We start from the raw sequence: 72,089 nt of genomic DNA, 5'->3' as shown, positions 1-72,089 counted from the left end.
ATGCAAGTATAGTTTCAAACCAAAGTGAAACGAGCGGCAGTTTTATCATGGTGAGATTTGTTGTAATATCGCAATGGAAATGCCCGTTCTGTCCTAATCCCTATACTTAAATAACGTCGAGTGTAGTTGCTGCTTTGATAGTTTGATAGGTTACTGCCTCAGAATAATAGTTGTCGACCTTTATCATTTGTTTATGTTGGTTAAATATCAGCCCCATAATAGTATGATAATAAGGTGTCAAAACAGTCGCTTTACTCGTGCGAGATGTTTGATCGATCCCAATGGTTCGTGCTCAATTTACACTAATATCCAATTCAACGCAATACTTAATTTAATCATATAGATATGTTTTAATTAGCGTTATCAAGTTCGTATAATAGCTGACTATTGAGTGGTCGAGCGAACTACCTTGTTTCATGTAAAGGGGAGTAACTGTAGAAAACAATGTGACAAAGCTACGAACATATAACGACATATTGAGCTAGCTACATATCAAGTTGAAAGCACAAGTTCTCGTCTAGTCTCTCGGGTAAAGCAACGTCAAAACCAGGGTTTGGTTTGGTTTAGCATTGTTAAACGTCCAATCAACAGCTATGGTCATTTAAGGACGGCCTCTCCTGTGTGCAAGATGCATGCGTGTAGTGTATGCGTGTGTATTTTCGGAGGCTGCGATATGTTCGTGTTTGTCTCCTTGTGATAGCGCGGAACTTGTTGTGTTTGTTGTTAATATTGATGCTATTATATGTTTACGCAACGATCTTTACATTGCAAGTCACTGCTCATGTTCATGCTATGCTGTTAGTTGTATTTTCCGAACCCTTGTTAAGCGTGGATGTCCCACTAAACTGACTGTTTACGATAATGGTTAAAATCCCTTTTTCATATGTTTTAAATAGGACAGCCATCTTACGAGGGCATATGACTTGGCCGTGCAGTATTTCTATTCAATCTATATACATTTATTCTAAAATATTCAACAATTACTCATATCTACAAATACTTCTGCAAACCCTGCTGATTAAATGTATGGATGTTGAACTGAATCCTGGTCCACTCCAGAGTGTAAAAATAGTTCATCTTAATGTTAGATCCATAATAAATCAAATAGATGTTATTGAAGCACAACTACATGATACTGACATAGCATGTATAACTGAATCACACCTCAACCCTCTAATCCCAAATTCTGATATTAAGTTAGAGTCATTCTCAGATTAAATCCATAGGAAAGATAGGACATCAGGGCATGATGGTGGTGTTATTATCTATCTTACTAGAGTGACACCTGATAGTGCAACCTCTATAGATGTTGTCTTTACAAATAATCCGTCCATAGTGAAAAATACACATGTTGACCCTGCTTTCTGTAGTGACCACTCCCCTATATATATGGAAGTTTGTTATGCTATCTTCAAACATAAAGCATATAAAAAGACTGTATGGATGTATAACAATACTAACTATAATATTATGAATGACGACAAAAATGTTATTGACTGGAACTTACAAATGTAATTGCTGCTGATATGGATACCCATGAATTTAGTATGTTTTTAACTAAATCTATAACTGACCTGATGACAAAATATATTCCTAGTAAAACTATTACAATCCGACCTGATGACAAGCCATGGATGAATACCAATATTAGGCTAAAGATGAGGCAAAGAAATAGGATGCATATACCATATGCTTTTAGTTTATGTAGTAACCCTTTGTGCCAAACTCTATCAAAAGCCTTGCTGATGTCGCCAAATACAAACCTTAATTCTTTCCCTTTATCCAGGTTGCTAATTATGGTGTGGTATATAGAGATATGTTGTTTTTTCTGTTGAATCACCTGGTTTAAAGCCTGATTGGTCCTTGGAAAGTGTAGTATAAGCTGTTAAATAGTTATATAAATATTTGAATATTTTTTTTTTTAAGATTTTACTAAAACACGATGTTACAGATATTGGTCGATAACTGGAATAATTATTTTTTAAACCATTCCCTTTGTATACAGCACTAACATTAGTCATCTTCCATGGCCCCTGTTCAGCAGCAAGGGGCATTAATGACTTGCAAAAAAATACAATTGTAGCAATTTCTCTGTTTAATATATCATTAGGGCATTGCTTTCCTATTACTAATTAATTATGATTGACTTTTTAATAAGAGCATTGTTATATATAGACTGGAGATCTATGCTACTTATTATATATAATTTGCATCAATATTTTCTTACTAACAATTTCATTCATCCTTGTCTCTGTCATGTCAACCTAAGGAGAGAACTTATATAGGCCTAGCCTGCTGTTCGATTCTCAATAAAATATGATGAAATGAAATAGCGCGGAACTGATGCCGACTTTATAGTGCTATCGCACTGAAACATACTGCCCAAGACACCCAGCAGGACACATTATACTGACAACGGACAAACCAGTCATCCAACTTCTAAATTATTGAGCGTAAAGCAGGAGTAAAAACTACCATTTTTACAGATTCTGGTATGCCTCGGCCAGGGGACAGAACCCACAGTCTTTCTTACAGGGGCGAACACTCAACTAAAGACCAAAAGTGAGGCAATGTAAAGAGGGACATTAGGAAGAAGAAAGTTGGTTAGAAATAAATAAAAAGATAAGCCCTACCTGCAGGGTATCAAAACCAGGGTACTACTCGAATAGTAAACAGCATATCAATACCAGATGTCGTAGAGTTTGAATTTCGTGCTGATTGTAATTCAAGAAACCCACAAACCTTTTCATAATATGATTTATCATTCTCAACCATAGTTTTTCATTCTGCATAGTGTTTATACAAGTAACATGCGGGATAATCTAGTTTCTGAAATGATTTTTTTTTTTTTTATTGGTGACGGATATTGTTCAGAAGTGATGGGCTGACGTATTCACAAACACTTACTTATTATATACATGAAATATAATCCAATGTTGGTCGTCAAAGACAAAGACATGACATTTTTTTTTTTAATGAGTTTTCGCTTACTGCATATATTTTACTAAATTTGAAAGGTGCAATTGTGTGTTTCGTTTATCATTCAATATACATTTCTAGCATTGAAGCGGTATATTTGACTTGTCTTATTTGCCAACTGCTCGTGATAATCTAACCCACCCATGTAACTTACTAGGTGATGTTGAACTATCGCTAGTACAGCTCCTTTGAATGATGATGAACTGGGTGAGCTGCATATGTACATGATATAGTCATTGTCGTGGTTGGGTGATTCTCGTTAGCTGTTATCGTAGTCTTGGCACATAGGCGAAAGGTCATTACACATTATACTATCATATCTGATTACTGTTTAATTCACAGTAGTATAACGGAAACGATAAATAGGAATCGAGTAAACATGTAAACCTAAGCTTTAGATCATTTTTATAGATATTGTGGTGCTTGCATCTTTAATGTATTAATGTGCTAGTAACAGTAAATGACAGCCTGTTCCATGCAGTGTGCATGTATTTATCTATTCATGTAGTGATGCATGGCAGTGGACCACTTATGTTACGACGGACATAATTTCTGAACTCCATGCTTTAACTTTTCATGTGCTATTCTTGTTTATATTACATGCATTTTAAAGACAATATTTAAATGTCTACCTTATTGATACGAACGTTATCAAGTCTTACAAGTGTTCTATGATACATGTACAGTACGAGTTATTTCCCTTCGCCCGTAATGTGCGGTGTGCTTGCATTTACATGTACATGTTCAACTGCAGTGTATTATTTATACCACAGCGAAAACAGAACTGTTAAAGAACCTACCATCGACTGTATTTCATTTTGACTCAATTATCGAGAATATTTTAAGCATAACTTGACCAAGTTTGTTCGAGATTTTAATTCGTTTTACACTGGGAAATTTAAGGATGATTTCGTTTCTTATACAGCATTTGTTTGTGGCGAAAGTTCAATGAACAAATAGACGAATTAGAGTCTACAGAACGCATGTACATTAACGTTGCTGAAAAAGTAAAGGCGAAGATCCGTCATCATCGTATTAAATATTAATAAATAATCCACTGTACTTCCATTCATTACCAATTCAATTTCATTAACAGTTCAATAAACATGCCTCCTCTATCCCACTGCATGATCGTAAGAGACGCCTTATGTGCCCACCTTCCAAAATCGGAGGATGGGATAAGGGTCCGTCCTTGTCCTCTGTCAAGGGCACATGACTCTGAAGTCCCACTACATGAGTATCGTATGGCGGCCCCTGCAGAATCAACTTGGTCAGAATCATCGGTACTGGATGGCAATGTAATGGTATGCACATGAAGTTATTGGCTCTTGCTGACACCCAGGGGCTGATGGGCGAAAGACAAAATTTTAAATTGACTGAAATTTCAACAAGTCTTCTTCTCAGTTCCCAGATAGGATAGAAATACATACTCTTCAGGGCCAACAGGGATAAAATAAATTATATAGGCTGAAATTTCTACAGTCTTCTTCTTATAAGACTCGGATATGCTAGAAAGAATTAGAGGAAAGGATCTTAAAAGGTGCTTTATCAATATTGTGAAATGTAATACCCAATGGGCTGAGTTTGAGCTCTACCTTACCCCCTGGGGAGGAGTTGATTGGAATTAAAACTCTATGAGATGAGAGTTTGATGCTATTTTACTCTGGTGCTCCCCCATGGGCTTATTAGGGCGTGGCTGAAATACCTTGTATGTGTAAAATTCTCTTATATTTAACAACAATTTTTCTTTGGGTTCAGGTGTTGGAATCAAATACTCTTCATTATTGAGGATAACACAGCTGCCTTTGGGGAGAAGTGTTTACTGTTGATTCATCTGCGTTACATTGCTGTTTCGGTCAAAATCATTCATGCTCATAGTTTCTAGGTCACCTGAGACGAAGGGGCTCTGAGGGGCAGGGCTAAAGGGGGTCAAATTGGTTTAAAATTTTAAAATCTTCTTCTCCAGACCCAGATATGCTGGAAACCAATACTCTTCATAGGTGTAAGGGTCTTGAGGTACTATCAAAATTGTGAACTTCATGACCCTCGAGCTTCACCTTTGCCCCTGGGGAGGGGGTGAAATTTAATATAGTTTATGTAGGAAACTTCAACTTTTGGGTATATGTTGTTCATTTTCGACTGGATATCATTCAAACTTGATTTACATTATAACAATGAGATTACAGTTTGATACTTTGACATTTTTAGCCAGAAATTTCAACAGTCATCTTCTCCAAATTGAGATAGGCCTGAAACCATTACTCGTCATAGATGGAAGGTGCACATTCTATTAAGAATGATTGACAGGCTGTGTACATAACAATACCGGACATCTGATCCAGTGATGCTATCTTTAGATTACCTGCAATAACATCATGTTGCCGGGGTTCGGAGAATAAACCTGTTATTACTATTTGAATTTCGATTATGTATGGCAGAAATTCAATGTATGACAAGTAACAAATCTTCGCCAAATCGTATATGAAATATAAGATTGGTCTACAACGTTGAACATTTCTTAAGGTGCTTTATCAAAATTCTTAAGGTGCTTTATCAAAATTGTGAATTTCATGACCCCCAAACTCCATATTTGCCCCGGGGGATGGGGCGAAGTTAACTTTACTTTATATAGGAAAATTATACCTTTGGGTATGTTTGGTTAATTTTCAATTGGAAATTATTCAAACTTGACAGCCATTATAACTATGAAACGACGGTTTGATACTTTGACAGTTTGGGCCCGGGCCCGCCCCCAATTGCTGAGGGGCGGGGCTAAAAGGGGTAAATTTGACTTACATTAAAATCTCTCAGCCAGACCAAGATATGCTGGAACCAAATAATCTACATAGATAGAAGGGGTCTTAAAGCACTTTGTCACCTGAGGATTGGGTAAAGCTTATTAAAGTTATACAGAAAAAAATGATACTTTTGGATATATTTGGAAATCATTGAAACTTGATAGACATTATAACTTCGAAATAACATTTTGATACTATGACATTTTGTGCTTTGGCTATCTTGGAATTCTTCTAAAGACTCAGATGTGGCTTCATTGACTTAAGAACTATCCCTGAACAAGCAAAGTCTGACACGTGCACAGAAGCTAAATTATTATCTCAAGAAGAATACACTGGAAAAGATTAAAATTAATGGCGTAAACTGTTATATTATAAATACCTTTGCCAAAGACCTGATTGTTCTTTTAATTTTAACATTATTAACAAAATATGCGACTTTTTTATCGCAAAAAGTTCAAAACAATCATCTTTCTCATATCAACTGGTGTTAAATTTAGATGATGTAGTCAACTCACAATTTTGTTGTTTTTTACCGTTAAGTTGTATGTTATTTATGTTCAGTATAAAAAGATGCAAAGCTTCCAGATGGCAAATTACAGTACACATATGAGAATTTGATAGGACAGCTGTTTTCTTTTTAGCCAGTAACCTTACTCAAATAAACCCCGAACAAATCCAACAGCTCGTTCCACTGTGATAGAAAAGAAAAAAGTGGAAAGATAAGCTAGGATCGAACCCACGACCCCAGGTTCCGGAGGCCAACGCTCTACCACTGAGCTATATGGACATGTTCTGTCAACTAGAACCACTATTTGCACATAGTACATATACTACCAAGATCCTTCACACTACTTTTGCATTACATGTAGTTCAAGTTACCTTTGTTACATAATGATTTCTTTTTCATTTGGCAACATCGATAACATCAGTTTTTACATAACTAAGGTGACCGTTAAGGCCCATGAGCCTCTTGTTATATTTACTTTCGAAAACTTTTTGTTTCAAAACGCATTTTTGGCAAATACAGTTCCTCACTTTTAGCTTTAGGGTTGACTTTGCCCAGGTGAGGTTTGGTTTTATTTTGTTTATTTTGTTTAACGTCCTATTTACATTTAAGGTCATTTAAGGACGTGCCTCCATGTGTGTTGAATGCTATGCTTGGTGCCCTCGGCATGCCCTTTCAGTGAGATAGCACCATAAAATCGGCATCAAATCCGCGCTATCACAAGGAGGCAAGCACACCAACATACCCTGTCTCTTGCATACACGCACTCAAGCACGCATACACTACACATATGGAGGCACGTCCCTAAATGACCTTAGCTATTAATAGGACGTTTAACAAAAGTAAACCAAACCAAACCATGTATGTTGTGTAAGCGTGCAAGTGCGATGCGTGCTGAAGACAGGGTATGTTGGTGCACTTGCCCCCTTCTAATAGCGCGGATCTGATGCCGACTGTATAGTGCTATTTCACTGAAACACCATGCCGAAGGCACACAGCTCAGCATTCCGCCTGGTCATATTTTATTGACAATAGGGTTACCCAGTTGTTGCCATTACAATCTATGCTGAACGATAAGCAGGGAATAACAACTTCCATTTTTAAGAACTTTGATATGTCCCGGCGTGGGGACAGAACCCATTGCCCCATCCTTACCTGGGCGAACGCCCAACATTAAAACCAGAAGTGAGGTACTGCAAAGCCAGGCGCTAGGAAATAGAAAGGCAGATAGAAGAAAAAAGAGAGTTAAAGAGCCCAAATGTTGCTATTGGTGTAGCAGATTTACTTTTGTCGCTTTTGTGTCCCCAAAAAAGGTTATAAAAGCGAATCCCAAATTCTGCAGTTGGTTCCACATTAGTCATCTCTTATGATACATATAGCGGATAACAGCAGGTCTACTCTTTCCCTGATTCCCGACTTACAGGGGTGGCCCAAGTGGAAAGTAATGATTCCTGTCTTCAGGCCGGAACATACCAAAGTCGGATCTTATCCTGTAAGAGCCAACCAGCTCCCCGCAAGTTTTTACTAAAAGAAGCAATGAAAACATGTGTGCACATTTTTAACCAGAACAAAAAATAAGAAGAATTGCATTCCATGATAAATATAGTTAAATACAAAATTTAAACACCAAACATTTATCTATTCCACACACAAAACAATATATCCCCCAGTAGGTAGCCGATCATAGATATTACCGGTACCTATTCCAAAAACACTTAAGTTCCATTTAAATGTGCATTGAATTATGTAAATTTTCAACGTTGTAGACCAATCTTATATTTCATATACGATTTGGCGAAGACTTGTTACTTGTCATACATGGAATTTCTGCCATACATAATCGAAATTCAAATAGTAATGACAGGTTTATTCTCCGAACCCCAGCAACATGATATGCTATAATGCAGGTAATCTAAAGATAGCATCTCTGGATCAGATGTCCGGTATTGTTATGTACACAGCCTGTCAATCATTCTTAATATTATGTGCAGTTAATGGTGTTTTGTGTAGTTAATTAACATACCTCTTAGTTAGATACAAAAACATGATGCACTTCATATCACTATTTTATAACTAAATACATTCAATTTATCATGTGTTCACATGGTGTCAGCTGGGTTATTAGTTGATAGGGGATACGGAGGAACATAATCATTAACATGTTGCATTAATTTTCTCAGCTTGAATGATTCGTTATTGTTTGCTTAGCCTCAGGTCTGAATATTCAAGCACTCCTTTGTCTAGAGAAAATAATTTGCCTATCGTAACTTGCTTCACGACCTTAAAAAGGGCGTCTTACATGGGAACTCTGCAATTGTGAGGTGTTCATCTTTATCCTAAACTAAAGTGATATTAAAGATGCTTACTCATAGTTTATTATAATAATAGTATGGATCAAAGTTATGAAATTCTAGTACGGTGATCCATGGTCGGCCCAATATTCGTTTGATCACTAAGCTCATTAACTACGTAATCCAACAATTTCACGTTATTAGGTTGCCCATTCATCGATAAAATTAAGGTTTTATGACAAATCCATCATAACCTTAAACATATCTTACAAGACACTTTCATTAAAAGAAATGTTGGTCTTGTGTTCTGGTTAAACAGATAACAGATGGAAAGTTACATTAAATGCATACCTCCGACTTGGTAAACGTTCTTTGCACAATCAGATCACTGGAAAAACTGGCCTGCTGTGTAATTGTTATCAATTAATCACACTTTAACATTATGAGTTATGGCCGAAATTGCCATTATAGAGAAAAAAAGCAGTTTATGTATTATTTACGCCTGTCTTTGATACCTTGAAAGAAATGGATTTTAATTTTATCGTTTCATGTTTGCTGTTTAGAATGTAATTTTAACAAAAATGTTTTTTTCCAGTTAAGAAGGGTTTATTCAACAATTAAAAGTTTAAAACTTGATATACCGTAGGCATTTTAAAAGTTCACTGAGGTGAAGAAAACGGAGATTATAAAAGATTTCAACAATACGATATAATACAGACGATCAATTTATGATATGACCCGATGAAGACGAATGGAATAAAAGTTAGTTATTTTCAGATATGCCAAATATGGGTTCTTGTATAATCAGTAAAAGAAACCTCAGAGAGAAAGTTGCTCTCTTATGATGTTGCATAGGCCATACAAATGCTTTTACAGTCAAACATTTTATGATTGAATGCGTCGATTAAAACCAAAACGCGTGACAAATTTAATGTTGTACCACCTTGGTTGATTCAGTTTTTATACAATTAACAAATGACAATTTGCAACTAAATTCGTTTGCACTAAAGTTTTACTTTTACATCCTCTGATTTAAGTTTGATTTAGTCCTTTCTGTTTATGTCTTTTTCTACGGTGTTGTTTGGCTTAACCGTTTTCACCACTGTAGACCATAATGGACACATCTATATCAATGCATGGCAGAGTCTACTAAAGTTACATAGGGATGAAAGGGTTAAAGTGTCTGTGGACTGTAAAACGACACAAACAAAAACAAAACAAATACTAGTTACCTTATACGAGTATGCAGGTTGATAAAGTGTGCTTCGTCTCTTTTTTTCCACATTTGTGCATGCGTAGGTGCTATTTATGCAGTGGTACAAAGACATGCTTGAAGAAAGATAACTCTGTTAAGCATAGTTTTAGTCTCGGGACCAGCACAGCAAGCTTTAATACAACCAACGTGTTTCATACAAAATTTAGGTATCCGCCCGATCTTCTTTCTTACTTTTAAAATCATACACTCAAAGCCTTTCAATTCTTCACCTTAGCGTTCAGAAGGCACCAAACCCAATACAATCAAACCAAGAAAATGTTTGTTTACACTTCTGTCTATCTTCCGTTAAGTACGTGTATTTTGTATTCTTCTGAAAACGAGAAATAGTCATTTCATTAAATTCTCTATTGATCAAGCTTTCAATAATCAGTTCATAGACTTCTTCGAACGAGATTGAACAGAATTATCTGCTGATGTTGATTATTTTGCAAAGGTGTACATACACGTATTATATTTGCTTTTTAATTATATATATATGATAATATATGTATTAAGTGATAAATTTGCCGGGAGTTTTATTACCGTTCGGTTGTAACATGTTTTTCATGAAAAGGAAAGCATTTGTAAATCCGCGTGATTCACTTATCATTAAGATAAGAGGTCGTTTCTATAAATGACTTAAGATCTTATATACCAGTCATGACCGACAACAATCTTAAGTTACGTTTATTTCAAATTACACCAAGACGTCCATGTAGAATGATTTGTGTGAACGGTTTGTGTTATATGTAATTATTACTCAAATGACCCAGGGTCTAGCGTTGTGTTAATAAAGGTGACATATCAAGTATTTGTATTGCCCAGTTAATACATTCTGAGTGAATATTTAAAATATTAAATAAAGATAAAATAAAAATTGCAATCTCAGGAATAAGCATTATGTAATGATGAGATGTATCCGTTTACTTTGGCTTGAATAAGTATGCATGACCTTAATTCTAGCCTCTTACTTTACACTTTTATACGTAATATTTAAAAGGTATTATCAAAATCATAAATTCGAACAGGCAAAATAGGAAATTGCAACAGTAGTGATAACCATCTCCTAACAATATATGGGACGTATCAGTTAAGTATGTGGCTAAATTTAAACAAATTAATGCTACTCTGAATCACCGCGTGATAATGAATATCCTACGTAACCGTTAATAGCCATGGTTTAGTGGAACAATCAAATCTATTAGGCGCGGTGTTGACAAGAAGTGCTACCGTTGTAGGTTAAAACCAGGTCAAAGTTGGCCGTAATACCTCGTTTATTGATCGTGCCATCTGAGGAAATTATCTTAATGACTTCTGATAAATGCACAAACACGCCGCAGCCAGAACTAAACTGAGCCTACTGTCGTCCACTTTCCTCACTCTCTTTCTTATCTCGTGATATCAGACGACAGAAATAAATCTGGATGTAATATGCGTTAATTTGTATCAGAATAAAGTCGTGGTTTTTCTTTACAATCTCGGAAAGTTTCCACGTTGAGTCATTATCATGAATTCAGTGTTTAGTTACGTAGGTAAGGCGCTGGTACATTATTTCCTCGTTCGTCTCCAGCTTGTGATAAGGTTTGTAAATACTGATATCTAACGTAAATACAGGGTAGAATAACCGCGCTCTCCCCGGGGTTTCTGTTAATCATTTATGATAAAAGAACATAATCTACCCCCATACACATTGATTTTAAAATTCCAGACTAAAATGCAATTACCTCAGTAAAAGACTCCGTTTAACATTGATTCAAGTGGTTCAAGGGTGATGTTTCGGAACGTCAACAAAACCCTGTGCAAAAGATATACTCTCGCCTGTCAAATAATGATACGGTCAAAAGACGTTCTTGGAGGGCACTTAGACTGGCTCACCAAAGTTCGTATAAGTGTATACAAGGGGGTTAGGCAGGGTCTTTTATCAACTCAAGTGGGAATAAACCCCTCTTCAACAATTTTGTGGTGTTTTTTTTTATTTCCAATGATTTGTTATCTCTTTGAAACGTTTCCACATAGTCATAGCTTAGTGTATTTAAACAAATATGAGCCGCGGAACCGTCTTTTCAAGATCTCCAGACTCCTTCAAATACAGTATTCACTAGTCTGTTAATGAATCAAGTCAAATTTGCATTACGTTTTTTCTTTATGTCATTTGCAACGAAACTATAAACTATATAGAGCATCGTGATGTTTTGCTGTTCATTGTTGCATCTTCGAAACAGCCAAAGTAATTTTAAGTTGGTGTCTCCAGACATTTTCTCAACTTCTATAAAGAGTAAAAAAAACTACAGAGTCAACGCAAAAGGACAAAGTGTCAAAATGTATCAATGATCAGGAAAAGATACAGGAACAACGGGAAAAATCAACACAAAGGGAAAGATAATATGAACACACACACAAGACAAAATGCAACGTCACGTATTTCCTGCACCGCACGAGGAACTCGTCATGATGTCAGCCATCTAACTGTTTATATATGTAAGACATCGACAATCTTTGATGAGGTATACTATCTCCTTTTCATACAGCTTGGGCCATTGCGTTGCTGATTTAAATCATATAGCAAGATAACCATAAACAGCTTAAACGTTCATCATTAATTAAACTTGATATACTTATAATTGTAACATGCAGACAAATCCACTTAAGGCGTAAATAGAGGAAACGACAATGTTTTTCAATATTGCCTTAGCTTTCTGAAGCTATTAATAAATGTATCTCTTTAAGATAGGTGATTCCTTATTTCCCATTTTTAAGAATATATTATATGTTGTATATAAAATCTTGTATTTGTAATTGATAGTTTTAACGCTAAAAAGGTTTGTATACCCATCTTCTTCTTTGTTGTGTCTGTATATCCGAAACATTTAAGACATGGATATATAATGTAGTAACACTGATAACTACTTAGGGGATGAAATCCATTAGTTTTATGAAATGTACCGCTGATATGTCCTGAATGGATAAAATGACTATATGAGCTGTACAAATTCCTACTTTGTCTGGCTTTCTAACTCCACTTAAGAAAATTGTAAATAGTTGTATACATAGTATCTCTAGTGATTATTTGAAAGATAATATACGGTGCTGATTTCTATCAGTGAAATGTTTAATTCAAGTATTCGTAAACTAGAAGGTAAAGTCCGTTCGACCTGTTTGTGTTATTGTCATGGATGTTACCAATCAGGTTTAATCTTATTGAAGATGGATAAGTTACCAATGTTTCTGACACAATGACAGACCTGACCTTTGAATAATGACCTCTATGCGATGATAAAAAGACGTGCTCTTGTTTTTAGTCCACATCTTTCTGTTCGGGAATTTGATCTGGACAGATATAAAACGGATCTCATTAAGTCTGTACGCTAATACAGCGAGATGAGTGGGACAAATCCTTCAAGTGGTGTCCTTTTTCTTTGTGTCAGGTACGCCGGTACAATGTATAATGACTTAATGTCGTATTTTCTTCATTGAGTGTTAATGTACTTTTCAACCGAAGAATGTATATAGAATATATGTTGTGATATTGAGTTTGGCCTCACCGATAAAGAACAAGGTAAACATATGACGTTGTTCGGCTGATAAGAAGATATAGTTATAGAGAATTAAATTTTAGTAAACGTATACATCATAGGTAACTTATTTTAAGCCCTGACTATTTACAAAAGTCACAGAAGATAAAAGAAAATATACCTTTTATATATTTTCAATTATTGTTCAAATAGCAAAGTGCCTTTCTTTTTCTTTTTACAATTATTTGTGGAGAATGCATTTCTTCTAGTGACTTTTCACCCTTGGCGCTTAAGCATGTTATATAAACATGCATGTTAGAAAAATACAGTATTACGACGTCATCAATATTTGTATGCATTGATTTATCATAACGTCATCAATTTCTGTGCTTTCTAAAATGACGTTAGCAATTGTTGATAATTACATGTTTAGTGCTGTCTTGTTTGCTTTATCAGCTTAAAAAGGGACATTTTAAACATATTTATTTTAAACATACTCATTTGAGTTGGGGCATGATTCATAATAAACACGTTTGACAGATTATTTAATTTGAAAATGACCACCACTCCTCTAATTTATAAATTCAAAATGAAAGGGTTTTATGCACTTACACCTTTGTTTCAACATTTATTAAGACAATTTGATTGTCCAACTGTTTGGCCAAAACCATCAACGATGAGTCCTAGGTCAAGTCATGACATCGCTGTATGATGATACGTAATTCAGTTTTGGCTGTAACAATAACACGTATGTGTGTGTGCTACGTTCATATTTACTGCTTTATGTGGAATTTTCCTTCTTCCCGTTGTTGGCGACAAAATTTGTTTTTCATTCCCCCACTGTGACTCTTGAGACTTTTTATACATAGCCTTTTTTCTGTTACTGGGGTGTTGCTCAATTTTGCTCAAATGAAACCGGGTGGAGTGTAGCTTAAGTTGTTGTGAGGGAGCAGCAATACTGTACAATTTGCAGCACATAACCAAATAAAGTATGTGGCACATAACAGTGATCTGTTTGTGTCTCCATCATCGACGGGCGTACTGTCGACATAGGACTTGAAAATCCAAGAAAAACATTCTGTGACATTTGTCAGTTACTTTAAGAAATCTGAAGTGATCAACTGCGATCTCTCCTACGTCTGATGCACTTCTAGACTGTGTATCGTTTCGCGAAATATGGGTGTTTATTTTTACTTTTAATACAACTGCATGATGATAACTTAGTGTCGAAATAGCCTATTAAGCTTAAGACTCGTCTCTCATGGATTTGGCATACAACATCCATTGTAACAAATTGATTAATGAAAACGCATTTGACGTTGAAAAACAATTAAACCTTTGAACACGATATATCAATTTTATAACCTGTCATAATGCACAGGAATCCGATGACTTAATTTCAAATTAACAGAACTATAAAATGATCATTGAAAGATGTGTTTTGTCACAGCTAATTAATAGTTTTATGCAAACGACATTTGTTTTCTATTACAATGTGACAACTTTAATCCACGTTAGTTCACCTTCGATGACACAGCGACATACAATGGGGCCCTGCTGCTATCATTGAGGATTGACCCGAGACGCCAGCCTATCTACGCTAGTATGTGCTTAGTCAAAGACAAATTTACCGGCATCTTCATACCTGTGTTGTGAAATGAATTATTTCAGATTTTATTTGTACACACCTACAGTATAATCAAAGCGAATTTCGAATATTTTGTGTGACAGTTGTAAGACATAATCATAAGATCAAGGCATGCTAAACTAATTATTAAGCAAAGAAATATTTCTGTATCATCCCTATTTATTTGAATTAATATCTTTGTGGTAGCATTATTAATAAGTGGTGTCTTGGATACTTCTTATAAAATATTATGTTAGAGTGTTGTTGATATGTATTTGTTACAGGATGACATTTTCAAATAAAATCTAACAACAATTATTAATTTCCTGTGTGATTTTGCTTCGCTAAAACAGGAATATTTAACTCATGTCAGAAATTGGTTATCAATAGGTATATAATCAATTATCTGTGTCATCCTTATTTATCTTTTATTTATTTTAATGATTTTATACCTAAGAATGTTATCTTTGATAGTGTTATCAAAAATATGATGTAAACATTTTGTTGATGTTTATCCATTTCGGCAATTTTTTCAAGTAAAATCTAACACAAACATAATTATATTCATGAGTGTTTTTGCCTGGTTAAAACAGGGATATTTAACTCATGCGGTCCGTTTCTATAGTAACCATAGATGTAATGTGAGAGGATAATACAAAGGGTCATTTTCGCCATTAACAGTTTTATCAAAGGACTGGGGACATTAAGCTGAATGTGATATGTAAAGTGTCCTGTCCAGACCAGAGTTGTATTATGCTAGGACAGGGTAATAACACTATATCACCTGTAATTATTTTCCCGCTCTTATCTCTGACATTGCGCTCCATACGTAAACCGAGACGTGCTTTCAACCACATTTACATTAATATTTAACTACAATCAATCGGCGTAATGTTTCATCAAATCCTATCGAAATATACGAATTTAATGTTGGTAGCCATGGAGTATATTGCCCACACCTACATGTTTGTATTTGTTAATTGACAAGCTATTCCACGACACATTTTCCGGTGTGTGCTTCTCTAGACATGTGTCATTCCACAGCACATCTATGTATATACTGAAAGCGTATCAATTTTAGTGGTATTCTAATGTCAGTGGCTTTCTCACTACGTCTTATCCGCTTATTCATGTCCGCCGATGCAATATACCATAAATCATACGTTCACTGAAAAACAAGTATCTTGCATACGGACGTCATTGAAAGGTGCGTGTTGCTGTAAGTAATTAGATTGGGTATTGCAATTCCGCTAATTCAAGAGTGCGCTTATAAGTCCTAACACCATTGTTCCGCTAAAATTTTAATGCGCTAAAATAAACACGCTTACAGTATATTTCGTGCATTATTTCAACATTTGCATTTTATCTTTGAATGTAAAAAAATTGACATTTTCATATAACTACATTACAACAATAGTATCGTTATCATAAGGAAACTCATTACAAACGTAAACTATTATAACATATTTACATTTTCATGGCATTGTCACTATATAGCCTCTTTGAAAGCTATGTCGTTGATGTGACTTTAATTGCCATGCAGCACGAGACACAATTCTTAGCGTATTAATACAACACGGAACTACAATATCCAATGTAAATAAACATGATGGCTGCTGAAATATCGCTGGGCATTGTGAGACTTGACAATGTAATTGTAAATGTATGTGAAAAAGAAAAAAAAAATGAAAAAATACTTCTATTACAACAAAAACATGACCAAGATCTGCATTATTGTACAAACTGCACATCGGTTGAAATCACCAAACACAATCACAGCCCACATAAACATTTCAGACATTTGTAACGAACCCCTTTGCTCCGTCGCAAGATCACTCGCTTCAAACGACATCAGTTTCACTCGTCTCGCAGCCACGGTTTCCTCAGTTTCTGACGACATGTCAAATAACGAGGCAGTTATAGAATCTACCAACTGTAGTCAGATTCCCATACAATCAACAAATAAGTTCACGTCTGGATTCTTCGCAAATTCGAATTTTTCTCATAACTTCCAAAAATAACTCCCTCGTGGGGGGCAATGTCGGATTTACTGTGTTCACTGTATTTATCCATGCGCGAAATTTGTTCCGGGGGGAAATCAAAACAATTTCACTTCTAACTTTCAGCTCAGAGTTCTATTGATTAGCTTAAATCACCCTATAGACATATCATATATCATAAGCAATTGTATCGATACTGAATTGTGGAATAATAATGTTTGTTAAAGTTTCAAAGTACTACTTTGTTTGCCAAACAGCACGCAACAACACGCTGTTCCAACTATCAAACGAATGTGTGTGGACTGTCGATAAGGCGGGAATTTTAAATTTTAAATACAAATTGTAAGTTAAAAAAGAACATAAGAGGCAGAGAAAACATAAATATAAGTTTGAACTGATTTTGTATAATATTTATGACCTATTTGAATGACACCGCTTTGCAAGCAGTGTCATTCTAAAATATCATAAATACCATACAAAAACAGTTCAATGCTTAAATGATTACATGTTCAGTAGCATTCAGCGGAGCAGTGTTTGGCTATGGGTTCCCATTGTTTCAATTATGACGAAATACCTTTGACAACTATACGACAGTACAAACTTCGAATGGCATTGTGACGACACATGAGAAAATGATTTGTAGTCTAAAATGTTGACATTTTATAGTTCAAGTCAGACTGAGAAAACCTTTAACGAATATTTCTAACAAACCTTGTCGTGTGATATAACTCCATTTCCATTTCTTTTAAAATGTATTGAACTGCTCGTAATTGTTTTTAATTCAGCTCACCAATCTCGCTAAAATGAACTATGCTTAGACTCGTTTTTTAAAAATCATGAAATGACAACTCATATCAGATTCTCCATCTATTTTTTAAAGTATAATATGTTCTGAATTAATAAGTTATTAAACAGTCGAAATGGACTATAAACTAAGCATAATCAAATGCAATATGCATGCGTCAATCATAATCAGAAGCAAACATCTGATTTTGGTGTTAAAATTGAAAAGCAAAAAAGGTCTTTTTTTCAAATTTTATTTATTTATCTACATGTTTATTTATTTAATTTTGCACGGTCATTAGCGCAAAACTTGGAACCTCACGTTAAAAACAACATTAACGGTATATTACTTTCATGAAAATACATTACACTGTGCTGTTTATGTAAGATTGCAGAACTTCATTTGATATGCAATCTACATGCGATCGGCATGGTAATTCATCAAGAGGTTTGACCAGTTTTCTGTAAACTGTAAGTCGTATAAAATGTTGATATTCGATTAAGATAGCATTATTCTGATATCCCTTCCAATTTAAAGAGACATCATACTGCCATTCAATTGAATCAGTTTTATAAAATTAAAAAAAACAAAATCGAGTTGGTCGATAGCAGATTACAATGTACCAACACACGTGCTCCGCATTGAGATATGGGACATAATGATGTCACGCGACTGCAACAACATGACGTAGCAATCGAACACAAGTCGACCGACAAATTGTGATGCAACAACGATTTTACTCAAACCTGCAAAGCGGTATTACGTTGTAGCGTCCCGGAAATGTTTGAAATATATGTACTTATTCAATTCAAGCTTGTCTTGAACAAATAAGGTAAGATACATGTACATTTATCGTCAAATGCGTATGTCCCATTCTCTCGTTGTTCCTTTATGCTTTATTCAAACACACACTAGTACGACAAGCCGTAGTACCCATTAACAAATTTGCAGACACATTGGTCAAGCCATTATTAATTTGTACTACGAGATAGATTTGTCGTTCTGCCTATCACGACCAACACACAATGCACTGACAGGAAAACCGCTTATCGTTCGTTTGACCCTGGACGTAACATCAATGCGATTGGGTTAATTATACATGTCTGTGTGGTGAACGTGCGTCGAATACAATATTATCTCTGACAACGTTCTCGGCTACTAAGTGTGCTAATTAATGACCTAAACACAAGACACATTCCATGATTAAATATTCTCATATTCGCCTAGCTGTCATCACATACAAAATCAGTTTATCTTGACAGGCTGTAAGGAGCACACGGAGAGAATCGGTGTTAAAAGCACACCCTTATATAGTGCATTTCTTTAAAGTACATCTCACACTCGGTCCTTATCAGCTCGGAGCGACACTTTTGTAGACTGCAATTTCACATTTATTACAAACGCAATTTAGACTTGAATAGGCAAGCATGATTACGTTTATTTATGTCACATGATTATGCAGTAAACTCTTTTATTGCCAATCAAGTGATACAGTTTCATTCTTTGTTCAATTGTCGTAGACACTGTTATTTATACAACGCTTTAATGAACGTTGAATGTTCAATTCCCATGTTTAAATCATTTCTAATGTATCTGTTATGTATTGGCAATTAACGATGTAAAAAAATTAGATGCAATTCATTGTACATTTATGGGAATACGACATAGTGCGTTAACATTGTAAGGTTAACCTTTCGTTATTTTAATCCGGGAACAAAATTGGTGGGTTCAAGTTTCGCGCCACAACAGTCACAATCAAACTTACTATTGTAGCAAATGCAGGATTTCAATTTCACCTACGAATAAAATAAAGATAAAACCATTTCAATGTAAAGGTATTATAATTCACTGAATTTATAGATCGGAATTACCTTAACTTAAAATAGTGACACTATGCCTAAAAAGACAACCCATGCTTAAATTCATGCTTAGTTAGGAGGAAGGATAGACCTAATGTATCATACTGCACGCTGCTACACCTTGTTGTCCGTTGTAAGAGGTGACTAATTGACTTGCCCCTGCCCTGCACAATCGGGGGCTCTTTCCGAGAAATCTTTTGCCAAGTGTACTATGAAGAGACCAAAATGTATCTGCCCCCACCCTAACCTCAACTCAACACCTGGGACATCTTTTTCTGTTTTATCTAATAGTTTGTTTGTCAGTGATGCCTTCTTGTGCAGCTGTCTTCAAATGAACGTAGCCGACATGAGGAGGGAAACTCTTTACTTAGAAACTTTTTTTTATTATTATTTTTATTTTTTTCAAATTTGTACATAAGTATACAATACAGTTACAATATATATACATAACATGACATAACACAAACATTTATATAAAGACACACACACTCATTCATTATCCTACAAACACCAATACAATTATCAGAAAGAAAAGGTAGGATGTTGAAAATTTGTATTACATTTTGAATTTCTAAGCTAGCTGTCAGTGTGAGCGTAATCAATATTTACATTTACTCAATATAACAGTTATATTTATAAATTGATAAGTCATTTATGGTAAATCAGTCGTAATTTCAAGTTTGGGTGTTTAAAAAAAAGCTTTGCCATTTGGCCCATTCTCTTTGAAACTGGTTTAAGTAGCTTTCTCCCTTACTTCTAGCAATGTATTTTTGAGTTATATATGTATCTTTTAGTGTATTTTTCAGGGCAATAATGCAGAGTTCGTTCTTGAGGCACCTTGATTTGTAGATATATTGTTTTATTGCAAAGATGATATTATTATCCACTTTTCTGTTTATTCCATTCTGACGATATGTACCAAAAAGAAAAGATTTCTTTTTAAATTCAAATGGAATGAACAGTGAATTCAACAAATTTTCTAAGTTAACAAGTAAAATTTGAACTTTTTCACAGTTCCATAGCGTATGCTCTATCGTTTCAATTTCTGTTTTACAAATGTAACAATAAGGACTGTCTACTAACCCAACTATAAATAAATACGAATTTGTTGTTAGAATATGGTGATTAACCCTCAATTGGAACCATTGCAATTTTGTATTTTTTGTTACAGAAAAAGGGAGTTTGAAAATCATTTTCCATTCACCTTCGTCAAATTCAAATTGTTCATCCCATTTTTTTGTTCCACTTGCAATTATATCATTTTTACTAAGCACATTATAAAAATCTTTTGTACCTTTCTGTTTTTTAGCAAATATTTGTAATTTTCTTGGAATAAAAGGATAGTCTATTTTTGGATGGGTCAAGTTACACCGATTGCAAAGCTCCTTTATAGCTGTAACAATTCCGTGATGTTGTAAGAAATTTGCTCTAACACCATATATATCTCTTAATTCAAAAAATTGTTGTTATCCTTTTTTAAGTCATTAACTACTACAACTCCCTTCCTATACCAATCCTTATAAAAAAACACTATTATTATCTATTTTGATTTTTTCGTGAAACCATATAGGCATGTCAGAGATCTGTTTTGAATCTGTATATTTTTCCTCAAGAATAGTACGATTTTTCCATGCAAGAAAGACATCTTTCCAGAAAAGATTTTTACAGTTATTATGACAAAAGGAAATATAGTCTTTGTTTGTTTGTTTGTTTGATTTTGTTTAATGTCCTATTAACAGCTAAGGTCATTTAAGGACGGCCTCCCCTGTGTGCAAGATGCATGCGTGTAGTGTATGTTTGTGTATTTTGGGAGGCTACGATATGTTCGTGTTTGTCTCCTTGTGATAGCGCGGAACTGATGCCGACTGTATAGTGCTACCTCACTGAAACATACTGCCGAAGACACCCAGCAGGACGCCCCACCCGGTCACATTATACTGACAACGGGCGAACCAGTCGTCCCACTCCTAATTTGCTGAGCGTTAAGCAGGAGTATAAACTACCATTTTTAAAGACTTTGGTATGTCTCGGCCAGGGGACAGAACCCAAAGCCTTCCTCACAGGGGCGAACGCTCAACAAATGGCCAAAAGTGAGGCATTGTCAAGGGAGACATTAGGAAGAAGAAAGTTATTTAGAAAGGAGAGAAGAGATAAGGTCCCAAATTTAGTCGCCTCTTAGGATCATGCAATGGGGGGCAGCAGGTACAATTCTTACGCCCTACCTGCCGAATCAGAAATATAGTCTGATCCACAGTTTACAAGTTTTTATCAATAGTTGAATTAAAAATAATTTGCCATGTTTCTGTTGTTGAAAGTAATCTTCTAATCCAAGTTAGTATTAATGAGTCTATAAATGATTTAATATGAATCATTTTGAGACCACCATCAGAATGACATCTCTTTTAATTTTATCAATCTTACTATACCAGAGGAAGTTATATATTTCTGTATTTATCTTTTTTGTGTAATGTATTATTATAGGATTTGGTAAAACGATAAATAAGTGATTAAATTGAGAAATTAGGATAGACTTTATTATATTTACTCTCCATATTGGTGTAAGAATTCTCCTACACCTAGTCTTCATCAAAGCTTTAAGTTTTACTAGTTTTTTATCAAAAATTATTTTTGGAAAACGATGTAGATCAACATGAAAATTAATGCCCAGAAGTGTAAACCTTGTATGCCCCCACTGTAAATTCCATTCATTAGCCATAACATCATTACTATATGTTTTACTCCCTATCCAAACTACTTCGGTTTATCCCAAATTCATTTTTATTTCGGATAATTTTTCAAAATATTTTAATTCTTTCAAAGATTCTCTAAGTGATATTTCTGATCCGTCCACAATTAAAGATGTGTCGTCTGCATATTGTGAAAGTAAAATAGGTTGTTCAGCTTCAAGTACTTTTAAGCCTTTGATATTCTTGTCATTTCTTATTTTGATTGCCAAAATTTCCGAACAGAGGAAAACAATATAAGGTGATATCAGATCACCTTGTCGGCAACCCCTTTTTATATCAAAGAATTTTGAATTTTGACAGATCCCGTCACTGTACTGATATAATTTACAAACATCACTTTTGGTTGATCCTTGGTTTTGTAATGTGATAACCTTGCATCAGAGTATATGAACGCGCAGCTCAGTTTTAGTTTACAACAGTTAAAGATTTATTTTACAATAAAAACACATTATATGCGTATATATTTAGATAAACAATGTAAACTCGACACGTGGTAATCTTATATTACGCAAATTCATCATTAATCCGATACAAATGATAGGGCTTGCATATTATTTTCTGCCATGATAGTGCATAATTGCATTACAAAAATTAATCTTCGACCCTTTTACGACGGGATCGTCTTACATTAACGACACGACTGTCTGCAGACCCTGAACAGTATCGGGGTGTATGTTACGTGGAAAATAATACAGAGGATGGTTAATAGAATCGAATATATGCTTATTTTCTAGTTTTACTTTGGTTGTATCTTTAACGTTTTGTTGCATTGTCATGATATTTGATTTCGGAATTTCGTAGCTTGCTCTTGGGAACTCAATAATATCACAGTAAACAACGTTTGCATTTGGTTTGAACGTGTATATATACATATGTACTGCAAAGTGATTCAAGTCGCAATTTCTTCATTAAATTATTTTAGTGTTTGGTTTTCAATTTGCATTTTGGACTCTTGGTCCATGCAACCCCTTACAATAAAACACTTGATATTAGATTGCATTGACCTTCAGTCAATAACCAAACCCTCTTAAATGACCTTAGCTGTTGATAGGACGTTTAACCCTGTACAAGTTTCAGTCAACACAAGAAAAAGTTATGATAGTATAACAAATCTAAAATCTGTTTTCGAAACAATTCAAGACTACCTTAAAACTGTGTCTACTCGGAAGGCTATAGGTATGGCCACTTTCACTTTACAATCAGACGGTTGTCTGGTACCCTTTCATTTGTTTGATGCACTTTCTTTTAACACTTCTTTTAACCTTTCATTATTCGTAGTGACATCTTCCGTGTTTATTGGCCGTGAGGAATGAAATTAAAAAAGTAATATTTATTTGTACAGACGTTTCCAGACATGACAGTAGATTTGCTTACCACGAAGATGTGTACTTATAATCTCTGAAAGTTATCTTTGTGTGGGAGTTATGAGGTTTCGGTGCTTTAACTGCGGCTAAGAGTAGCCCATATCCCGTGGAAACTATCTTGAAATGAACTTAGATGTTAAAATGACGTTAAACTATAAACAAATACAGAAAGGTCTCAACATTGAGAGAAAACAAATTTTAATGAATACTGCAAATATCGGTGAAGGGTAGTTGAACATTTATTGCGTACTTAAACATGGTATACTGTGAAACATAGCTCATGTGACATTTTTGGTAACTGGGAATCGCCCGTTTAAGGAATACTGAAATAAATTTTAAAAAATGGGTGGATACCCCAATTAACCACAACTATGATATGAACACCTGTTAGACTATCAATTTAAAGAAATCAAGACATCCCATTGCTTTAGATAATATACATGTAGGGTGACACGTTATAGTTTTCTTATCAAATTTCATTACATATAATGATATTCTTGTGCATGCTTGTTAATGAAAGGACAAAAAAAATGTAAAGATTTCCTATTTGATATGTTATTTCACCTGTATACCGGAAGTGGGAAAAGTTGTGGTCACATCGACAAGTGACACATACTCCAGGGGGTAATCGAGGTCACGTGACATACCCAGCAATCATACGGTGCATACACATCATTATTGATGTCCCCTCGACCGCACTAACTTCTTCCGTGTTGAAAAAACTTACATGAAGTAGCTGCACTGGACTTGTGGTCACTAATTTTTCATTCAAATTTTAAAAAGTATTTTTCTTTTACAACTGACCCTTAATGTATTGCTTGTTTGGTGGTAAAACAGTCGGTAAAGAATTGATTCAGTTAGGTTGGTCATTCTTTTATTTGTTTGTTTATTTTTTATTTATGTTTGTATTGTTACAGACTCATCAATAATTAAGGTTAAAGGAGTACATCAAATTTGATGACACAAATGTTATTACCTATTTACAAATATTTTAAGTGAAGTGGTCAGATCCGCGCTATAGCAGATTCAAGTTTTTGTATAAAAAGGAAACTGGCGTAGATAACGTACACAACTTGTTTGTTGTTTTATAGACATATTGTGTTAACTATATTTTTCGAAGAGGTCCGAGTCTCTGATTTGAGGAATATTTCTTTTATCATTTTGATACAAAAGACAACAATAAAAATATTCTTACTTTATTGTTTGACGAAAATATATCTATGCGGTCCTTTATACTGTACGTACTCGCCATTATCGAACAAAAAGTAGGGTAAGATTTTATTACGTCATCGAATTGTCATGTTCGCGATTGATTATCGTGATTACATTAAAAACATGTGACGTCACTATAACGAGTTCCCGTGAATATATTTTATTCCATTTATTTCTTCTTCCGTACGAATTATTGTTCTGCTGTTACCTTACATATATTTATAGAACAAGAACGTTTTAATCTGATATCCTAAAGCACAGTTACGTATTCATCTGTGTTTGCCCTTAGCATCACCGGTGAGAAGGAGAAAACAGCTGTACAGTATATAATCCAGTGTTATTCAGTTTTTGGCATTCTGTGGATATTTGAAGAAAACCTTAAAAGTGCAACCACCTGTGTGTGTTAGGGTCAACTTTTTAAAATGTGGCTGTGTCACCATAAAACGGGTCTGAACTTTAATCTCTATAGCTAATTACTTCATTCATTATTTGTTGATGAAATGCTTTTCATAGGAGAAGCGTTATGGTTCATTACCTCACACAAAGACATCTTGGGTGATCATCTAACCTTCATTGACTTGATAGCATCCACACAGCTATTGATGAGTTGATACGTCAGAAAGGGTAATAAATTCTTCACTTTCAATAAAAAATCGGGAACAAAACAAACTCAATGAAATATTGACGTTTTACATTTTGAATAAGGTGATAGTATTTTTGTCGTTAAGAATCCCTCAATATTTACTAAATTAAGGTTTTGTTTGAAGATTCAATGCACCTATGTTAAATACGAAAATTGAAACGACGAAGTACGTTCCATTCTCTTTTATTTTCATGTGTCCAAGAATCCTTTTTATTTTTCATTCAAAATGTATATTTTTTTCTCGTGTCCAAATTAAGATTGAAGAAGGAAACATATTTTAGAATTTGATATTTCACCAAAATCATATATGTGAGCATTTGTATGTGTTACTTCGTTCTTACTCTTTCGAAACAATAACCGAGCAAATATTATATTTTGAAATTCACCAGGGCTTTAAAAGAGTATAGCTTGACCTATGTGAGCAAAAACAAAATCAGTAACATGTCTACCTTGTGATTATACAAGACATGGCAAAAAGTTTGAATAGTAACAAAACATCAAACCCATCCTGTCTGACCTATATTTAATAAACACTGACAAGACAATAACAATGTCAGGAAAATACCATGAAATATTAATAATCAAGAAATTAATCAAAGAAATGTGATTTTGAAAGGTATTAATATTTCATAGAATTACGTAAGATAGCATATGACGGTAGAGGCAAATTCAATCCACATGTCAGCAAATAATTTGGGGTCGAATATTTGATTATCGCATAACCATTACATAATACTAAAATTACAATGGCACGGAATAGTCATCAATATGTAATGCTCTGTGGTCTATTAACACCATGAACATTGATTGGGACTTGGTCGTAAAATTCCTGAAATTGTAAAGAACATATTGTGTATAAAAACAAAAATACTTGTACGACGAAAAACTACAGTTTAGAATGGGTCTAGCAATGGTTTCTGCCCGGGGTTTAGTCTCATTGGAATAGTGTTTTTACTTTCACTGCTTTACTCTTTCATTTTGGCGGTGTCTGCTGAAGCAGACTGCTTCGTATGACCTAAGGTATGAGGATGTGAAGTCTAATAAAAACAACATGAACTTCATTTGTGAGAGTGTTTATTTGTGTTTGTGTTTACGTCGTATTAACAGTTATGGTCATTTAAGAACATGCCAGGTTTTTGTGATGGAGGAAAACCAGAGTGCCCGGAGAAATACCAACGACCTGCGTCTAGTACCTGGCGACTGCCCCACGTAGGCCTCGAACTTGCGACCCAGTGGTGGAGGGCTATTGATCGTAGCCGGTCAGATGCATTAACCACTTTACTACCGCGGCCCACTATATTTGAAATTCATCAAATAACACATAAAAAATAAATACAACAGAATGATACAATTGAAACAAAATTCACAGAAGTAAGTAACCTCCATATTAAGGATCGTTCTAGTGGTGATTTCAAAGGAAAAGAATGTTTCAGAGTTTTGATATGATGATTGTAATAGCGATTTAGTGGTGGGTTCATTACATTAGCCACAGTTCTAATATATCAAAAGTATTTTGACTTGCTCAGTATCATCACCAAACGTTACCACTCTAAAGAAATATATATTATCATTATACATTATATAGCATATCAGTGTGTTGTTGGCAGACGTTTACATACTGCAAGCATATTCACAACGGACTTACAACAATAAGATATTCCAAGGACTAGCTGCATATACATGCAACTGTGATCAAGCGGCAACATTAATTAGTAAATATAACCTATCATATTAAAGGGATATGGCGGATTGATAGATATACTGATTAAATATGTATGTTGCTGTTTTAATACATTTGACAAAGTCGAATAAAAAAGCATTAATACATCAAAAGGGCTGTATGATGAGCGCCATCTTATTTTGATATCGTAACGGTGGAGTCGACAATACGTCTGATTAAATCAAAAACACATGGTGCATGCAACTATCCAATTACCATGCATATGCCACGTGCAATTTTCACATATTCATGTGCAATTTGCATTTTCATCAGGTGTGAATTATTCGCTTGAGTCGCATTCGACATTAATTGGACTGCTTATCTCACTACATGATCATAAGAGACGATTGGTTTGGGGCCCCTGCTTTATCTGGGGGGTTCCTTGTCAATATCTTTCTAAAATGACAATATACAATATAATAATTCGACATAATTTTGGATTGAAAAGCATTTAAATATTTAAATATTTTGTTCTTAACAATCTTAAAAATCTTTACATTAATATGATGACCCGAACGGTAACATACCACTGTTATTTTATCATTTTCTTTGTGTATTTATTTTCTCTATTATTCAAATAATATAAGCGCATACTTTCACGAAGAAATGTTCTGTTTTTCACATGACTTCCCGAAGGTTTTTTTCAATGTTCTTATGCACAAAACAATAAAGAAAATGGCGGTAGGTATATCCCCGATGCTAATTTAGTCGTTTTCACTAAATATTGACCAGAATAATTACCTTAATGAAAAGAATATACGGGAATTTTCTGTTTTGAATTAAAGTTCCGTTATCAAATTCTATATTTCACTGGCAATTAGCGATATTCTTTGAGTTGGCGCATGATGGTATTTTATAATTAAATATGTTTAACTTTACGTTTTACTTGAACAGTCAACAATAAGAGAACTGAAACCAACAGAAATCAATTCAATTAACTAAACTTATTTTTAACTAAATAAAGGCCATATGAGGGCAATATCTTTTAAACTTAGTTTAATCGGTTGTGGGCGGGGTATCATAGGCGAAATAGGGATAAATGTAATAAGAAGAGCCCCTAATGGAAAAACATCTATCATTATTAAGACTTGATCATAAATGTATCTGGTTCTCTATGTGTCGGTAAATGAAAGTTGCTGTATCATTTCATGCATTGCATGTTCACAACTATTTCATTTGAAAGGGATATCAAAGATAAAACCATATCAGACGTACGAATGTATTCTTTGTCAATTATCATATAAAACCATACTATTCTAGATATGTCACATTCTGTTTGTTAGTGGTGAAAAAAATGACTGCTTTGCCATTTTAAACAAACATATCTATTAAAAACATAATACCTTAATCCGTTTGTTCATCAAAATATATTTTATTATATAACTCACTGGAAATGTATTATGGAGTAAGTATACACGCAAACATACTGTTATTTTAACTGAAAGAAAGTGACAAAGCCTTTTGACTTCTTAAACCATTTTCCAAACAGGTATGCACATTATTATGACTGTTTAATAGAAATATCAACTCTGGTGCAATGTTGTAGAGGACTAAACACGTAAATTACACTTCATGTGCTTGTTTAAATACATTTACGACACAAATGTAAACACGGCCTACAAACGTCTAGGGTATAAAAGAACATCGTTAGGTCTGCTATAAAGAATTAAATAGAGGTTTTCACTTGACGGTCACTGGGACAAAATTAAATTGCAATTTCATACTATGTTCCAAGGGGACAAATCAACGAATGCACGTACAGGTATCAATCACAGCCCATGAATATTGTAAGGACGACACAGGCAAATTAAACAACCCTTCGGAATGGTCGGCCTAATGCGCCTGATCAAACCATTGAATGACAATCCATTCAGAAGAGAAGAATCATGATACATTCTGTATAAGTCCGCGGACCTCGATAGTCACGGGCCAGGTCGGACAACGAAGGGCATTGTGAGCCAAGCAACGCATTGAGACAGGTGAACGGCTACAGGTGTGGAGTTCCCTGTTCATACCGCTGATCGATTCAGGTGTATATTTTACCTGGGCACAACTTATAGACGAATCTACCTGCCAGGTAAGATTGTCAGTCGCTCAGTATATACGGGACTGGTACTTGGGAAAATTCTTACTGATGTAGTAGTGGAGGTGGAGTAATGGTGTTGTTGTTTACATGTGTCGGAAGAGGATACTTCACACACACTGTCGTACTCAAACGTGCTGAGAGTGACTAAAACACTCCACGTGTTTAATCAACATCTATACTGTGTACATATTCATTGTCAGGTAAGTGGATCGCTGTTTGGATTAACTGTAATACGACTGGCAATCACTTGACAGTTTCCGATTTATTTGATCAACACTGGAGAATCTTACTAGGAATATGAAAATATGTACAAGGACATGTAATAGCCACTAGAAGTTCCTTAATTATATTTAAAAGACGCTTTGTCACATAGTTGTGATATTCATGTCAGCTACCAAGTTACATATTAACGGTGTTTTTTTCTAATATCTAATATTTAATCATCATCTAATGGCCCCCGTTTCCGGTCATTAAAACTTATCATTGTGTATCTAAAGCATATCTTTAAATATTAAACGATACGATATGACACCTATAAAATTCTCCATATTACGTTTAAAATATTTTAACTGAAAATTCATACTAATACATCATCGGTTGTCGCCATTCTTGTATTTTGTTTCAGACGTACATATCAAATGAATCAGGTCATAAGTATCATACTTTAATGTATTTTGTATTCATGGGAGAGGTTTTACGATCAAAGCCTTTCTATGTATATATTTTGACCATCAAAGACATCTTCCGGTTTACACACATGTATGACAGATCCATCATAAACGTCAGTTTTTACCTCCCACTAAAACACAGCTCGGTATACACACCTGTCAGGAACAAAGACCTTCATTTGTACTCTGTTCATTATCGTCATTCTTCGTTAACCACCGTCATTAAGTACACCGCTTTGTCGCGGGACTATGCAAGTCCTAACCACACATCCTTATCTCATTGCGTTCTGTAAAAGGCAACATTTTATCTAATCACATACGTAATGTTACAAATATTTAGCAAGAAGAGAGAGAAAAAATATAGTGGTATGTTAAAGGGGTGGACATAATAGTCATGTACTTCACAATGTGTCTACCTTTTAAATAAAAAAGGTTTAAAAAATAAACCTACGGATACATAAGGCGTTACATTGACAAAAAAGTCAGGCATGTCATTGTTCGAATACATTTGATTTTATCAGTATGGTAATATCTGTCTTTGCATATCCCTGCTGTTTGTGATTTGTTATAAATGGAAATCTTTGTTCAAATCGACAAACATCCTGCTTCATATTTCAAAATAGAGATAAATATTAAAATCCCAGGCTATTTAAAATGTGATTATAATGTTTCTCACCTAAATTTTTCTGTCGGAAACACTTATCTGTGCATTTCATGGCAGATGATCTTGAGTTGTCATAGTAAGGACACTAGATGAGATAATATCAATATTCTGATAAATAATGCACAGATTTGTGATTAAAACGTAAGGTATTTCATGATTAACACTTTTAATGATATTCCTTATTTTTTCGAGAAATCGAGATCCTGCTTGATTATTTTTAAGTTATCAATAGTAACATCTTAGCATTTATGTTTCCTTCAGTTAGATATGCTAGTGTAACAGGTAGACACTTAATACATGTCACAAAAAACTTCTTCCTTAACATTAGCTATACTACTTCAAATAGTCATAATGTGCACCTGCTTAAAAACTGATGTTTGATATATTATGTTAAGTTTAGAAAAGTCCTTACTTAGGAAATGAATTCTCTCAGGAACGCGTGTATTCTCAAATCCAACATATTTCTTCTTAAAATCTCCTTGTTTTTTACTTTGTTTTACTTTGAAGATTACATTTACTTAAACAGTTATATCCCCTCAGTGTTCTCAATGAGGCGATGTTTTGGCCCTGACTTCCTTGTCGGATCCGAGCCAGTGGTTGTGATGTATTGAGATTCATCAGGCAGGTAGATAGGTCTCCCATCCGTGTGGGTCACCACTCCATCAAACGATACGTTTTAAAGGCCAGTATAAACGCTCGTCCACCAACGCATATACGTCAGTAACCTACCATATGCAATTGTGGGGAATAAGGGGTGTTCTTTTCAAATTTATTTTCACTTCGATCTGGTAAAGTTTCATTACTCTAAATTACATAATTAAGTTTAAAAAAATCCGGTTAAGCTAAATATATATATAATTTACATGAAATGCTTGTTTTGAAATAATTCATCTGTTGTAAAATTTTAAGGGTTTGAAAGCATGTGTCCACTTTAGCTGTATTTTTACATACGCTAAGTAGCACTTTAGACACGATTTTTTATTCGTTAGCCATTTAATATAACTTGAGTTCCAAACACTAAATGACCACAGCGTGCAGTAAATATTTACTTTTTTTACTTTTTAAAGTATTATCTATATTTTAAAATATTTCATAATTTTTCCCCTCTTTCCTTTTTCTACTTATAGTTTGAGTGGTGGTTGTATTTAACTATTTCAGATCTTACCTATATTTTCTTCTATTCTTCTGAATATTGACAGTGTTGTATAAAACAGTTTATTGATATTCATATAACATTTTAACAAGTAGCAATGAACAAGATGTGTGTATCTGTCATGCTATTACGTTGTCTTGTACATGTATGACGTGTAAGTCAACACACAATAATCTATATCGGGCGTGTAACCGTTCTCCTGATTACATCTGACAAGCCCCATATTCGTGTATCTATTTATCGGGGCGTACCAAACGATGCCATCATTGATCTGTTTATAATGTCTGCACTCCAATATACTGGTAATCCATTTATTGAAATGCTTTTTAGCATTCCCTTCCATGCACAACGTCCAGCGTAGTTAAAGGTTACTTAAAATATCCTACAATATGAATATACACATATGTGTGTGTGCGTCAGTGGGTGCAGGAACGCCTAACTATAAACCTTATTCAACCAGACAGAATTGTATAAAACCAAAACTCTATATAAACCATTCTCATTAACATAAAAATTGAATGAATACGCAACGAATAACGCTATTGATTTAAATAGGATGATGAAACCTCGGAAAATTTTACCGGATGCATGGAAATATATTATAAAACTTATGGAAAAGGCTATAATTTATTTTACCTAACTCGAGAATTTTTATAAACACCTAATACATGTAACTTGCGTCAATTTGTTTTATGTTACTTATTTCGGATGTTCTGATACTTTACTCATATGTAACATCATAATTACGAAACATATATATCAACTGAGTTTACGGAAAAAAGTTAGTATCACTTCTGACATTTTTGCCTGGTTTACGTACATTTTTGGCCCTCTTTACATAATGGTTTGTCCTCTGATACTGTTTTTCTGTATGATTTTTCATATATGTATGTGTTGTGAAAAGAAGTAATCAACAAATTTTGGTTCAAATTTATTTCATCAAAATAAGATCCATATCGAGGTTTAAAATAGCTTGTTAGTAAGTATTTTCAAAGATTTCTTTTTCTGCAATCAGTTTAATACATTCCATAAGGCCCAGGTGTTCGTTTTTCTGATCAGTAGTATTGCTATGATGAGATATACAAATGTATTTCAATTGGAAAGTATGCACTTTTATAGTAGTTCTGCATCATTTTAATCATCAGATCGCCATAGCAAAGTACACGGAACAAACGTGGAAAAACAACACCTGCGACACCTGTTAGGAACTGTTTATACTCATTTTCTACTCCAAATTAAATTTACCCGTGTTTTCACGGCTTTTTTCCTCTGTCGTGTAACAAAAACATTCGTTCTTATGGTCGAACACTGCCCATAAAAAAGATAGATTCGAAACCTGTCAAACTAAATGAATTTTGGTATAGAAAATAGGTCAACGGTGTCACTAACATATGTTATGGTGCCAGGATTTATTTCAATGCGGCCAATTATGTCACGTTTCAACTATTTCATTCAATAAATTATGTTGGTAATCATTTTAAATATTACTTTGTATCACGACAAACGAGGGGTGTGTGATATCTGGGAACAGAAGTACTACTATATAAAATCGTACACATAACCGTGTCCTCAATCTGTATAACACATGTCAGAATCTCAATACGTAAACGATTGGGGAGGGAATGGGGATAGCATACTGTATTTACAGTATGTACTTCTCGCTTTTAAAGTATATAATCGTTTAAATATTCCATCATTTATATATTGGATAAGAATACTGAATAACTAAAATAACTGGTAATAACCACATTTAATATGTAATAAAAAATATTTTTACTAATATTTGGGTTGGCTGTCATTAAAATAAAAAAAAATAATAACCTTTTGCTGGTCCCCGCGGTAGCATAACGTGTTAATTTGTATTGAACATGGCCTAACTATCAAACAGCGTGAACGGTTAATCACTTAGGCTTATACTGGCTTCATAAAGACATGTGATGGAGTAACAACACACTATAAGTCAAATATCGAGCCACAGAGTGCAAGTTTTATGTGAAATTGTGAAAGTCATTAATCACAAGGTATACGTAAAAAACTAATTCATTATCCAAAAAAGGTCGCAAATAATTTGTTTAGTATTCAAATCGGGATATTTCGGGTTAAAGTTCTAAATAGGAAAATAATAGAATGACTTGATATGACCTTTGTGTGGACAAAGGATACAGCACCCACTTGAATGGTAGAGGATTTCAACAGCAGGATATGTCAATAATAGTATTGTACGAATCTCGTTACAATGATACCGTTCATTCCAACGACATCTTCCACTCTGCATGCTTGATTGTTCAATAATCAAACATTTTGCCTGCCATTTTTTTTGGACTTCAAAGCCTTATAGCCGCAATAAATCACTCACTATTGTTGTTACTATTAAAAGAATGAAAATATTGTCAACGGCATTCAAGAAACAGGTATTTAAAAACAGATGTATCATAAGCGATGGTGTAATGCATAACACATTTGTATGAGAGTACATACAGTTAATTCACTTTTACTAAATATTATAAAATCCTTTAACTAAAATACGGGTAACAACGTTTTGTGCATAAACGTAATAACACAGTGTATGGCGTACGTAACAACACGATGACGTAAGGATGGTATACTTTAGTGTTAATAGATCATAATATATATGTTAAGATGAAGGGATTCTCCTTTTGTACATTGTTATCCGATTAAAGAGTTATTGCGACCAAGTCGGTAAACAGAAATATATAAACATATACACAGAGATAACAACAGGTTGTGTATATCATTCATGTATAGTTGACCACTCAATTTCTTTCGTATTTTTTTATTTATATATTTTCAAATGATTGAACTTCAGCCATTACCAATATCCTCACTATCCAATTTTGAATATATCAAGGAAACATATTTTTTGCTTTCAAATTCTTCCGTCCCCGATCATTACGTCATCAGCAATGTTATAACCCACGACAACAGTTCTGGTGTCACCAATACCTGGTTAACAGACTAATCGACACACCAGTGGTGTCAAACATATCTCAGTAGTCAGGAAACAAGTGGAGAATATATCTGTACCGGTGTAATCGTCGCGTCGTCCTGCCACTGTAAGATACCGTCAATAGATGTTTTAATACAGTGAGTATCAAAATATAATATCCTAATGATGATATTTATTCGAATACTATTATTGATATGTGTTATTTCTCTGCGAAGTTTTTATTTCTACAGGAAATATTTGTTTCTTTTAAAGAAGGATAATACAAATTTGTCATTCTACCGAATCTGAAGTATAATTAATATGTAAATTTCAAATTTCAAAAAACTGAGTAGAAAATTATTAAAAGAAATTTTCTTTCTAGTTTACCTATCTTTTTTTATATTTCTGACACAACTAAGTCTTAATCCGTTCAGTTCCAATTCAAACATATATCTTTACAATTCAGACTTCAAAATTTAGACTTTTTTATACTTATCAATGAGATGAGCACGTTTTCCCTAAATACTATAAACTGTAATGAAAATGAACGTCATATACTTCCCTTTTATCAATTACATCATTGATTATACTTCCAGTAGAATTAACAGAAAATGAAACTTCTGTATGTTGATCTTAATTAAATTAAAGTTGAAGTTTATTAATGTTGAAGTGCAACGTTTATGGCTAAATAACCCAAGAAGCGTGTTATCAATTCAATTTCTATCGAGTAAAACGAGTCTACCACATAATTCACATCATCACATTGAAAAAAACCCACTAAAGCATGAGAGCAAACCAACAAAATTATTAATTAAATATCTCTATTGAAACATGTAAGTTCATATTACTGAAAAAGAAGAAACTATCAAAGGAACTTGTTTTTCAATCAAAGTAACCCAGCGTTCCTTTTTTCAATAATAACTCCACAGTTTTCCTTTGAAGCATGTGCACCATGTTGTGGTTGACGTGCAGGAGCAGAAACCAGAATTTATGACAGGCTGTGAGCGCTGAATACTAAGTACCGCCCCCAGTTACTGACCGGATGCTTGATTTGCATGGAGTTTATTCACTATCTTATTGAAGTCCCATGGATGCATGGTGAATGACTGTGTGTTATATTAGCTTTATTAGGTTTCAAATAGTTTTTTACCGTTTTATTATAAAAATTCAATAAAATTCGCCTATAATAAAAACAAAAAATGTTTTCTTGTGAACTCGAGTGTAGAATTGCACAGGCTTCATTAAATACATTGTACCTCATATATTTGATATATTTTAATAACAAACTTAAAGTAGTTTAATATGTTCCTACACATTTGGTTTTAACCACAATGCGGCAATATAACAAACACTTGCTACGTGTTTCGTGTAATTGCACAGCTTTAAACAATTACACATTGTAATGTAATTACAGATTTTGCCTTGATGTAATTATAGCGTGTGTACAACAGACTTATTACAAGGTGAGAAGGTCTGCTGACACGTGTGTGTTAGGTCTGGTTAGGTGGTGATTTATGGAGGCCTGGTATCCATGGACAATACATTGTAAAACCTACATGTCCACTAATTCACGCATTGTCCGTCAAAATGGCAGATGACCCTTGTCCAGCCCAAGGGCACATGACAGTTTTATCGATCTTGGCAACAATTTGATCGATCAGTGGTCACAGATATATAACATCAAATAGAAATAATATTTATTCCGAGAAATGTAGAGAAATATGATATTATGTCTAAAAACATCAGTATAACATATGTTTTGATATTTATAGGTAAATATAACATAGTGCTGAGATATAGGATATTTCTTCATATAATATAAGTCTTCAGATTGTTGGCGAGCTTCTATTTCATATGAAATAGACAGAACTAGTCTAGCTATTTACATTTGATGACACCGTTACGCGATGGTATGCCACTCGTAAATAAAACTTCCCCACGAGTATGATAAATCCCATATAAAAATTTACAAACGAATTCAAAACTTCTTATCACATAGCGGTCAGCAGTTAGAGTAATCGCAACAACCATTTGTCGTAATACTGTGAACAGTTGGATGCAATGCTAGGTGTCATCACCATGGTGTTACAGTGAGTTACATGTAACACTATGAAGTCGGCACCAGATCTGCACTATCGTAAGGAGGCTAATACGCCAACACACCGCCTCCTCTAGTACACATACACACATGCATGGACGTTCCCAAATGACATTGCCTGATGGTAGGATGCTACTTAACAAAATAAAACCAATTATCGCATAACCAAACAATGATATCCACGAGCAATGTTTACACTGACCCTAGGGTCAACATCGCCATCGTGACTGTGTGTCTGGTAGGTTCAGTGTGACGTTACGGTACTCTAGTTACATGTATATTGTCTCAGTCGTGATATCATGAGATATTACGTAACAATATGACATGAGAGTTACACTTCACAGAGATTAAGTCATGGGATACATGTATAAAAAAAAACAAAAAAACAATGGTTTATTCTAACTCAACAGGTGATGGCGTGTTTCGTTTGATGCTTGCATTATTTGATTGCATCTAATATAAAATGAAATGTAAACATAAACTCACTGCTCTGTTTTGCATTTCGTGATCAAGCAGCATTCTTTCGAATAGAGCTGTAACTAAATCCTGCCATAGTATTACGTGAATTTCTGTATCACTGAGATCTAATATCGAACACAAACCACTGATTTAACCAATGTAATTGGAGGAAATACTTTCCTTTTGTACAACTCCATACCGAAAACATGAGTAGTGAATTTGGTTATACAATTACATCAGTTTTTGTCCCAACAACGAACTGAAAGGCGTTAATACAAAGTACGTTTCGACTAAAACGTTCATCCGATATATATCTATACACAAAGTCACACGCTAGGTCCAAACTACATGATATTAACACTTTATCAAAGACATAAGTAAATAATAACTCAAAACACCATTTATATCAATTTGTCAAATCTGCAGTGGGCGTATGTTGTGTTTTTCACCGTATTTCCCGTGAAAGCTTAATAATAATCCATCTTAAATTATATAACAGACCGAAATTTAAAATACTATGGGATACCTGTTAAATTTCCATACAACTAATTAAAGTATTTCTGCTGAAGAACGGAACATTATAATGACCATAGAATGTCACATTTTTTTTGTAATAAAACGTACATATAATAATAATGCTATGAAAAATGTAAATTTGCCAATGGTTTGTATAAGAGATATGTTTATTTACATATGCACACAATAGTCTCGTGTCGCAAACCGCTGCTTCACAATCGGTTATAGTAGACCACTAAAAACATTATTAGACAACACAAACTATGGCATTTGTCAATGAAAACTAAACAGTTACACAAGACGAGGGGAGGGGACGGGATGACGGGGGTCATTTCTGGCACTATGTAAACGCTAGGCTAATAAAAGTCATTCAAGTATGTGCATAGGAAAATATTTATCAAAGTTTTGGGTGGGTTATTGTGTAAACCTCTGTCATAATTACCTTTCACGGGGTTGGGTTTTTTTCCCTCGTCTCGGGGAGCTGAATTGTTATATATGTTTACTTTACGTTGAAATTCCGAAACGGTATTGAAGTGCCCCGGTTCAAACAAACAGTGACCATAGAATTCTGTGTTTTGACAAAAGGCGGTACATTGTGTGGCTCTGCTTCGAGTCAATAGAACAGGAACGGTTACTTTTTAGAAGAAAATTAACGTTTATTGTTAGAATATTCAATTAAATTCTATAAACCAATCTGCACAGTTGACATATCAAAATCTGTGCCCGAAAACCGAGTGTCTTATCTAGTGTGTCATTGTGTTGTGTTTATTTAAGCACGTGGCGTGATCCATATTCGGATAAACATAGAGATAATTACACCGCACGTGCAGCGAAGATCATTAAAAAGAATATTCAGATTTGCGAAGTATATTGTATAATATTGACTATAAATGTCGGTACTGTAACAGCTTTACGCTCTACCTGTCTTGGTAAATATATATATTTATCTCAATTCAATATCATTAGTAATCAAAACTTAGACATATGCTGTTTAATATACAAAATATGTATATATATGCGAATTTTTATAAATCTAAATATGATCAAATACATATTTAAAACGCACAAGCATTTTATTGGTATGTTCAAGTTTCTAGAATATGTACACGTTTACTTAACTCAAGATAATTGTTTCCACATCTAGTATACATAATACATAGCACAAATAAATCATTTTAAACAAAGAAAGATTTTTCCATTAATTATGTTCTTAATCTAGAAAATTCATGTATAGTAGTGTTACTTAGTTCATTTCATATTCACAATGATAATCTTTGTTACTGAACTAGATACATGATATATAACTGATGTGAGTTAGTGAACTTTGCATCACGTTCTACAAATAAAAGTGTATACTATTAAAATGATAAATAGATTGTTGGCAAATACAATTCACATCTTTAAAACCCCATATGTATTGGTACATTACAGTAAATCACAGCAGACATTATCTATGTATAAATGTACGTGTATCGAAAGATCTAAACCTTGAGTATGACGAGATATTCAAACTTAACAAATCATTAAACAGTTTACATAATAGTCACAATACCACCATAGAAACAAAATGTCTGCCCCTGAAAACGGGTTTTAAATCCTTTTACCTCTTAAATACAATTATGGTCAACAAATCGCATATACTTGTAGTAGTTGATGGGGAAAAAAGAACAACAAAAATATAATTAAAGAGATGAAAGCTGATGATGCTTTGAACATCTTTGATGCCAGACAGTTATGTGTGGTTATGGAAGACTCGAGTATTAGTCAGTATTGACAGTGTCATAGCGGTGAGGCATCCAGTGTGTTATCGTTAATCAAGGGTGTATATGTATATATATATATCGATAGCATTAACATTATCCATATTTCATATAAAATTATAGTTAACCCTATTAATCATACACGCTAACGTATCGATTTCTTCATGACACGTGCACCCAATAGCTATATGCTGTTTTTATAGATTCATGTAGTTTTGTATTCTAGACTCTCTGATAAAAAAAAATGTTGGTCTATTCAACAAATATAACAAACCAGGCCACGTTTAATTTGCAAATTTGCATTTGTCTTTTACATTTTCGTTTTTCTAATGTTATTGCCTGAAACTGTTTTATCGAATATTCTGTGGCCGTAACGGCTTCTCCTGTGTGGATTGGTAGTTAAGAATGTCATACTTCTTATTATTTTTATTTCCAATGTTACTATATCAGTACAGTATTCATATTTGTTATAAAGCATAAACAACACGTATTTTATGATATATACCTTTTTATTATAAAACAAACATATTAATCATTTTATAATCTGAAACTACTGTTACAGTATTCATAAATAAATGTATATGTATTGGTGCAATACATATTAAACAATGCATATACATTTATTTATGAATACTGTAACAGTAGTTTATCTAAAAATATTCCTTTTTACAATATTCTTAATAATCAATCAATTGTCATTTTGTGAGTGACAATTGATTCGTCATTTTCATTTTACTTTCTGAGAGAACATGTATTGCACTTTCATCGCAGCTTAATTTCTCATCATGAACTAATTAAAAATAAGATGTTTAGATAACTTTATGCTAAGGTCATTAAAACTTCCTTTTCTGATTTTGAAGAAACTACTTTGATTAATAGTCAAATAAAGAATCATATATTTTTATATAAAATATATAAAACTCCAATGTAGACTGTTTTGCCATATAAATAGTAAAAACTACCATTTTCATCATGACAAATATAACCAAAATGCTGGGAGGCAAGATATGATATATAGAAACATGAAATTAAAATTGAACTAAATGACATCAGGTACATAGAGTAATCATTACTTGAGGCATTCTTTTCTTTTGTCTCTGCATTTATCATGCCAAGTTTATGGCTATATTTTCTGCACTCGAAATATTTATCTTAACAATTCGTACCAAATTATCTTTTGATGAATTTTGAAACATTGGAAATACAAAAGATGTGTATAATGTTATAATGACACGGTATTTTAAAAGTGAAAAAGTTCAGTTTGTTTAAACAACATTTATTTTATATTGATGATGATCAAAATAATATAAATAACAAACAGGATTCGAAACAAACAAATTGGAATAGTTTTGATACGTATATATATTTGATTAATTTAAATAGTGAAGAATACAAAATAATGCATATACCTGTATGTGTAATTATAGGGAACATAAATATCTAAATAGTATTATTTTGAAATGACATTATTAGTTTATTATTAGTGGTCATATTGATATCATATATGTATGTCTATTGCGTATGAATCATACATTTTTATACCGTTATGACAACATATGACGACTCTTTATCACCAAGATTATGTAGTGTATTACAGCTACTGATTATATGGATAAATATTATTGACATTACTGATAACGGTTTGGTATGTATCATGTTTTGATCGACAGGTGATACAACCTGCAGGTATGATATGGACATCGGTCCAGGTACCCGTTGGTCAGTCCAGGTGTCAATCACCAGTGATATATAGGTAAAACGTTACCTGTCATTCAGACTAATTTGTTTACCTGTGGTGATTGATAGTCACTGATGTAAACAAACCAACTTGTCTGGTATGTCACTGCTCTCACAGATGTCGTACTATGAAATATGGTCTTTCATGAACTCTGAAATCTTATATAGTAGTAAGTACAACCATTTCACTAGATTTTTTAAAGCAGGTATTCGGTACAGGAGGAAATAGTCTTTATCATTGTTGTGTCTGGTATTCAGTTTCCGTTCCTGGCGATCATTTATAGATCATACCAGTGGTGAGTATTATTGTTTGCTGTTTCGAGGTTTGGGAATGATGTTCTATTAATTAAAGTGCTACTTTTACATAAAATAACTGTTTCGTTTCAATATTATTTTATCTTTCCAAAATTAATCACTCCATATGTGAATAGCTATATCGTAGATAAAGATCTGTTTTTTTTTAATCAATTAGCATGTTGAATGCTTTATCTTAAAAAATAAATATGAACGTGGATTGCTGTACATCTATCACTTTAAGTATTGTAATATTGTACATAATCTTCTAGTTAAGGGTTGTTTCAGTGTAAACAGTCTTCTTAATGATTGCTTTAATTGAAAGAATAATATAAGATAGGGATTATTGTACAGAATCGAGCTCCATGTATATTTTGCTATTGTAAAGAATAAATTTGCATATGGATTGCTTTCGGATAAATGAGCAGTTTATATCATTTGTGAATCGTTTGATCTTATATAATCAATTAAGATATGGATGTTGTTCGTGCACGCGATCAATTAATATAACGATTGCTATATTTATTGAAAACAGTAAATTACGAATGGGTTGTTTCATTGCAAATACTTGTAATCAGTTTTGGGGCTAATCGATATGTTCATTGATTATTTGCACCAAACAATCTTTAAACCTAATAATGATTCGATACAAGTAACATATCAGCCAATGGCGTTAATAGTTCACCTTTTGTTTGAGTTTTAAAATGTACAATGCATGTAAGCTATTTGTCATTATCTTAGAATCATAGCAACAAATCAATAGGTCCATCATTTAGCACATGGGGACCAAAGTTTCATATAAAAACACTTGTTGATATGCATTCTGTTTCTGATCTTTCCTGGTAACATCTCTTCATATCAACATTCCTAAAATCTTGATACAAACAATAATAATGTATTGGCTTTCTCAAATATGTCAGTGGTCTCCCCTGTGTAGGGTGGGTATCGTCAGTGCTGTGGGTTTGATAAAATACTTTATAGGTCGATTTCGAGTTGATGGTTAGCACTTTGGGTGTCGTTTCCATTGGTATCAACTTGTTCTTTCCACATAACCTTTGTCCCCTAAAAAACATTTAAACGTAATGCCCTGTTTCGTTCTAATTCAAATGCACTCGTTTCCTTGGACGTCAATAGCGGTAGGAGGAACAGAATTTCCTGACAATTCGTATCGTCCGTTTTTGATATTTCGAGATTCAAATAAAATTGTCGTTAGTAAAAGATAAAAAAATAACTACAGAAAGGTTTAAGTTTTGATATTGTTCATATAGCGGAAATGTGTGCGAGGAAAACGCAGATAAATCATTATTAAGGCGAAATAAACATTAAAAAGCATTTCAGATCGGACAATGTATTTACATAAAATGGTTACACTGTGGTATTGTGTGTTATTTACGATTATGCAGTTGGTGAATTGGACTATAAATTTGGTATCCTGGCCCTTTTGAAATGTGAGGATTGTTTTTCGAGCGCTTCAGGCCAGAGACTGGTGAGATAATAACGTCTGTATTTGAGGTTAGTATTCAGGTAGCAGTGTAATTTATATACCCTAGTGTTGTTATTATTCACCTAACCTTTGACCCTTGGTGTTATACGACCATTTAATAGTAGTGTCGGGAGCACATAACACATAGCTGTTTGCAGATGTATATGCAAGTAGTGGAATGAAATTACACCTTTCCGCATAAATCTTGACAGAAAAGACCATTTAAAGACGCCAATATCGTCACCTTGGCAACAAGTAGGAAGGATATCTAGATCTAAAGCTATATAGAAAATACGTTCGTTTGCGTTTAAGTATTCTGTACCGTGTAACATTTGTCAGGTAATGTTCTCCGGTACGTTTACACAGGTTTAGATGAACATATTCGGAATTACTTATTCCGAAGCCCTACACCACATGGTATCCCTATAAAGGTTTATTCGAGGTCTATTGTGAGCGCGCTGAATCTAATTTCGTGGCTGTGAAGATCAAAGAATAAACTGAAATATTACGATTATGCCTAATTTGAGGTTGTCAAAATCGATTGTGCGGTCACTATGAAATGCGCAACGAAGCATTATCGATGTGAATAGGTGAGAAGCAATTTAAGCGAGACTTGTGCTATTCGTCAGGGTTCCATCTTAGCGGTGAAAGTGGCACTCAAAGGACGGATTGGGGCGATATCATTACAGATTCAGGTGTATATACTAGACTGGATGTACACTGTAATGTGGTGTCTTAACGCAGGCTGAGAGACCCCTACTAACTCCCTCTCCTCCCCTTCAACATCCCCCTTTGACATTGAGGTGTTTCAGTCATGTTCACTCGACCGAGCCAAGAGGTCAAGACAAATTTTTCAATACCGAAAAGCTCATAATATATATAATTGAATTCCTGAGGTGTCGGATCTAGCGCCCACGATGGTATATATTGAATACTGATTTTTCGGTTTGGTTCAAATTACATTTTTAAATCGTATAAAAAGCAGGGCAAGTATGAACATTTGGTTGTGTCTCCGGTACATCGCCATTGAAAGGTAGATTACTTGCGGTCATTGGAGGGCAGGGAGACCGTGTAAAATTAATGAGATAAATCAATACACAAATACGATTTACGGATTATTATACAATATGCGGCTAAACACCATCTGGACAGAGACTGCGATTACAGTATAATTTACCTCACCGTCAGTAGAAAACCTGAAATCCAATCACACGATCGACCTTCCTGTGTCTATTATTTGCAGTTTCGATATGATGATGAATCGCGTATACAGGAAACTGAAGTAATTCAGATCTATATTTAGACCTTTATGTTTCAATCAGATTCATCAGTTTTGAAATATGTAATATCAAAGTTTTTTCTTTATACATAAACAATATACGTATTAAACGTGTCGCAACGTTGCAAGACCAACTGATCCCTTTGTCAAGCTAAGATAATGTTTGCGCATAACGTAAAACACCAATATTAGACCTGTATGTTTACGTTTCAATAAACATGTATTACTTATCTACTTCTTAATAATACGATATGTGTTTTTGTATTGAAAATTCAAAAATTCAAATGAAATATTTAATATGAATAGGTCATAAACAATTATTTTGAAATAATTACATTTTGAAAAGGGCTTCCATTTTATTATGGAAATGTACTGGTTTGATATTGGTTTAAAGCTGGATTTATATTGGTATAACGCATAATTTCCGTGAATGAAGGTTGAAATCCCAAATGACGTACCCGTGTTTGCCTTTTACGCTGAGGAGAAAGCCAATCCGTCACATCTAGAACCTTGATTGATCGGTGTTGAATTTTAAAATCCCCCATTTATTGATTTTTCATAACTATAAAGATCCTGGCATACAAATTTAATAGAAATAGCTGGCATTATATAGCTAGATCGTCCCTAATCCGTTTTACCTGGGAAATATTGTCTTTATACACGAAGTGGCTATACCCATTGAAAAACAATCTGCCTTAAGAACTCTTCACGGTATTTAGTTCGGAGAGGTCTCCAATATCAATAACATGTTAATTGTCTGGACTAAATAGGACATCAGACAATATAACTCACGTATCTTAACAATAAACAAAGAAGTAGACTACGTATATATATGTAAACTGTATCTGTCTGATCATCTACGACATTTTCTTATCGTCTGTTTAGGTGCATTTAGTATGTCCTTAAACATCTATTACCAATTAACCAAACGAGAATACAATGTATTACAATGTCAATGTGGATTTATTTACACAGAGAACCTGAGTATCTCAAAATCATGAAAATCTACTTGTAATATGTACAAGCTGCATAGAATGAATTACGGTAGACGTGCTACAAAACTGTTCTACCGTTCTTTGTTTAAAACTAATATACATGTATTTAATTATTAAAGATGTTACAAGTTACATGAACTGAAAACAATTACGTACTATGAAGCGATTCGAACGTCCATGGTCTAAAACGAATTGAAAGTAGTATATATAAATTAGTATTATATATGAAATTATATGATAAATATTATCATTCAGTTGTATCCAGACAAAGAAATTATATGATGTTTTCTTATAAAACACTTCAAACGTTTTATGCAGGTTATACATCCTAATTATTAATTATGCAATACTCGAAATATTAAATTAATAATTACCCTAGTACTATCCGTTATCACCACCTTAACGAGAGAATCTGTGTTTCTGGCTTTATCACGACGAGTTTGTGATGTTGGAGACTAATGCTGGGGCCCTGCAGAATCAGTGGTGGTTACTTATTTGTGTTCTGTCTAAGAAATAATAAAGAAACCAACAGTGACCTGTGTACTCTTGTAGCTGATAATATTGGAAAAGGGCAGTTCAAAATATCAATTGTATAATCACTTATCATTGAAGAAACAAAACAACTTTTTTAATATCTACAATATGACAAATAGAAATGGATTCATAAGAATTCGAATAATGTACATGTAATTATGAAAATACCAAATTTAGATTAAATGCAACGGTTGATATAAGATTGCATAATAACTAACGCTTGAAATTAATATCAATATATCCCTTGTCGATTTTATTTACACGAACTTTGACCAAGGTCGCACATCAGAGGATAAACAGTATTTAGATGTCCATCGTTCGGGGTTACCAATGATGGCTTATACACAAAAAAAATATTTCAATTGCTAAAATAAATAGCTGGGTGGATGATTGTCTGTTTCACGCTGGTTAATCTTAAATATTAAAATTCCGGTCACACGGGGAAATGACGGGTTCTAAGGTAGATAAAACTGTGTAAGGTAAATATCATTCGTCATTGTTACATCAAAAGATGTCAGAATTGCAATACAGCAGGAATGTCAATATGCTCACTGATAACAAAAGAAAACATTACCATTGATTGTGACATTTTAGTTGACCATAAAGGAGGAGTGTTATTGGTTTTTTCACACTTAGTCCTCAAAGCATTGCAGAGTTCTGAAACAAAAGCCTAGCTACCCGCGCTCGCACAGGGTATTGGCCTAATGCAACAACTGTGTTTGTTTCAAACACGAACTGGCCTTTGTGTATGCAATTAGTCAAGCTGATGTCAAGCCCAACACTTTTTCATAGTAACATAGTTTTTGTGTACTCGGCAAGACACCAGTTAGTGTTTACATGAATGGTTCGCTGTGGAATGTACATCATATTTATCATGTATGTGGTGCATCGCTCTTCTCCGGTGTACTTCGACAATTTTCAGTTCAAATGTTCTGTTCATATCAAACTTGAACTCGAACTTGGATCCTGACCTTCGTTTTTCCTACTCTGGGAAATGTGAATGTTTGTTTGGCATGGCCCCAAAAAGGGAAAAATATTTTAGTCTCTCCTAGGAAAGATGAACGTTCGTTATTTTTGCATGTGTATCCGTTGACCCTTAGTAGATGTGTCTAGGTTGGGTTCTTCTACCTAGGATACGAACGTTATCTACCTATTCAAACATCAGTTATTTAGATACCAAAACTGTCTCGCCTTACCTAAACAATATTACAGTGTAGCACCTGTGTCCGGTTTTGTGTTTTTCTAGATTACATAAATGTGAAACAGTGTGGTTTCGCGGTGACATGCTCACCTGCTGAATTTCTAGTTGAAGTTTCGACACCTGTTGTCGAAATTAGCTTTGTTCGTGTTATTGAGCAATATCAAAGTTGTTCAACACCAATGTGGGAAGGGGGCGACAGTACCCACGTGCTATGGTCACTAAATTTCAACGCCGTACCAGCCTCTAATGTCCACGATACATTTTGAAAAATACAAACAAAAAATAACAAAATCAAATACCTACTTCATTAAGCTGTTCGTGTTTTCTCGCATGCTAACTTCATTTTAAGGATCTATAATTCTAAATATTAATTGTTCATAATAAAATATTATATAAGATTTCACGTTTAAAGCGTCGTTTACATGTATAACAGTGAATATTTCAAGTCCTTTATATAGACCTAACGTTTGTTCTGTGAGGTATAATATGGACCCGCGGTATCTCAACATGCGCCTAAAGGAATGAGGGGTCAATTCCTATGATCACAAGGGATGATCACAGCGGATCCACATGAAAGTGAGTTTAAGCTGGAGATTTCCCGGTAAACCTTGAGCATACCTTAAACTCCCGTCTGTAGCGCGGTAAGACTATAGATAGCATACATGTTAATGATAACAGAAATTAGTGAGGGACATGGATACAGTTCATACAGGTACATTGTACATGATCGTCTACAGTTCTCCGGTACACAATCAGGTTCGCCTACTGGTGATAGGCAATTCACCTACTAGTGATAGGCAACAAAATGTACATGTACGTCTTCGGGTCAGGTGTACCCAATAAGGCTCTTGTGCTCCTTCAGATCCTATGAATTAACCTAGCAATGTACATATACGCCTACATGTCCTATGGGCCCAGCAAGGTACTTGTACTCTTCAAAGCTTCAGGCAGCAAACAAGGTACAATTTTACATATACTCATACAAGTTATAGAGGCTAAAATGAGGCACAAATGTACTGCACATATACGCCTACAGATCTTATGTACTCAATTTAAGCAACTTGTTTATCAAAATTTACAAATTGTTTCTCTCACTTTACGTACAGATTTGATTTTAGCCTTTATTTGTTTGAAATCATAACTACTAAATCATGCCATCTGGGGTTTTTTCTGATATTATCTCATTATGTTCGTGGAAAATGGTCATTTTATTCTGTTCCGGAGATGAGCGCCCGGAATGTCCGCCAAACAACAATAAAACTTCAGCCAGGACCCTAACATTAACCGGACAGCACTTTCATGTAAACATAGATAAGACTCTTTTATAAAATTTCCGTGTGAAAATAATATTTATAAAAATAAACATATCAACGTGACCGTCTCGTTTGATCTTTCGCAATACACAAATTATATATAGGGTAAAAGTTATCAAATCATACTTCCATGCGTGGGATACGAATGAAATTGCCGACATTCTTGGGTCTTTTTAAGCATGAATCGTTACTCATATCTGAAGTTTTAAAGGCCCTGCGTATGCACAGGCTGCTTCACTGTAAGTTGTGTAGATTGAAATTTTTACACATATTGAGGGATAATCTTGGTTATATTTCTTCTTGGTTTCCGTTGTGTGCAAGAGATATCTCGCTTCGATGATAATGAGATTATATAAGTCTCTTTAAAATTTCGTTGGATCTGCTGCCCACTCAAAAGGACAGAAAGGAAAGGGGAGTTTTTTGCTAGAGGGGTTTTGTACCGCTGTTATTCAAGCACTGTACCTTTGCGCTAATACTACTTTTGTCGTGTTATTCTTTTGGAGGCTCTTTATAAAACATCTAAGAAGAGTATTACATTACAAATTAAATTCCTGACATTTCGAGAGTGTACCGATGACTTGCCTCGGTGTATTTCTCTGTACATGTAACGCACACAATTACATATATAATACCATAGGAGCTGCATCGCTTCGTGCACAAATTCAATAGTTGAGTCTCTGGCGCATTCGGCGTGCTCCCATCTCGAGTGCGTTCGCCATGTTTGTCCCTATCTGTGGTCTGTCAGAGATAATCTATCTGTGTATTCTCGTCAAAAGAATAGTCCGAATTTGTTTGCCATCTTGTAAATTAAATGCTGTCGTCTTATAAAAAACACACGCTTGCTTTGTTTTTTACGCGACAAGATCCAATTTAATGGCATATAACTAAACCTGTATTAGAATTTCGTGTGTGTCGTTGGATATAGATCATGGCTACCAGACAATGATAAATCTTGGCGATAACCCCTGGAATATTTCCCAGTCAACGATAAAAGAATTTAGCATAAAAATGTTTAGAATATCCATCTAATATCACATAGGTATTCATAAACGCCGTGAATGTAATGTTTATCTAAAGTAATCGCGTACCCATTAAAACTTGATACGGATGGATTTTGCAAATAATAACGTGTCTATAGCTGTTCGCTGTAGGGTATACTGTTGCGTAGCCGGGTACATGGGTTCGGTACTGACCCGTGGCGCCCTCTCAGCGAGACGGCGTGTAAGACGATGATTGTTCCCGGTAAATGACGGCGTTCTGGCGCAATGACACGTGAAATCTGCCCCTTTGGTTCGAGGTATATTATTATTAAGAAATAGGTTCCCACTGTCATTCAATAGGACCTATGTTCTACCCAGTCGTAACAAAAACAAAACGAGGAACGATACAGTTACACTATAAAACTCCATCAAATCTCCATCCGGCTAGGTTTAATACCTTGGTTTAAAGTCCCGCCCTGTATTGTTGGTGCGGTAATGGCCCTGGTCCAGTGTTTGGGACAAGTCGGTTAGATTTACTTGTGGTATTTTTTATTGCCTTCAGTGTTTTTGTGTATATGCAGATCTGTTTTGTCTGTTGAGGCAGATGGCCTGTGGACTTCAACAGGTGTGGATGTTAGGCACACAGCTGAAATAGTGTGGTTTATGAAACTACGTTCATGTTTATTCAATTGACAACAACAGAAACAATTCAGGATGCGGGAACTTTTTAACTTTCTATTCTTTTTCATTTGTATTTTAAAAGTCCATTACGGCGAACAGATTACATTTTGCATGGGAATTGATACCATCTCGAACATGTTTTATACAAATTACCCAACACTATTTCCGTATTTATCAGCTTAAATTGGAGTATTTTCGTTACTCTTCGCCGATGTGGATTATTCAACGACTGAGAGAGTTTATATAAGGACAGACTTTATTTGTTTGGAAGGTATCTCATAAACTACACCTCACAAGGCCGATCGTCTCGTGAACATAAGGTAAGATTCTATTGTACAGGGTAGGATCACTCTACATTGTAGTAACGTAGTCCCGGGTTACAAATATCAATGCCCCGCTCATCGGGACTTCGAACGTCAACAAAAACCTAATTTATATAGTCGAACTGAAAGAAATAGTAATAAATGTATGGGCTACGTCTTTTCACGTTAACCTTGGTCGTTTTAAACGGTTAGTTATGCGACATAGAAAACCTATGGAGTTCGCGCACAAATATTTGAATCAATTTTACTGAAATACTTTTTAAAATATCAACGTAAACAAATAAGGTATCCTCTTCCATCCTTGGTTATTGACAGTATGGAACCTTCCTATCGTTTGCCATTTGTTACATTTCTTAGGGATTCGAACCCGGATCCATGTCGCTCAGTACGGGAGCCCGCATACAAGGACGGTCAAGTAAATACGTTTTAGAAATGATTTGAAAGCTACGTGTAATTAATTAGAATCTCGTTTTTATAGCATATTATCTAATTTGTTCTTTTCTCTAAATGTAATTCCAATTTGAATATTTTTATGAAAGGCCTTGTATGGTGTTTTCGATCGTTCTAAAATCACTTGGCTTTGTGTTCAAAAATTGAAAAATCTTAAGTTTAAAATTATATTTTGGTGATATTTTATTACATATATTTTCTTTAACCACGTGACCAGTAAGGTAGCTGGTACAAAACTTGTCTCAAAAACATTATATATATTCTAACTTTTAAAACACTGTTCCCTGTGTCTGACTAACGACTTTTTGTCACGATACTCAGATGGCGTTCCCAGGCTGCAACTGTTGGTAGCAAGTCTATACAAGATGGTTACGCTTGCACTGTATGATTTACAAGTTCTCCTTCCATTTCTTCTTCCACGTTTGTCGGCATACATATTTGAACAATGGGGAATAAAAATCAACAGTTCTTGACGTTGTAGTACAGTGTTTTTATCGAGTGTCAGAATATTTGCGACACGTCAGCTGAAATGTGAAGAGTGAAAACTAAAAAAAAATCTGAAGCACGTTTGGCAAGTTTGAGTGGGCTTTCTCGAGCAAACCCCTGCTTGATAAGGTGCTAAGTGGTAAAATAATTAAAAAATCGGACAATCCAAATTCCGGAATAATTTTGCCGTGGTGCGAGAGTGGAGGTGATAACAAGCGATAACAGAGTCGATAGCAGGCGATAACAAGGCCACTTCACGCCTTAAATAGCCGCGGAGACAGGTCTTGTCGTGGTCACTCTAAAGCACTGACAATAAAGCGCTGAAAATGGCCGACACTCCGGCCAGCAAGGGTCCAGCATTGTCACAGGGGTTCATTAAATGGATATTATTGGACATTGTCATCTGTTCACGACAAAGAATGTTTGTTTCACTAGGTCTGTCGACCCAGCGTGTGGTCGAGGAAATGCTAATTATTGGCCGGACTTTGTGATAGTCAGTGTGAGGGAGATAGGCCGTTTCGCTTGGTCAGACTCGGACACTGCAAAACCCCTTTTCAGGCCGAATGAGCCTATACATGATTTTTATCCCGTTGAATTGTCCGAGAAATTATAAAACTTGCACACGATATTTATTGTTTGATTATTATGATTTGAGCACAAGTCTCATCTCATCCCATTTTTAGCGTAACATTAAAGATTTTATCCCATAAAAAGTATGCCTATAAGACATGAAAATCATTGTCTATGCGCACGTTTCTCTCTTTCTGACATGATAATGAATTCGCGTTGTTCCAGACACCTGCGTAACATCAAAGCGAACATCAAAGGAATGCCATTAGTCTAATGACTTCTATAAAACAATGATTTCTGAATTGTTAATTAAACCTTAATTATTATAACTTTTCTTCGCCACATTTCCTCAAAATTCAGGATGGTCTATGAGATTTTATCCTTTTTTTGAGGGGGGGGGGGGGAAGTCTTTGCAAACATCAAAGGTCATATATGGTTGAGTACCTGGGGCAGAGACCGCAGAGTAGATAGCTGGGGAAGGAAGAGAAAGAAGTCCAGAGTATTGCAATCAAGACAGCTGATCAAAGATATAACGAAGATGCTGACAAGCCAATATATATTTTCTCGCTTTTTAATGTAGCTATCGTTCTATACAAGTTTATATTGAAAGTTCACAAATCGTGTTTGTTTTAGTTAAAACAACGAATAAAAACTATCGCAGAACACTGACTAGTTCAACTGGAGCATATTGCGAAATGTTTCAGTTTCGCCATGTCCCTATGACAGCCCAAAACTTGTTCTTTATTTCGTTGCAGTTATTGTACTCTCTGTATTTGGTAAACTTCTTTTAAAAATAAAATTTTACTTTATTTAATTTTCTTTACAATTTAGATCATGTAAACAATTTTATTCTACAATATAGATAATCGGTCGGGAAATAAGTAAAGAGTCCGTCAATTAAAGTCTGTTCATTATGTATGCGATTCGTTAGAAGTTAAGGTTAATTAAGTTCAGTATTAATTACCAATATCATTTATATATATTACATGTCTCGTTAATTTTATTCCATGTTCTCATTACATTTTCTTCCTATCCATTCTCATGTGTCAACTTTTGAGTAGTAATATAATCTTGTCAACTCATTAGTTTTTGATATACGTAATTGATGACGCCTGTATAGAGAGTTTAATCTTTAGCGTACGATTTTGACAGGTGATGTAAGTTGAATGAATGAGATCGTTTACGGGCATTCTAGCTTGTTCTCGTCAAAAACGTGTCACAGGGCAAGTGAAATTTGAAAGGAAATCAAAAAGCAAATCTGCTATTAGCACCTTTTTGTTTCGCTCGACAGAACAAATTAATTTGTCGGCGTCTTCGATTCAACAGGTACTACAACTGTGTGTTGGGGAATGTACAGGAAAGGTTTGAGTTCAGACAGGTAACAATATTATCGTTTAAACGATCTTAACTTTAAACGGAATTATTTACCTCAAAGCGTGATACACAGGCACAGGAAAGGTCTTAACGAGGCTCACCAACTGTTATTTTCTGGATGTCAACAATGGTAATTATATATTTAATAGTTATTTTGAAACAGATTTTAACAAAATTACTTAAACAGCCCGCGGTTAAGTAAGTTTGTACAATAGCTTGAACATTGATATGGCGATTAGAAATGTATCGTCTCAAAATTTTCAGTAGTTCATATGCCATGTATATTTCAAGTTCAGTTTTAATTTATTTAGTTTGCTAAAATTGTTTACATGAAGAAAATAGGTAATATTTAATGTATACAATTCATTACATTTGTAATATTATGTTGAAACCCTATTTTTAAATGTTGATGAGCTAGATTTACTAAAATGGTATACATGTACATATATTTACCTTAACGTTAAAATATGGACGCGCTAAACTAATCTTTCACGCATTTTTAAAATCACATTGTTGGAATTTCCTGGTTTAATATGGAGATTTGTATAGCATATTCGATTAAATTAATAGAAAAGATGATTAATTGAAAAGCACTTTGCCTCCCTAAACGGGTTATATTTTCTGAATCGCTTATACCTGTAATCAATGATCCTGTAGAAATTATCCGTTACTCATAGTTGTAACTCGAGACAGAGTAAGTACGTATCAACGATTTTATTAATGGGACTTAATATTAGGAATTACTGTATTATTGATATTCATGCTTCAGTATCAAATTTCGTACATTCCTATTTATCAAATTTCCCTCATATTATCACAATACACGCCCTCGAGTTGTACACAGCCATTTTATTCTCCGTTCCGTGACAGCTAGAGCGGTTTGTTTAGTAGAAACTTCCCTAGTTCGTGTATTCTCTCTGTTTCACTTGTTTTGAGTGATTTTTATATTAGACATAACCCTTAAGATTCCCTCAGATTGACAGATGTAGACAGTTTTGTATTGTAGGGACTACAACCAAATATAATCTCTCAGATTCCATATACATGTATATAAATAAAGTTTTATTTTGTAAATACATTGTAGTACCCTAATCTCGGCTCAAACTATTAAACACAAATTCCTTGATGCTTGGAACATCATTTGAAAAGGTGTCTGAAGTAGCCTTTTGAAGACTGCGATTTGCAAATGAATGAAAGAATTATTTTAACAAGTCTGTTTCGGGATACATTTTTCATATTTAGGGAGCTCCTACAAGTATATGAAAGTCTAAATATACCCCAATTCACTGGATATAATCTGTTTCATGAGAATATGAACGATACAACTTTCTAAGGATTTAATGTTGTAAATTAAAAAATATTCAACATGTAGCCTCTCTAACGATGTACCAAAAAACGAGTCCATTTACTATATCCCTCCGTCTGCTCCTATAAAGTACATACAAATGATGAGATCATCAATCATAACATGTTTATGTGTTGATACAGCTTGTATTCGGGACAGTTTGGAGACGGTCATTGCGCATCCCTTTGTAGACCAGAGCGGCGTAACATTTGCATATAAACGAGGTTTCGGAGGTATCATGTTCGAACTTAGTCGATAAAAACAGTTTAAACTTTGGCGGAAAGGCAAAATTTGGTTTGAAAATCGGTTCATCCTTCTTTTGAGATCGTAAAATATTCCAGAACTTTTACGTAAACGAGGTTGTTTGTCCCAACATCAGGAGTTTGTTGGTCACGGTCCATGGGACAGACTACGAAGAATCTGCCCACATAATAAGTACATATACCGTGCCCTTACCTGAATTAAACGTCGTAACACTACCTGGGCCTTCATGCCGGGTACATTCTAACAATGGACACGAAACATCACGGCATTAATTAATGATTATAAAGCGGACAGAAAGGCAGGGTATAAAATTTATATATAACAAAGGACTGTGGCACGCCGGGGTAGGACGGGGTTGGTGTGGGGTTACGAGGGGACGTAAATGTATATCATGTATATTGTACAGGAAGAGACTCCAGCAGCTCACTTGTCCTTTACTGGACAATACAAGTCATGGAACACGTGACATTCTCACCTGTAACTTCTACGTAAGATATTTATCTTTATTAGGATATACATGTACAAAAAGTATGATGAACATACTTCCGGCAGTTAAGATTAAAAACGAACTCTAAAGATATTGCCACAAAAAAAAATGAAATACTACATCCTTATTTAAAATGCCGACTTTCTGAGATTTGAAATAACCATAATCGAATGAAATCAAAAAGATGAAAATTAACAAATATTTGTGTATGATTTTCAACAAACATTTGTTCTTTAATTGTGTGTATATTTCATTTAAGCTGTCTATGCTTTGAAAAAACTAGGTCATGTGTATTTCTTTCAAATCAAAAATTACACGCGACATTTTCTTTTATTCTGATGATGATCGAGCGTAATTTTAAGGCTGGATGCCAAAATGTCATTATTCATCTCGACTGCGTCATATTTCAACCCGAGCTTTTATCTGATTTTATATGATCTATAAATGAGTAAACCCCCGGATTACCAGTAAGTTGGCACTGTCGAGGGCTTTTAACAATATTGCTGAAATACATGTATAAAGACGTGTTATAACGAGGGACGAGTATAAAACAACAGCACAACTTTCAGATTGTCAATTTTAATTGAAAATGAATGGTTGAACATATTAATCGTATAATGTTTAAATAAACTTTCTTTTTAAATAAAGGTTTTCGTTTAAATGTTGCAACTGCAGGAGCGAGAAAATTGGAATATTTTTTTAACATCTGTTTCATTACGTTTAAATTGTTAAATAAAAATACGTTAACTCAATGGTCTGTTCAAAAGACACTTTATTCATCAGTTTGTAGACAATGATATCGTAATTTTCTGATTTTCCTTAGACAGAAAGTTTGACACGTTTTCTTTATACATTAGTATGTATCTTTAAATCGTGTAATTCGGTGAACATTTCACTATTTTAAACGCAATTTTTAATCTTGTAGTGTTTTCATCCTGGTTAAAAAAAAACAACGTTTTTCATGATCACAATATAACATATAAACTGCAGGGTTTCTATATCTGTGCGATATACAAATGAACTTTTAAAATGGAAAATATAATCGAAATGACAAAGAGGGATTGTTTGGTGAAAAATAATCTTTATTCATTCACACTGGGCGTTTGAATACAATACTGAATGAGCGTTTTAGTTTCTTTATAAAATCTTTAAAACATATGACCGTTTGATATTCTTTTATAAAAAGCACGACGGCTTTTATAACACATTCTCAGTGAGTAGGCGCGTTCGTACCAGTCCACTCTGTTGACACAGGGACTTGACATCTAGCGTCAATGACTAGAAGTTATCTCAGAACGAGGACCCAACACAAACTCTGTGGTACCTTATCACAGATAGCAGTGTCATACAACAACCACACACACACAGGCACGAGACAGTAACCTCCTCTAGTTCCGACAAAACAAATATCCAGCTGAGAAAAAAGGTACGAAGGGCAATCAAGTCAAGACTTTTTTTACCCCGGCGAATTTAAACAAACTAGCAACTTCTTTTAAACATTGAAAAGAGTACATTTGTAAGGAGCTTTAATGGTCTGTTGAAGTATCCGACATATTTGTGTTAATATCAAAAACATTGACAGATACCACATTGTATATTATCAAGAAAACAGAAAAAAATATTTACATTTTATATACATTTTATTATTTACAAAAATTTAAGAGAAGGTCTCGAAAGAGAACGAATGTGATTTGTTTTCCATTCACCGTTAAGAAGATTTACTGATTACGATGATATCATCCAAGTTCATTGTGTAGAATTACATAACACCTTTCGCACATAGTAACAGACGATTTATGGCTCTGTTAGTAAGATTAAGCTATCTCTATAGTCATTTACGAAGTGTATTTTGTAGAAGTGTGATATTCCCGTTTATTTATTTTAATCGTAATACAACTTAAAAGTTTTATTGGGCATACATTATTTGTGCTTTAAGTGAAATATATATTTGCTCTGGGATAAATTCAGATTTATACCATGAAATTGACAGTTTATAACGCCTAATTGAGATACTCGTTGAGTTAATACCTTTAGTGACGTCCACCTATTTTCACCTGTGTTGTAAATTCTACTCAATGATACAAATCGTCTACGATCAAAATCAATATTTGAACATCAAATGTCGCTTAATGTTCCCGTGTGCTAGTCGAGACTGATTCGTATGTCTGCGTTTCGTTTGTTTTAAAGAAAACGTACATTTGCTATTAAAATTGCAGGCCTTGAGAGTGAATCAATACTTTTGTTCCTTTTTTGATTTTGTAAATGCTAATTGCTACTATGATCATGTTCAGTTGAGTACACAGGGAGTGTGTCGTGTTACTCATATAACAGTCGCCGTGTACAGCGACATAAATTACACTCGTATAAATATTGCAAGGCCGAACCGGCTTCAAAGTATCTACGGTTGAATTGTATATTACGGGGTTTGAAGCTGGCATTGTATCATTTACTACATCCTATTTCGGTTATACTCGTGAAATCAGATAAGTTTTGCCGTAAAACGGCGTGTGCTATAATGGAACCGCTCGCTGTGGCCCTGGTAAACTGCATTTTAATTAGCTCAGCTGATGAATATTCATAGACTTTTGCGTTGGTAGTCTTGACACTTGGTGTAAACTTTAATCAATATGTAATGTATATTCATTACAAACTGTGTACGAAGGCCCAACCCATGTATACGACCGTATTTTAGAATTACACGAGATTCACAATAGCAACACACAAACGCCTGGAATGCATTAATTAACGTTGATTCAGTCTGCAATAAAACCGCCTTGATTGACACGTTCAGGTATGAAAGCTACGAATTGTGGAAATTCTATTCAAATACCGCAGAGCACAATGCCTTTTCGTCTCCGCGTACTACGGGTGGCCAAAGTCAGGTAATGTAAGATGGCGGAATTGGTTTTGTCCCCCTCCCCCAGGGTCGCACAGGGTCACTCTCAGGGGGCGGAGACTCGTGAAGTGTACCTAATCAGCCTCTATTGATTGCCGGTTTTCCAATTCATTCTGCGCATGCGCCAACGGTGTATTGACAATAAAACGTATTAGGTTTACGAGCGAGGCTTTATAGTCCATGTGTTGATCCGGGTTTATATTGATAGTGAAAGCTCGGCAAGCGTAATATCATGAGTTCGTCATACTGCGTTAGAACAGAAATAGACCCGGAAAAAATGAATATATACGTATTCGGCAGGTTTCTAACTCTTGGATATATTTTTTGTATTTTGACAGATCTGAGAATCAGCCGGTGTCATGGCGGTGACAAAATTGTGTTGAGGTGTGGACAACTGTTGGCGTGAATGACGACGGGTGGCACTGGTCACTACCTGACCATAGCACAGCGTGAATAATCATCAGCTTGTGACACCTGACCAGTTTATGACAGGACCAAAGTATAACTCTCGGGATTTTGTTTCCATTCATGGCAGAACGAGTCCGTGACTCGGATAGTTAACCTTATAGTACCAAATACCAACTCAGGTGAAAATAAATTCGTAACAGGAAATTAGGAAAGTGACCTTTTCGTTGCTGGAACGTTAATTCTAAATTTCTTTCGACGACGGAGGTTGTAATTTTTGGATATAATGTGATCGTGCACGGAATAGCCCGTGTGTGTGTTGTGTGTTTGTGCTGTGTGTTTCCGTGGCCCGTACTGGGTATGAGAAAGAGTACCGGGTATGTCATGATGGGCATCGGATTCACATTAGGAATTGTGTTGGGACTGCTTATACAACTTCCGGTCATCACCCTCCCAACTTCCGGTCGGGGACAAGGGGACCTGGGGCTAGACCTCGTGGGGTCGGAACTGGACATCAGGAAGAAAGCACTGACGAGCGAGTTAAATAACGGCGATCTTAATCAGGACTTACGGAACGGCGAGGGGTTGAACAGAATTACACAGAATTACCCTCTAAGAGGATTGAAACATTCGCTTCACAGTGTTGTTTATCCCACGAACAATGGGAGTAAGTCGCACTTACAGGAGAAATCTGTGCCGATCCCTGATATTACACCCGATTACCGGCCACAATCCGGCAATCAACCGGTCGATTCACCTCCGGCCACTGGACTGGACATCCCCAAGCAGGGCAAGCGGGGTGTTGACTGGGTCAAGGCTGTTTCGGACATGGTGGACGGAATTGTGTGGACCTCTTCACTGGAAAACAGCTGTAAAACTAGACAATCAGATCAAGAACAAAAACAATGGCGGGAAAAATCGACCCGATCGAAAGTTGTGAAAATGAGTGAAGGATGTGGAAGGATGCAGAATCGCCTGCTCATGTTGTCGGATGGAACACGTGCATGCGCGCGGTACCGTCTCAACACGGATCAGATTCAGGGTGAAATTTATTCCTTCTATCTTGGGAAACTCCTACGCATCAACAATTTATTACCCACAGTGCTAAGTGTGGTCAATTCACACAGTGACAACTGGCGGACGGTTCATACGGAAATGGCTAATGCCCAGTGGTCAGACAATAAGGTGGTGGTTATTACACAATGGTCAGGGGGACTAAACCCCGCCTACATTCCCATCCATCTCAGGGGAGACGACCGCGCGCTCTTCCCTACATCCGGGGAACTCGGTGACATGGGCGCGTGCGAACTGATGCAATGGTCAGATCTTATAGTGTTTGATTATTTAATTGCTAATCTTGACCGCGTGGTTAATAATATCCACAACAAACAGTGGAATAGTCAAATGATGGAGAGCCCTGCTCACAATTTGGAGCGGGACACGGACGGGAATCTCATTTTTATGGACAATGAGTCGGGATTGTTCCATGGCTACCGGCTCCTGGACAAATATTCGTCCTATCACACATCTTTGTTAGATTCTCTGTGTGTGTTTAGAAACAGTACAGCAAGCATTATAGAACGTTTACACCTTTCCGGTAACGTCGGAGAGGAACTCCATGAAACGTTTGTCCGGGAAGAGCCTGCTCATAGCTTTGTCCCGACCATACCAAAAAAGAACATGAAAATTCTACAGCAAAGGGTCGGCGACGTTTATGAGCAGATCCAGCATTGCAGAGTCCGCTTTATGTAATAATCATGCCATGTATTAACACAATAATACAGTGAAACTTGTCTAATCCGACATCCCGTGGACCACAACATATTAGTCGGAATAGACAGTGCATAAAACATACATGTCTTTTCAGGTACTTGTCATTATAAATCTGAATGAGGCATTATGTTGGATAAGACACTATGTTGGGATATATATGTGTCGGATTAGACAGGTTTCATTGTATTTAAACATAGTCTCATGCTTTGCTCAATTTCATGAACCCATTTTTTCCTTTGCATCAAGGTCTGACAACATTATGATAGTAAGGACCATTACATGATGTTTTTTTGGTTATCGACAATGCATAGCGAAACATTTTAAAAATGATGACGAATCTCAACTAATCGTACACTAAATTCACACAGATTTTTTTTCACGTTTGGTTAATTTGTATCAGGGTAAGTTCTTAGCTAGTAAAAGCACGATCTGACAAAGTTCATTGATTTTACTACATCCACTAGGCTTATTCAGAATGTGTTTAGTTTGTTCGTTCTTAGTTTAGATGTTTAAGACAACAATACAGCAACTGGAAATGTAGATAATTTATAACCGACAATCATATCAAAATTATTACCTAATGTCAAAACTTCCATCGATAATCTTTATAAAGGTCATAAAGTTTGTCAGATTATGATGTTGTGGAAAATGGTTAATGAATTCAAGTTATGAGAAAAAATGGACCATTTCGAAAGTCTATTCTATTCCAATCTGTTGATGCAAAAATATTACATTATGACGTCAGTTAGCATTTGATTTTTTTCAATTTAATAATGTTTTACAAGAGAGGCAAATGAAGTTTTTGTAAAAAAACAAAAGAATACGCTAAAAACCTGGTTAACGAGGCTCATACAAACTTGAGCTATCATATTACAAAAGAAAAATGAAAAAAAAACAGAAAAAAACTCCATTATGATTTTAAGTTTTCGAAATGGTTCATTTTATTTTTTGATGCTTAACTTACCAACAGTACCTTTTGTCTTTGAGACATTCGCAATAAGTGTTTACCATGTACTCAAAGTATGTCTGGTATGTGATATATGCAAGAATTTACAGATTGTCATTTTATTTATAACTGTGATAGTTGATTATCTCCCCTTACAAAGGGTTTGTGAGTGCTGAATACCAAATATTAACTGTTGTTTAAATGTCGTTAAAACGTCGCTTAGACGTTCTTGTGTGTCGCAAGTATGATTGAGGTATTGAAAGAATGTGTTTTAGTGTTCCGACAAATGAGAGTGAGCGAGAAAGTGCTAGTTAAGGAGAGAGAAAAAAAGAGGAGAAAGTTGTCCGAGTCTCGATATTCCGTAAACAGATAGGAGAAAAAACCAATTTACCGTTTTTCATTGATTTTAAATCAATGTGTTTTTATTTAATTATTTCATTATATAAACCTGTCAATAGCAATCATCTTTTTATTTATATACAGTGTATAGAAATTATTATCACTTTTTCCAATCGAATCGTTCTTTTATAATAATACATTATCTTCAAAATTTTCAACCTATAGCAAAAATGTTCTTGCTATTGATAAGCAGTATATATATTAAAAGATTTTTAAAAAACGAAAGAAAATACACATACAATTTCCACCGATTTACTGGTATAATAAGATTTTGATTCGGTTGGTAAATGAAAAATACGAAAATTCAAATGTGTAAAATCGGAATATTGATAAGAATGTGAAATCATGTATGTTTGACAGAAGAAGAAAAGTATTAAAACGAGGAACGAATGTGATGACTTAAAATATAAAATAAACAGTAAACCTAAACACGACTGGTTTGTGTTTGATATGAGCGACATCTCGCCGAGTTAACTTTTGTCTGGGGTTAAATGGCCCTGGCAAGGCACTGTAGACCCGCCCACCCGTATAATAGCTGAATTGGCCACGCTCAACATGCCATTTTCCCACAGTGATACGTTTTAAAAGCCTTAACAGCTTGACAAACATCAAATACAATTTTCATCATGAATATTTTTTAATTTTCTACCAAATTTTACTGTTTCAATTTTTTGTTCAGCGTTGATTAATTTGTAACCGAAAAAAATCTTCTTTTTTTTTAATTTGGATTTTTAATCTATCCAGAGATGTATGAAGCCAGTAGTATTTATCTGAACAAATAACGGAATAAAAATAATTCTAAATCTGTGAAGTAAGCTGTTCGGGTTTTAAACATCCGGATACAGATGGTCCGATTATTGTAAGTATAAAAAAAGTTTATGGGCGCGTACCCGTGACGTACCTGTGAACCCAGTATATATTATAGACTCACCTTTCCGCTTGGGCGGCCATTTTTGTTACCTTCTGAAAGGACACCGTTTTATGACTGTCCAGTGTAGATTCTACTGGTATAGGAACAAAACATCGGAATTTGTCGCCTACGATAATTATAGGAGAACACAAAAAATATCTGAAACCACAGGAAACGATCACCTTTTAATCTTCGAGAATTAATTTCATGTTCAAAGAGTTTATTAAGCACTTGTCAAACCATTATTATATTGATATAAAACATGAACAATTGCCTACCATAAATTATCAAAGAAATTGGAAACATTCTATACAAAAATGAAATAACCTGGCTGTCTCTTCTCGAGTGGAAGGGTCAGAGGCACAGGAACCTGAGAATTCGTTACAGCTATGTTTAGATCTGAACTAAGGTGTTCAGAGTAATTTTACACTTTTTAGGGTTTAGATAAACTTTCCGTAAAATGCCACCCCTTATATGTTACCGAAAGTTGATCTAAACCCAATAACGTGTAAACTTACTCTGAACACCTTATTTTAGGTCCAAATATGGCTGTAACGAGTATCAGGTCCCTGTGGTCAGAGGATACAAGGTTTAAGGGTGTATGATAGGACATAATTCAATTATTTAAATGTATAATTATCAATTAGATATACTTACATCTCAAAAATGTTAAATACACGAATTAATGATTGCTTAATTTTTAACCCCATCCCCACCCCTACAGTTACAGCTATATTTGGACCTAAACTAAGGTGTTCAGAGTTATTTTACATGGTATAGGGGTTTAGATCGACTCTCGGTTAAACCGGGCATACACAACGTTATTCCCAACCCCATCCCCTATACAGAACTTTTTTTTCTCTCTCCCTGCAATTTAGGCAAAATTATGTCACATTTGACAGGGTAAAATCACGGGGAACTGATTGTTGTTACAGCTATATTTGGACCTAAACTAAGGTTAATAGGAGTTATTTTTTTCACATATTTGGCTTTTGACAACACCTTTTTATCATTTTTATTAACGTTGTTGGATTAACGTTCATAAAGCAATATTATATTAAAATACTGTAACACAATTGACGGAATCCAATTAGGCACGTGTTAAATTTATAGGGATTAAAGCTTAGCCTTATGTGTATTGAGTAATTAACTCAGGGCTAGGCTCTGCTAGTAAAAATATATCAAGGGTCTTATCCATTCTGTGGAATCGTTGTAAAGTCTATTTATTAGCATGTATATGTATATTTGCAAGATTGTTTGAAACAAGAGATAGCAACTAAAACTCCTTCTCCTCATCAACTGTAAACCAGCGTTGTGATATCGACAATACACAAACACACATATATAGTAAGTAGATGATATATATAGTAGATAATAAATAAACAAGGTCTTGATACGGACTCATAAAGAAGCCCAAGAAAGCTGAAAGGCTAAGCGGTATATCTTGGATACGTATTATTTTATTCTATATGAATAGTTCTATTTAAAAAAAAAATCCGGAAAACAGAAGAATGGAAGAAGTAAAGGAGACACAGGCAAAAAAGGGGGCATGACAATTTCTCTTACCCTGGACAGGGATATCCACCATTTTACCGGTGTGAGATTTTCTTATCTCACCCTAGGGTTGAGACAAGCTACACGTGCTCTTTGCACGTTCTCAACAATTGTATGACGTCATAGCAACAATACCATGATGTCACGGCAACAATACAATGACGTCACGGCGACATCACATTAACATTTTCTTGCATTGATGTAACGTCTATATAAAATACATAAGAGGGTAAACAGTAAGAGAAAAATAATCATTCACCCCCTTGGGAGTGAGACAGGGTGATCTCAACCCTCGGGGTAAGATTCTTAAGCTGTCAGACACTTGGCAAGCCTCGTGTTTGACAACTTAAGAATCTTACCCCTCGGGTTGAGATGACCCTGTCTCACCCCCAAGGTAGTGACAGATTCTATTATTCTGATACCGACCATATACACATAACACATCAACAACAAAAAAGAATTGAAAAAGGAAAGAAGACACGAGGAAAAAGAAGGGACATGACAATTTGTGATATCGACCATACACACATATGACGTCCGGAAAACAGTAGAGTTGAAGAAGTCAAAAAGACACAGAGTACATGTAATACAGCGTGATGACAAACATACATGTTTTGATTTCTTATTGAAATGTAAGAAATTATTACATTTCAAACGTTTACACCGTTTCAATACGTCTTAAGATGCATACAATTTTCAAGATAATTTACATATTGCGAAAGTTTTTATCTATATTTTACACACGAACAAACGATTCAGCCATATATCATGGAATTACAGGATTAAAATAACACTGATTTTATCGTTATATGACACACCCGTATACATTGTGATAAAAGTGGGAGCAGCGTTATCATTACATTTGATAGTGATGTCGTTAAAATAACTGTCCTTTCATTTGTACTTTTTTCACACAACCGTAGTTTAATCTAAAATCTAAAAAGATCTGCACACAGATGACATTTGTTACATTTTTTCTATCTACTTCCTTTATTCGTTCGATGTTTGTATTAACTTGAAGACGCTGCGGGGTTTATAGTTCTGTGATCCACGCGGGACTGTCGGGTATCTTTTGGCCACACACATTTATCACAGGGGCTTGGAAATTAAGACAAATTTTGTATAGTTGGGACCTCTTCCGATGTGCAGTCAATAAGTTATTAGACGTTTTAAGGGTTTAGTTCAACACGTTGAAAGAGTCTACTTATGTTATCATTAGAGCAAGCATTGCATTGATCTAAACCCTTAAAACGTCTTCTTATTACTTCCTACACTAAGAGAGGTCCCATCGTAATTATGAGTTGTTTCTTCTTAATTTTCAGGTCCCTGTGCTGTGCGCAGTATTGACACATTATCGAATTTTCCGCACAAGCTGTCGGGGTTAATCGTTAAAGACTACACATGCGCAAATCATAAAATTGACTACTTTAAAATTCATGAACAAATGAAGACCGGATATCTCTGAGAGCTCTGCACACTGTTTAACTAATGGTAGACATACACATTTCTAAAGTCAAAGTCGACATTAATTGAAAACAATATCATTAAGCTGAGCAACACGAAGTTATACAGCTACATTTGTACAATATTTTTGGAATTAAAAAAAGAAATATATTATTTATGCTTATTTTCCCAAAACGATTCGTTTTTATTTTATATGACAATAAATAATAATTTTATTATCATAATATCTAGTACTTACCTTTGTAATTAACCCGCGGCTCGCATTCATGAATCAGTTATCGTGCTCAATCACGGATTCTGTGCTCAAACTGTAACTGTGCTGTAATTCACTTCAATCATGTCAAACGATTAAAAGTGTCAACTGTAAACATTGAAAACAGTATTTGGCTTTAATAGACAAAATTGGATTTTAATAATAATTTATAACCGGAAGAAGAAATTAGGCTTGAACATAAGAACGGTTTCGTGAGTACGGGCCCAGATCTTAGCGATTGAATATCAGTTTCATTAAGATATTATAATAAAAATGCATTACTTCTAATAAGTTTGCACATCTACAGGATGGAAATAATGAAAAAAAAAAGTAAATAAATCAACAAATAATAAAAACTAAACTCCGAATATAGAACAAATCCATTAGTCCTGATTTGTTTTTTGATCCCCAGCTATTTGACAATGAAAAAAGGTGATTATTTTCTAGTATACGATTGCGACCGAAGTGATCGGAGAGGGTGACATTAAAACACACAGCTGTGCAGATTTTCCGTATTATAACAACTGTTAGAGAAAAAAGGAAAGAAGAAAACCAAATCGATTGGGGAAAATAAATTGGTATCAGACACACGCGAGTACATTTCAATGGAGAGTTTGAGGAATATTGAAAAAACCGCCTTAGTCCACTATAGAACTGTCTCTTGCCAGTCAAATGTATGCAATCAGTTTGATTGGAATAAGTATTAAGTGTACGATTTGCAGGTAGATTTCACATCGCCTAAATGGTAACATATTTCCATGTCTGTACCCACGCATATACATCGCCTGAACCTGACACAGCATATATATTCAACCAATCGAGATGGAGTGTTAAAGCGCATTGCTAAAGTCTCAATAATATTTACCCTCCGGATAATGTGGCAGTATTAATGTTGCTTTGTTTGATTAAATATTTGAAATTAAATTAATCGAAACTGCTTTTGTAATATTTATCAATGCACTTTGATAAAGTCAAACTTCAAAATAAACTCCACTGTTTGACAACGCGCACGAGGGGCGTTTAATATATGTTAATATGAAAAGAACAACTATTTATAAAAAGAAGAAAAATGGTACCTCAACAAAACACCACGTGCACGTTCTCCTTCGCGCTTTTAAATAACGACAAATTTAATTTGATTTTTATACAATATTATGTAACGTATCGAAAACACGTGACGCTGGAGCATACATTACATGTAATAAATGAAGTCAGAGATTAATCATTTAAAGTCTAATTTGCATAATTCTGTGAAATGTACAATGAAATAGACAATATTCCTCGTGTGATTTATTTTCAATTTGTTACGTAATCCATTTCCCGAAGCATGAAAAAGAATATTCTTGTGATGTATCATTCACTGTTTCACCATAAGATAAGAATTAGCAGGAGTATGCCTTGCGGCTATATTTAACACGTGTTATGCTGGACTTGGGTACTAGTTATCATATAAGAAATTACAAGCATAAGTTATTCACTAGTTTTGTACATACATTCGATACGCACAACATATTTTATTCGGGGAAACAGCCCACATTCATTTTAGAGCAAATAAAACACCGATACAAATCCTAATACCACGGAAGACAATATTATAAGCTTGCTCGAGGTACACACATACTTAAATCATATGTGAATAAGATAGGATTTTATAATTTGCTACGGCATCGATGTCTTACACGTTCTTCAAAGGAAGGTCAACACAGGTCGATATGGAGACAAAGCATGCAGATGCGTTTGAATGGAAAGAGATGGACAAACATTTCAGATTACACGATGTCCTGGTCAACCGTAATTGACCATTGGTGTCCGGCCGTAGTGAGATAATACGTCCATTATTATGTTAATTATAGCTTTATTAAACCTGTATGTATATGTGATAAGGTCAGACACAGGTATAGAAGTTTAACAGGTACAATTAATTCATTGTTGTACAGGTGATTGTCGTATTGACTATTGTAATACGGAAACTGCCAAGGGCAGGTCACGGGTGCTGAAGCTGGTCGCACAATTGTAAATATATCGATTGGAATGTTAAAGGGAATTATTAATTATATTCACGTATTTGTGTTCAAGGTAAAGATGTACGCGGTAGACATTAAAATTACTCCGCAAAGCAGGTGATTGATTTAGGTCACACAGGAACTATATTCCTGAGTCGGATACACTAAGTGATAGCGGAGGGAGCCTGTGAAAAGTGGAGGGATGGAGAGAAAAGGATAGGAAGAGAGAGAGAGAAGGAGAGGGGGGAGAGAGACAACGTGCAATGGATGCAATTGCTGTTTCGACTGTCGATTCCTGTTAAAGACAGCCAGCAAATTGCACGCAAAAATACAAATGGTTCACAAATTGTACATGTCTTTTAGTAAGAATTAAAGACGAGAAGTGCAAAAACTACACATGGAAGAATATAAAATATTTACAAAAAACCTTCGACAGGGAACAGCACAAAAAATGTGTCAAAGACACAGGTCTGATAACCTTTAACAATCGCCCATTAGCAAGTCGTTTTTATTTCTTGATTTATTTTCACTATTTTTATTTCAAAAACCAGAACAGTCTTAAAGTTAAATTACATGTGATATATCTTGACATGATGGGGTGAATAACAACATTTCAAACAATTTACATGAACATATTGGAAATAACTTTGTATTTCATCTGAACTCGTTACAATTGATAGATTTTATTTTTCTTCTTTTACAATTTATTCAATATAAGCTGTAAATGTGGTTCAGTCATAATCGTTAGACACACTGATGGACCAAGTCCTACAATATATTGTCAGTTATGTATGATTCATTCATATGTAATCTGTGCATATTTTGGAAATTTCAAACTTAAGGTGTATTTTTTTCATTTGTTTCCATATTGAATACAATCGCTAATACATTATAGGCGTACATTTGTGGTTCAGTTGAGAGATATCAAGGGTGATATAAAGTCAGAAGAAAGAGGTTCGTCCTCACAGATTGTGTTTATAGAGCTTCAAACGAATGCCCCGTGTCACATTGTCGATTATGGATCATTGGCGACACGGCGACATCCATCTTGTTTTTTTGAGAGACACACAGACAGACACGACCCTAACAATGCTGTCTTGTGTTAACACCTGAAATCATATTCTGGAATGTGTTTGACTGCTGCACAAGTCACCATAGAGCACGAGAAAACACGAAATGAACCTGACAACAAAATGCACATTTAATCCAACGTGGATGTTTGTGTTGCATGGTGACGTGCGCAGGTCACGCCCCCTGGTGACGTGTACACGGCGGACCGAGTGGCGGTCCTTTGATCCCGGCCTACCTGTCATTAGATACATATTAAGCATAAGAACACTATCTCACCTCCAACAACACCGGAAAGAAATCTATAGGATTAAAGAGTTGATAGGAAAGGATTAATCGCGATAAATCAAACGTGTAGCGCTCTACAGAGCCTAGAGGGCTGTTATTGTAGCACCTGAAAGTGCGAGTCACAGTCTCACCTTGCCCGGCCCATTGCATTCGCACGTTAACTGGACGTAGATTTATACGATCAACGGCAACAGACCACAAAGGAAACATGAAAACGGGAAAACATAATAGCCAACACCTAGATGTAAAACGTCTGTCTTTTGTCAAAAATCAAAAGAATAAAACATCTATATATGATATTGTAAATTGAAAGAAAATGATGAATTAAAGTAAAATTTAAACTGAAATTATACCAATGAGGTATAAAATACAACACAGACATATCACTTTCTTTAAAAAGGCGATTTCAAAAATTTCCCCAGAAAATAAAAAAATTAGTTATGAAATATGCATTCATTTTTTATGTTCTTGAAACTTGATAGACATGATCGAGGACTTTTGATACTGTACAACATAATACACGTTGGAAAACGTTATCTCTTATTTCAAATCTCCGACAATCTGTCAAAGGTTACACACAAGATATAACACAATATGGTTATTTAATTCACAAATTATGCTCATCCATCATATAGACACAACACAGTGTTTGGCGGATAAGGTAACTCTCGTGAGTGTCTAACGTTATTATGTATAATGTATCTCAAACGCTCACTTCACCCTAATTCTACTGGCTGTTGAAATACCACGCTTTCCCCCTGTTTATTATTAAAAAAACGCGCTTTACTCTTTTTATCGAATCACCACGCTTTACCTTGTTTATCGAAATACTATAATTTACGCTGTTGATCGAAATACAACGCTTTACTCTGTTTATCGAAATACAACGCTTTACCTTGTTTATCGAAATAACACGCTTTACTCTGTTTATCGAAATACAACGCTATACAATGTTTATCGAAATACCACGCTTTACTCTGTTTATCGAAATAAAACGCTTTTCTCTATTTATCGAAATCCAACGCTTTACTCTTATTATCGAAATACCACGCTTTACTCTGTTTATCGAAATACCACGCTTTACTCTGTTTATCGAAATACCACGCTTTACTCTGTTTATCGAAATACCACGCTTTACTATGTTTATCGAAATACCATGCTTTACTATGTTTATCGAAATACCATGCTTTACTATGTTTATCGAAATACCACGACTTATTCTGTTTATCGAATTACCATGATTTATTCTGTATCGAAATACCACGCTTTACTCTGTTTATCGAAATGCCACACTTAACTCTGTTTATCGAAATAAAACGCTTTGCAATGTTTTTCGAAATACCACACCTTACTCTGTTTATCGTAACACCCCACTTTACTCTGTTTATCGAAATACCACGCTTTACTCTGTTTATCGAAATACCATGCTTTACTATGTTTATCGAAATACCATGCTTTACTCTGTTTATCGAAATACCACGATTTATTCTGTTTATCGAAATACCACGATTTATTCCGTTTATCGAAATACCACGCTTTGCTATGTTTATCGAAATAAAACGCTTTACTATATTTATCGAAATACCATGCTTTGCTATGTTTATCGAAATAAAACGCTTTACTATATTTATCGAAATACCACCCAATACTTTTTTTTTATCTAAATACAACGATTTATTCTGTATCGAAATACCAAGCTTTTTCAGTTTATCGAAATACCACGTTTTACTATATTTATTAAAATACCACATTTTACTTTGTTTATCGAAATACCACACTTTACTCTGTTTATCGAAATACCACGATTTATTCTGTATGGAAATACCAAGCTTTACTCAGTTTATCGAAATACCACGATTTACTCAGTTTATCGAAATACCACGATTTACTCAGTTCATCGAAATACCACGGTTTACGCTGTTTATCGAAAAATGCGCTTTACTCTCTTTATCGAAATACAAGGTATTACTTCATTTATTGAAATACCACACTTGACCCTATTCATCGAAATAAAACGCTTTATTGCATGCATATTTATCGAAATATTACGATTTCCTCTGTATCGAAATACCACGCTTTACCTTGTTTATAGAAATACCACACTTTACTATATTTATTGAAAAAACACGATTAACCCTGTTTGTCGAAATAAAATGCTTTATTATATTTATTAAAATACCACTGTTTACTCTTTTTATCGAAATAAAACGATTTACTATATTTATTTAAATACCACAACTTACCCTGTTTATCGAATTACCACGCTTTACTGTCTATCGAAATATAATACTTGTTGGCCTGTCTATCAAAATATGATTACACACATGTACGTTCCCATGTTTAACGAAATACAATACTTTATATTTTTTCTAAATAAAATGCTTTAGTATAATTATCGAAATAAATTTAAAATGCCCATGCATAACGAAATATACAGTTATTGTTTATAGAAAGAGATACAAATGATAATTTTATTTTATTTATGAAAATATCTAAATCATCGAAACATACTTATTTACCTGTTCATTATAATATACACTTTACAGTATTTACCAAATAAGGATATTTTACCGTATCAACACATACGCTTTCTTTTTCCTTTCTTTTCTCTCCATTTTACCAATGTCTACAAAATTTGTCTTAACAATCTAAGCATAAACATTTTGTATGAATATTTGTTTATTACC

The 72,089-nt window shown here is 34.6% G+C and overlaps 1 protein-coding gene across 6 annotated transcripts; it reads left to right on the top strand.

Moving 5' to 3' along the window:
* Positions 1–29,135: 29,135 nt before the first annotated feature.
* On the top strand, positions 29,136–62,180 carry LOC110457946 (four-jointed box protein 1-like). 6 transcript variants are annotated; one of them, XM_021509455.1, is made up of 3 exons: positions 49,806–50,464; positions 50,825–50,882; positions 58,678–62,180. In XM_021509455.1, exon 3 carries the CDS (start codon positions 59,105–59,107, stop codon positions 60,494–60,496), a length of 1,392 nt encoding a protein of 463 aa, XP_021365130.1. In that variant the 5' UTR covers positions 49,806–50,464; positions 50,825–50,882; positions 58,678–59,104; the 3' UTR covers positions 60,497–62,180. The 6 variants fall into 6 exon arrangements, with proteins under 6 accessions (XP_021365129.1, XP_021365127.1, XP_021365131.1 ...); XM_021509454.1 differs by lacking the exons at positions 49,806–50,464; positions 50,825–50,882 and adding an exon at positions 29,136–29,373; XM_021509452.1 differs by lacking the exons at positions 49,806–50,464; positions 50,825–50,882 and adding an exon at positions 29,380–29,582.
* Positions 62,181–72,089: the final 9,909 nt, after the last annotated feature.

Source organism: Mizuhopecten yessoensis, unplaced genomic scaffold (genome assembly GCF_002113885.1).
Source record: "Mizuhopecten yessoensis strain PY_sf001 unplaced genomic scaffold, ASM211388v2 scaffold9385, whole genome shotgun sequence".
NCBI classification, from domain to species: Eukaryota; Metazoa; Mollusca; class Bivalvia; order Pectinida; family Pectinidae; genus Mizuhopecten; species Mizuhopecten yessoensis.
Note: the sequence above shows the minus strand (reverse complement) of the source record. Positions and strands in the feature narration are given on the sequence as shown.

What these genes read in the sequence shown, in the direction of transcription:
- LOC110457946 (XM_021509454.1), top strand. Translation starts at nt 59,105, where the DNA reads ATGAGAAAGAGTACCGGGTATGTCATGATGGGCATCGGATTCACATTA.